Below are 72089 nucleotides of genomic sequence, written 5' to 3'. Positions count from 1 at the left end.
CAAGTTATTTTAAGTGAGTCGCTAGTTGGAAACATATAAATAGCTCTCACCAGGTTCAATGTAATCAACCAAGTTTTGTGTGATCAATAGAAGAGCCACAACTCATGTATTTTATGTGTGAAATTTATGTTTTGCCTCCTCTGCCTTTCCAACAAATTGGTATCAGAGCTGAGAAAGAATCACAAGATCCGTGGTGCCTGCAGAGCCAATGAGAAGATAGGGTGAAGAGAAAAAGGCCCCCGAATTTTTTTAAGGAAAATTTGTGTTGAAAAATTGGCGAACTTTTGGTTTTATTTCAAAATTTTGGAAGTCCCGAAAATGAAAGGCGTTCCAAAGTTTGAACAAAGTCACGTAGACTATATTAACGAGCTTCCTTTTTATTAGTTTTAAATTTTATTTAAAAATGTTTTTAAAAGTGACGTGGGTCTTTCCGGTGGGTAATTTTTAAAAGTCTTTTTATAATAATAATAAAAAAGGTTTTTTAATATTAAATTCTTTTAAAAGGGGAGGTATTATTAAAGTCTTGATATAAAGATTAACATAAATATTTTCACAAGGGTTCAAAGGAGTTTCGTTATATTCTTAGTTGGAGTAATTTATAAAGGTTATAAAAGGCTTTTAAGAAGTTTTTTTGAAAAGAAAATTGTAAAGCTTATAAAAAAAGGAGAAATTTAGGGTTTTTGAAGAGAAGTATTAAATAAAGATGGCTTTCTCAAATTTCTAGCCTCAATTTTCACCGTTTACAAGTAAAGATTATGATGCGTGGGCCATTAAGATGGTGACCACATTGTAGGCTTATGATGTTTGGGATTATGTTGAGTTTGGGTTCTCAACCTAAGGATGAAGCAGAAGAACGAGCTCTCATTAATGCAAAGAGGGATCTATGGAAGAAAGACAAAAAGAAGAAGAATGCACAAGCGTTGCAGCTTATCCAGCAAGGAGTGGACTGAGTAGTGTTCCAGAAAATTATGATCACGTCTTCAGAAAATGAAGCATGGGATACCTTGGCGACAAGCTATAAAGGTGTGGCCAAAATCAATATTGTTAAGTTACAGAATACTAGGAGAGATTTTGAAAGTATGCATATGAAGGACATAGAGGACATTGATTCTTTCATGAATCAGGTTAACTCTATCATAAATCATTTAAAAATTTATGGTGAGGACATTAAAGCTCAAACTGTGGTTGAAAAGGTCCTCAAATCTTTGTCTACCAAATTTGATGTTGTTGTAGTAGCCATAGAAGAAGCCAAGGATTTGGCATGATTAACAATTAATGAGCTGATGGGATCACTTCTATCATGAGGCAAGGATAAACAGAAATAAGGATTCCACTTTAGAAATCGTTTTCAAAAGTCAGGTTTCTATTTCAAGAGACAAAGGTCGAGGTAGAAATATATTGAGAGGAAAAGGGCGAGGCAGAAGACATGGTGGTAAGAGAGATGGCTGAGAAAAGCATGAACATGAAAGTGGAAGTAACTGCACAAACTTTAGCAATAAAAAAAGAGTTGTCAAATCAAAGGTTAGATGTTATTATTGCAATAAATTTGGTCACTATATCCATTATTGTGGGAAGAGGTTAGTTGATCAAGGGAACCAAAGAGCTAATGTCACTACAGAGAGTACTAACTCCATGTTCCTAACTTTCAATACCATGCATGAACCTTCTGATAATGTGTGGCTATTAGATAGTGGTTACAGTAACCACATGATAGGAAAAAAGAATTTGGTTGCAAATTTGGATCAATCTATGAAGACAAAGATAAAGTTGGGGGCTGACAATATTGTGGAGTCAACATTCTGACCAAGTAGGGGGAGTCGAAGACAATATTAGAGGTATATTATGTCCTTGGTCTCAAACATAATTTGATAAGTGTTGGTCAATTGACACAGAAGGGATACAAAGTTATCTTTCAAGGACAAGAGTGTGTTATATATGACACACCCCCAAGCAAATAGTTGATAGAAAAGGTGAAGATGAAAAGGAACAAACTCTTTCCTCTAGTTATGAATTACAGTGATCAGGTCAGTTCTTTTACAGTTGCATGTTCTAATGATTATTGGTTATGACACTTTCGATTTGGACACTTGCACTTTTTTGGCTTAAGATTGTTGCAGCAGAAATAGATGGTCAGAGGATTAACTCCCATCAAATAACCTGCTAGTACTTGTGAGTGTTGCATCTTGGGAAGGAAACACCGTGAAATTTTTCTAAAGGGGGTTGCAAATAGAGAAAAGAAACCTCTTGAGCTAGTGCATACAGACTTGTGTCGACCTATGAGGACATAGTCGATTGGTGGAAGTCGTGACTTCCTCACTTTCATTGATGAATATAACAGAAAGACTTGGGTTTACTTCTTGAAGCATAAGTCTGAAACTTTTGCAAAGTTCAAAGAATTCAAAGCCTTAGAAGAGAACCAAAGTGATCGACAGATCAAGGTATTGAGGTCAGGTCGCAGTGGAGAATATGATTCAAAGGCATTCCATGATTACTGCAAACAACATGGAATCATAAGACAATTTACAACCAGGTACACACTGCAGCATAATGGTGTAGTAGAGAGAAATAACAAAGCCATTATGAGCATGGAAAAGAGCACGTTGAAAGGAAGACACTTGTCTAATGAGTATTGGGCAGAAGCAGTTATATGTGTTGTTTATGTGATAAACGGATCTCCTACAAATAGTGTGATGAACAGAGTACCAAAAGAAGCATGGTCAGGTATGTATTGCAGTGTATATCATCTTAGAGTATTTGGATGTGTAGCTTATTCACATGTTCCTAAGGAGCGAAGAGGAAAATTGGATGATAAAAGTTAAAAATGCATATTTACTAGGTATAGTGAGAAGTCAAAATCTTACAAATTATATAACCCTGTCACGAAGAAGACCATAATTAATAGATATGTTGTGTTTAAAGAACAAGAGTCATGGAATGGTAGTATAGACAAAAAATATGATGCACAAGTGCCACTAATGGAAGAAGATGATGTAGCAAAAAAGGACCAACAAGAATGACAGGTGAAGACACCAAACAGAGACACACCAACAAGGACTCCAAGATTTTCTGAGCAACATGGATCTTTAAGTAGATCAATAGATTGAGATTCTCCCAAAAATCAATGAGGTGATGAATCAAGAAATGGTAAGAGAAAGATGAGAAGTCTGAAATATATTTATGATGATTTGGATGTTAGTTCAAATTTTGCATTGTTGTCATTTCCAACCTTCTTCATTTGAAGAAGTAATCAGAGATGAAAATTGGGTGCAAACCATGGATGAAGAAATTGAAGCTATTGAAAAGAATAATACATGGGATTTGGTTGATTTTCCAAAGGAAAAAAATCTCATTGGTGTGAAATGGGTGCACAAGACAAAGTTAAATGAGAAAGGTGAAATTGACATATTTAAAGCAAGACTTGTAGAAAAATCATTCTCGCAGCAACTAGGAATAGACTTTGGAGAAACATATGCTCCGATAGCCAGGTTGGATATTATAAGAGAATTTCTAGCCATAACAACTTAGAACAAGTGAAAAGTATATCAGATGGATGTGAAATTAGACTTCTTAAAAGGAATTCTAGAAGAAGAAATTTATGTGCAGTAGCCTCCATGATATGAAGTTGAAGGTAAAGAAGATAAAATTTACAGGTTGAAAAAAGTGCTCTATGGACTCAAGCAAGTGCCTAGAGCTTGGTATAGTAGAATCGACAACTACATGATCAAGAATGGCTTTTGCAGAAGCAACATTGAACCTACCTTGTACACAAAGGTAAAATTTGAGCATGGACATATTTTGATTGTTTGCTTATATGTTGATGACATGATTTATACAAGGGATTTCCAGTTAGATGAATTTAAAGTAGCCATGCTGAAATAATTTGAGATGACATAACTCGGTCTCATGAAATATTTTCTTGGCATAGAAGTTGAACAATCTGAACAAGAATTACCAACCTATCCCTACACCAATTGCAACAGGTACAAAGTTAAGCAAGGATGATGAAGAACCATATGTCAATCTAACTCTATTCAAAATATTGGTTGACAACCTCATGTATCTCACAACTACAAGACCAAATATTATGCAAGGAGTGAGTTTGATTTCCAAATTTATGGAGACTCCAAAAGACACACATTGGAGTGCAGGAAAAAGAATTATGAGATATATAGGAACTAGAGATTTTGGCATAATGTATTGAAGCAAAGAGAAGAAGGATTTGATTGGGTACACAAAAATGATTTTGTAGGCATTTTGGATGATAGGAAGAGCACTTTTGGTTATGTGTTCCATCTTGGTTAAGGTGTGATTTGATGGGCATCTAAGAAGCAACCTAGTGTAATACTATCATCAGCAAAAGCAAAATATGTAGCAACAACATCAGCAACATGTCAAGCAATATGGTTAAGAAGAGTATTTGACGGACTCAAGCGGAAACAACAAGGATCAACAACAATATATTGTGACAACACCTTAGCTATTGCACTATCCAAGAATAGTTTGTTTCATCAAAAGAGCAAGCATATTGATACCAGATATCACTTTATTTGAGAACTTGTGAGTAATGGAGAAGTTCACTTGAAGCCTTGTAAATCTAGTGATCAATTGGCTAATATATTTACTAAGTCATTAGCAAAAAATGTGTTTGAGTTTCATAGAAGAAACTTGGGTGTTGTAAGCCTAGCTGAGACATAGACCAGTAGGCATGTTTGGGTTGTCATGAGTCATGTCTTAGTTTAACAGTCATAATTAAGGGTGAGTATTAAAATAGCTAATTGACTCCCGTATGGAGATTTGTCTCAAATTAGAGAGTCAATTAACTGAGTGTTGAGTCAAGATGAGTTAAGTGATAGACGAATTTAGTGTGGGGTTGCATGTCAAGTTATTTTAGGCGAGTCGCTAGTTGGAAACATATAAATATCCCTCACCGAGTTCATTGTAATCAATCAAGTTTTGTGTGATCAATAGAAGAGCCGCAACTCATGTGTTTTGTGTGTGAAATTTGTTTTTTGCCTCCTCTTCCTTTCCAACATTTATGCTCCTCCAAGGATTTCATTTGATATTTGTTCTGTGGATTTCATAACGATCATTAACTTCAACATAATTCAATTTCCAATTCAAAATTGTCTTCGACCCACCAATCTCTGCGAGCAATATGAAGAGGTTGGCCATAAATTTCATACAATGTATGGTTCAATATGCTTTTGAATGTGTTTTTGTCTTGCATTATGCAAATAAGTAAATGGCCAATTTACATTTGTTGGATCTGTAAATGCTTTCTAAGTTAATGCATCAATCTACTGAATAATGTTAGATAATCTAGTCTAGTTAACTAGGTTATATAGTCTAGTTAACTATTAGTTCAAGTTATTTTTAGAAAGTTAAATTTAATGACTATAAGTCATGGATGTGTGAGCTAAGATCAAGTTTATCTATTTTTAACGATTTTGAGCCTTTATAATCATATAAGCTTTAAGCAATTGAATCCACGAGGGCTTCATTCAATGAACTTCTCACATATCACATGTATTTGTGGCACACCAAACAATACTCTTATTTTGACTACATATTGGAAAATACCTTTAAAAATCACATTATTTAACCCCCTACCAATACAAACCCAATACACCTTACCAATTTAAAAAAGCTCTACTTTCACTAGATATTGTAGATATCCATTTTTTCGTTAACATTTTTTATACCTTTTTATATTTTTCATTAACTTTGAGCTCCATTTTTTATACCTGTCAATATCAAAACCCATTACCCCCTATTATATGCTCAATATATTATGTCATTTTTCCTGAATATATATCCTCCAATATGAATTCACGTGCTATGGTATTGCTTCCCCAGTGAAGCCCTCATGATTGAATCAAGCAATCATCGGGGGGATTTTGAGGTCTAAAATGGGTCTCCTATGGAAAATAATAAAATAAGACTTATGATAAAAATAAATAAGTAAAAATTAATCGTATTTTCAAATTATGTCATTGTAGGTTCACAACGTTTTTTTTAGGTATTACCATTTTTTTTTTATGTGGATCTAATCAGAAGTATGTAGAGCGGATACTTGTTGGATGTGGAATTTAATTCCACACTTAACAACTATCTACTCTTGACATTTGAGTAAACCTACGAGGAGATAAGCTGAAAATACAATTAAAAAAGTAGTTTTTTTATTTTTCCTTCTAAAATATATTCTCATAGGGATGATATCATCATCTTAAATCCTATTTTTTTAAAGTTAATTTTATAGTATATTTTTTGTTTTTAGGCTCATCTTTTACCTAAAAATTCCAATAATGCAAGGGACAACTCATATTTGAATGTGTTATGTTGTGGTTTCCTTCTTTGTCCATCTATCAGATTGGTATCAGAACCAAAAGAGATAAGAAGGTCATGACAAATCTCCACTGAGAGCCACCACAACCTTTGCTATTAGAAACAGAGGACTCAAGGACCCCGAGGGGTCAGTCTGTAGAACTGATAATTGGAAGGAAAGTCTCATGGCTAAGAGATTTGAACAACCGTTATTCTCATTGTTGTCAACTCTAGAGCCACTGGTGTTGTGCCGTATAAATCACCATTGCATTACATTGTTATCCACCCCCACATGCCAAGCCAATGGTTTAACTCGTTACCATAGCTAGAGAAAGAGGGTTGCAACCCTAGTAGCCAATTGTTTGGAGTGACGTCAAAATAATGGAACATTAGCAACAATACAATATTTGCACGGAATGACCATTGTAGGATGAGAAAGTTGTGAGCCTATAGAGCTACGATGATATCTTGAAGGATCATTGAGGCATAGTCATCGTTGCCATGAGGCATAGCCATTATTCTTGTGATTTTCTTTTCCATCCGAGTAGTCTTAGGTAAGCTTGTTTTTGCACACACAATATATATAGAAGTATAGATGCAAACGACATACAAATTTAATAAAGGAAGATTTTGTAGACCTGGATCCATTGTTGAGTGATCAAGCACCACTATAACTACTAGACTCACAACCTTTTCCTTGCCAAACACAAGGTTTTAAATAAATGATTAGGATAAGGTTTGACGTAAAGTTTAAAAGCTTTTAAGTTTTTGACTTAAAAGTCATGTCCATTAAATATTTGAATATTTAAAGAAGTGTTAGGAATTTTTGTGGGGTAAGAGAATATGTGAAGAAAAAATAATATGAAAAAGTGGAATTAAGAGAAATTAGTTTTTCGATATTACTTAGAGTTAATTTTTTTTTAAAGTGGAATCAAGAGAAATTAGTTTTTCGATATTACTTAGAGTTAATATTTATTTATTTTTTAATTTAAGAAATTTGTAATTTTAACTCGATTGTTTTTTAAGAGAATTATTTAGGTGATTAAGAAAAATAATTAAAAAGTAAGATAATAGAGATATAAGAAAAGAAAAAAAAAGAGATAAAATTATTTTTTAAAGGTGTTCTTTTTATTGTTATTTTTGGAAGCTGATTGAGTTTTTTTTAAGATTTGATTGGTATGCATTTCCTTATTTCTTGTCTTGTGTGACTTCTTGATTTATCCAGTAAAAATGATGATTTTTGGGTCATTGAGATGACAATCATATTATGAATGGATAAGTTATGGGATATTGTATTGCATGGGTTTGAAGAACCCCCAAGTCAAGTAGCCTATGAGGCCATGACACAAGATCAAAGGGATCAACTTATAACTAATAGGAAGGATGATGCAACAACATTGTCTCTCATTCAATAGGGTTTGGATGACAACATTCTTCTCAAGATTGCAACAACAACCACATCTAGAGAAGTTTGGAAAATTCTAGAGACAATATATTGTGAAAGGGGGAACAACATTTATCAACATTGAAATGAGTCACAAAGCATTGCAAGTGTTAATGAAGTTCTTGTTGTAATAGAAGTAATAGGAGAAGTTGTAGAAAAGCTAGTGGAAGAAGAGGAAGATATACAAGACAAGTCTACAATTATTACAGAGAAATTTGTTGAAGAAATTGTAGAAGATTTTGATATTGCAGAAATAATTAGAGACATTGTGGGAGAACCTGCTGGAGCATAAGAACATAAACAAGACATGGATGCTACAATTGTCTCAGGTAATACTATAAAGCAAGTTGAATAAATTGTAGAAGAAAACAACGATTTTGTACAAGATATGATGTATGAAGATGGTAAAAGGAGTGAAGTTGAGTATACAAATACATGTCTCAAGGATAAAATTGAAACCACCTTTGCAACAACAACAACATGTGAGAATAACCTATTAGTGAATGTTGAAATTGATTATGAAGTTGAGTTATCTTTTCTTGAAAAGTGGCTTGCAATGCATAAGTATAATAAATATGAAAGTAGTTATGAAAAAACTATTGTAACTACATAAGAGGATGAAACATGAAAGATAAAGGAAACAACAAAGTCATTGAATCAGTAGCAGTAGTGGAAGAGATGAAAGAAAATAAAGTTGTTTTTCATCTTATAAGGATTGAAGGAAAAGTTGAATCAACAACAATTGAGGTACAAACAAATTCAAAAGAAGAACCATGTGAAGATGACAGTGAATACAAGGACATATTGAAGAAGAAGAATAAAGTAAAGGTGAAGCTGCACAACAAGAAAAAATATGTAGAGCATAGACTTTGGAGCACAAGGAACAAAAAACTTATACAACATCAAGAAGAGAACAACCTACACCAACAAGCAGAAGTAAAATAATATTTTGACTTGATCTCAAGCATTTTAAGCCTAGTTGAGACTTAGACCAACAAGCATTAGTGGTCGAGATTAAGGGAGAGTTTTAGATAATAATTTGTCATATTAACTGAAGTCATCGAGTCTGGTTAGCTATTAGTTCAAGTCGTTTTTAGAAAGTTAAATTTAGAAACTGTAATTCATGTATGTGTGAGCTAAGATTAGCACATCTGTTCTTAGTGATTTTGAGTCTTTATAATCATGTCAGCTTTAAAGAATTGAATCAAGCAATTAATTGAATAACAACCCATATTTGAGTGTGTTATTTTGTGGTTTTCTTCTTTGCCCATCTATCAAATAATAATATTCATATTTTAAGCCAAGACAAGAATGACTTTGTAGTATGCAATGTAATTATAGAATCTTTCCAACCATTTAGCATGCTTGAATTGGGAAAGACATCCAATTTCAATGAGAGATTACCTTCTTCTATTCAACTTCAAGGCAGAGATGTGCAATCAATAGATATGTCTTTTTATCATATAAATTATTTTTCATCACTTACCTTGACAATTTGTCTTAATTGGGCACTAGAAATTTACGCCCCATAAATGTTTCTTATATCATTCGTATTAATATTATAGTTCCAAGAGGTTCCTGATTAAATGGACTCTACATGATTATATGTATATATAGAGAGAAAGAGAGAAGATATGGCTACCATATTAGAAAGAACAATGAGAATAACACCCACAAACCCATGCATGTTTGATACAAGTAGCTACAAGTCTTGAAATGTAACGAAATGATTCATTTGATGAAAAATAGCTTGCAATATTTCAAATTTTGACTCGGAGTTGGAAAATCAATTTAAAATGCATAATCCCATCCTCCAAGTCATCTTAATGGAGAGTCAATGGATTTTAGACAATTAGTTGTTGTAATCACTAGAATTTGTTGTTTTTTATTTACTCCATCTATTAATTCCAATAATGTAGTCCCCATCCATTGTGAGATATTTTCACCTCCATCCTCACACTTTCAGGAAATTCCATCCTATTCATCATGAAAGGAACGTAAAGTTTAGCTGATTGAAAATTGTACCAAGACCTTTCTCACTTTCTCCATAATACTCACTAATAATCTCAAAAGCATTAATAAAAACCATATCGACCCCCAAAGGGTTTTCCCTAATATGCCAAGTGGGCCATACAAAAATATGTACCTAACCGGCCATGAGTCGAGTTTATGGCTCCAGTCAGCAAGTTTAGGTGTTTGACCATCCAGTTTGGTTGATTTTCGATTCAACTTGACTGGTTTTTAAGACTATGAACACATCTCATAGTTCACTAAAATTGGCAGTTTTTCAATTTTCGTTGCAAGTTGTGAGGTTCAAGGAAATACCTAAGCAGTTCTACTAAGAGAAGGATTACCTACGGTACATGGTTCCATAAAAAAACCTTACTATCTTTGAGCTGATATAGCCCTAACACTATAATCAATTCGTATTGTACCTTCAACTCTAACATCAAGAGTAGGAATTGCTAGTTTAATAGAGTCATTATTAGCAGTGGTCTATGAAAATAAATTTTTTATTCTATATGATTCACTTGGGCATCACAATAGAAGCACAAACAAGTATTTAATATGTAATTTCTTATCATTGAGCCCCATTCATTTTTCTGCCTACATATATCCAATGACAGGGATCATTCAAGAATTAGCTATTAGTGGATTAAATATTGAATTTACAACAATCCTTCAAGTTCTATGTGGTGATACATAATTAAGACACACAAAAAATTATAGAGGAATATATCAGCGTCATCATCAAAAAAATATGCAGTCGCTAAAGAGTCCTAATCAAATTCATTAGTTGAAGTTAGTTTATAAGAATCCTATTGCCTCCATAGTGCAACATTCCATAATTTGCACACTTAGAGTTTTCTTATCTCAAGATGAGCAGTAGATGTCTTGAAGGGATAAAGCCAAGTATATTTGTAAATGGATCTTATGAGACTTAGTTTATAAGAATCATATCCCCTCCATAGTGCAACATTCCATAATTTCCACACTCAAAGTTTTCTTATCTCAAGCTGGGGAGTAGATGCCTTGTAGGGATAAGGCCAAATAGACTTGTAAATGGATCTTATGAGCCTTCAAAGACTATGTTGAAGGATAATAATCCAGAACTTTAAATAAAGTGCCCTTACTATAAATTGAACCCTGGTATCAAATCAAAGTTGGAATTGTAGAAAGATGATCTTACCAGATAACCAACCACATGTTGAGGCAATTCATTTCCCACAAGTTCGAATGCGATGATGCCATTATAGGCTAAACGATGGAAGAAGCCTTTATATTTTGACAAAATTGATAAGATGTGCCACTACATGACATTTGTACGTTGAAGAGATTATGCATCCTTAATATGCTCAAAACCCATGAAATTCTATGTTATTTTTGCAAGGATTTATTCCAAATGTCACCAAAATATCAATATTATTGTTTAGTTACAAGTTTAAATAAGAAATCTTCTATAGGGATTCCCACCTATTGGTGGTTATGCTACTATTAATATTCTCACTGGAAAGCATATACTAGAATTAACAAGACAACCATGGGATTTCCATATAATCTCTCAAACAAAGTACAATAAGAAATCCCAGGATTCAACAAAATTATTTTGTGAGAAAGTTAATTCATATGAGTTTTATGTGCTTCAAATACATATTGGATTCTGATTTATTACAAACACTAGCCCATCTAAGCCATCGAATTTGTCCCTTTCCCCCGTGTTGTGAATCCAGTGTGTCGGACACGATTCTCTACTGACACATGTCCGATTCACTGCTGGTGAGTGTCCAAATTTTTGGGTTCGGAAGGTGTTCAATTTGAGCCCAGATAGAATCACAATTTTGGGACACGTGTCCATGGAAATTGGGCTGCATTTGTCCATTTTCATTCATTTTTTGGGTGTTGTGGGACTGTGGAAGTGTCTGACAAAGGAGATAGGAGTGTTTTGGATGATGGTGATACTCTTAAGGGGTCATCCTCCACAGAAACAAATGCATAGATTACATTGGATACAAAGGAGGAAGACGCAGAAGACAACAATTGTGGTACTAATGCTAAGTTTGATATTGATGAGCTATAGGCATAACTTATAGCCTACTAGAAGCAGCCTAGGAGATTCTTCCTTCCTATTCTACGATTCTGAGTTCTAGTGTCGACCTTGTTTTGTATTTGTTATTTTCCATTGACATTCCTAATGAGGAATCCTCAAGAGTCAATACCTATGCAATACATTTTGATTTTGATGACTTAATGAAAAAGTTATAGTTTATGGTTAATTTCTTGTGTTTGTCCAATGCCAACTTATCGTATTTGTCATTGATGTAGTAGTAAGTGCTAGTTGTAAACTTGTATCATTGATGAATCATGATTGTATACATAATGTTACAATGTACATGTATGATTGAATTTGTGTAATATATATATATATATATATATATATATATATATATATATATATATATATATATATAGATATATATATATATATATATTATATAATTTGTCCTACTTGTCATGTTCTGGAGGTCTCTGTGTCTCTTGTTGGACTCCCATATTTGCGTGTCTTTTGTCCCCGTATTAGGTGACTTAGTAGCCCATTTAGTCTTCAATCCCATAGGATTTCCATGGCAATTTAATAATTCAATAATAGAGTTTCATTCATCATCAAAAACGAATGTGAAGGATGAGAAGCAAAGAAGCTTGTATTTTTCATATAATGAACTCCAAGGCAACTCTCTATGGGTGAAGCATTTTCCTTCTAACCATAGGCCATTCCATACCTACATATGGACTAGGAAGAAAAATAGTATTCAAGGATTTCAAATCATTTCCCTTTTCCCCAAAATCTTCTAAGACAAATAGACACAAACAAATACTAGTTTCTTTATTCATTCTTCTAATTTGACCAACTCTTGGCTCTTACTCTTCTACCCCATAAAAGGTGAGAAACCAAGCCCTTCTCTACTCTTCCAATTCCCTAGGAATGTCTCCCTCTCAGTGCTCTTTAGTATGTATAGGATGAGCCCAAGTAATTTTCCATTTTCATATTTCATATCTAGCCGTTTGTAGCTTCTTGGACAATAGATTGTGGGATCTTGGGTTACACTAACAAGCCAACAAAAGTGTAGACATTGAAAAAAGTACTTCCATACTCAACCTCTCTATGTAATTCCACATGACAATATCTCTTTCATCTCTTCAAGGATCCTACTATAGTTGGGTTGCTCTTTATCATCAAGAATTCTCTTCTCTACTCGTGAATATTTTTTTGTCCCAGCCTCACTCCCTCATCCAAATTCCCATTTCTTTTTTCATGAACGAATGAGAGGAAAAGGAAGAGTCCAAATCCAACTCTTCCATTTCCTTATGGATAAGAATCAAAAGTCCTAATTGAAGTATCCTTATTTGCAAGAATATAAAAATGGTTTATTTGAAGCTAGGAAATAATTATTTTGCGTAATAATTTCACTAAGTTCTTAATTGTAATATCATAAACATTAGGATGAAGTGATAATAAGATAATGAAATGAAAGAGGTTATAGATGGGTTATAGTAAGATCAAGAGATATAGGTTAGTTCCTGTCTTAGGCCCCCTTACCTTTCCCATGGTGGACTTAAGCCCCATCAGTGCTATCCCCACAGTTACCCATGGTGGACTTAAGCCCCATCGTTGCTATCCCTACAGTTATCCTTTGGAATTTTATTTTTTTTTTCAAAACGATCATGTCGTAAGTCTTCAAAATCAACATATCAACTATCTCATAATGCGGAGAAAAACATATTAATGAAAAACATAATCACAATATAGACAAGATCAAGCTCAAAATGTCAAGACCAGGATACTGCAGATTTTACGCCTGGAACCGTTTAAGAGAAACAATATATAAAGCAAACGTACAATTTCAATCAGCGAAACAGTGGGTGGAACTCTGGTCCCTTACTACGCTTAAAAATTAGGTTGGTGCTTGGGAGTGGATCTGATGCATATATTGGCGATGAAGGAATAGTAACAAGCTTTTAGTTTCATTCTGTAATACACAAACTACTTACATCAACGAATTGCATGAGACAGCTAAAACAATACCCACGTGTCTGTAAAAGCATTGTCAATTCCTGGAAATTTCACATCCCACAACAATGGCAAACCAAGCTTTCAACTCACATAAAGAAAAAATAAAACAATACCCACGTGTCTGTAAAAACATTGTCAATTCCTGGAAATTTCACATCCCACAACAATGGCAAACCAAGCTTTCAACTCACATAAAGAAAAACTAAAACAGACATTATCAAGAGGTTGGATACGAAACAGTGAACCTTAGAAATGGGTGCAAATGCCTACAATTTTAAGTCCAGAATATTTATAAATATATAACAATGCTTTCTTCACTAAATATGTCCAGCAACGTCTGCTATTGACTCACTTTACATCATATAGACTATGAAAATACTAAATAAAATAGATAAAATCTCAAGCATACAATGCATTGAAAGTTCCTGTGGACAACGGCTGACATAGAAATTCCAGTAATGAAAAAATATTCCTGGCCGTAATGACTTGTAGACAATTGCAGGGAACCAGAAAGAAAATAGCAACGTCCATTAAAACTAGTTGTTACATCCTGCAGGAAACAAACAAACGTTCTACTAATTATAAATTTGTTTAGTAATAAAATACTGCTATTCATGATGTTATAGATCCAGGACTAGTTTTGGTTGCTGAAAATAATCATAAAATATAAAAAGAAAGGCTGTGAACTAACCTGTAATCCTACTCTGAGGTATCTTCTCTGGTTGATTCTGCTTTATCCTCAGAATATGGACTTCGAGTAGCACTGGATTGACCCCTATAAGGATACCAAAATTCATTATCCCTTTGAAGCACGGCTGAAACATTCCTGGCCTTAGTTGAAATCACAAGTATGTAATCAAACACCAATAAAAGTAAATGCGCAAACTCCCTGATTACATATCAGATGCTTCAAAAGTGGGGTCAAACAGATTTCTTTTGGGCATTGGGAGATGAGGTCGTAATATCAAGTGAGCGTCGGAATGGCTTCCGTTAAAGGAAAAGAAGGAATAAACTAGGTGAGAACCAAAATAGATATATGTGAAGGTTTATGTATATATAATTCAACTTTGGAAGTATAAGTGTAGTTACTCCAATAACTTATAAAACCAAACACTGAAATCCAAAAGACCAAACACAATTTAAAGAAGTTGAGACAATGTTATTTTGTTGGTATTTTGAGGCTCAAAAACTAAATAAGAAGAGAAATGCACACAAGAAAAAAAAAAAATTAAATTCACACCAATAGACACAAGTTGAGACAATGTTATTTTGTTGGTATTTTGAACCTGTCAAAAATTAAATAAGAAGAGAAATGAACACAAGAACAAGAAATTAAACTCACACAAATAGACATAGATTTTATGTGGTGAAATCTTGACAGTGTGTCAAGGAATTCTCTATGGGGCAAGGGATTAGAATGCTTTATTATTCAAGGTCAACAATGTCTCTCAAATAACACAATAAGCCTCTTGGGCAACAACATTTTAATATAAAGACATCATTACAAAAACAACCTATTGATACACAAGTGCCTAAATGGTAAATAAGACTTACATAATTAAATTACATTTACAAAATCTTTTAATTGTTGTCATTATTAACAATCTCCACCTTGACAACATTTTTTTCTAATCCCTTTCCCATGCCCATTCATCATTTCTGCAAGTGAAGAGAAACCAAACACCATTGTAGCTTCTCTACCAAAATTGGTTTCCTAAACATGTCTACACAATTCTCCTATGTGTGGACCTTTTTGAGAGCTACTTCATGGCCATCAATTACCTATCTAACAGAATGGTATTTTACATCAATATCTTTAGTTTCGTTGTGATAAGCCAAATTATTAGCAAAATGGATAGCACTCTAACTGTCTTAAAGTGCATTCACTTTCTCCTACAACCTTCCAAGCTCACCTAGTAGACCTTTCAACCAGATTGCCTCTTTATAGGCATGTGAAATGCTATATATTCTACCTCAGTAGTGGACAAAGAAATTGTTTCCTGAAGCTTAGACATCCAACTAATCACTCCACCTGCAAGAGTAAAGACATATCCTATAGTAGATATCCTCTTGTCCAAGTCACTAACATAATCTGAATTGATATATCCATAGACTGAATCACCACAACCATTAAAGATGATACAATGGTCATGTCTTCCTCTCAAATACTGAAGCAACCATTTCACTACACGTCAATGTTCTTTTCTTGGATTTGCCATGAACCTGCTGACAACTCCAACTGCATGTGAAATGCTAGCTGTTGTAGACGCCATCATATGCATTAAGTTTCCTACTACGTTTTCATATGGTACAAGAGACATATACTTGTTTTCTTCATCAATTCTAGGACTTAAACCTGAAGAAAGCTTAAAATGGGAAGCTAAAGGAACATTAATAAGTTTCACATTGTTCATACTGAACTTTGCAAGTATTTTATCCACATACTTTTTTCTGAGATAATTAGAGCTTTCCATTTGTCCTATATTTGTGTATCTTCATGCCCAAGATCTATTTTGTAGCTCCAAGATCCTTCATATTGAACGTCCTAATGAGTTGAGCCTTCAACCTGTTAATTTTTGCGGCTACAGTAATTTTCCACCTTGGATAACTCAAATGACCAAGATAATGATTGTATTAGATTCCTCTTTTCGAGAGGACCAAAATCGACCTAAAGATCACCTATTTTGGTTAAGCAGAAGCTAAGTTTTGAATTATTTTATTCATACATGTATTATGGAATGGGTTGACCCTAACCACATCAGTAACTGCTTGGGTCAGTCTTAACCCCAAGTGAACCCTCAAGAGTGCCTATAAAAGGAAGTGACCTCAAGTTCATTTTAAACACTTGATCAAGACATGTTTACTATTCTTCTATTTTGTTTTGGCTCACATAGGTTCGTTAGAATGAGTTCGCACAGGGTCTGAAATTACAAGGGAAAAGTTCGCTCTGGGTTAGGGTTTTCTGGATCTCAGTTGTTGGCATAGAACAAAAATTTTTTGTCCCCATTTGCAGGGATGGAGTAGGAAAGAGAGCGACTCTATCTCTCTGATCACTAAGAGACAGTTCAGTGAGAGCGACTCTAGGTTCAGAGGCAGATCGGAAGGTTCCAGTCCCTGGTCACTCGCACAAGGTAGCTCTAAGAGCAACCCTGCCATCTCAGTCGCTCACACAACATTAGTAAGGGAGAGACCTTGCCATCTCGGTCGCTCGCACAGTAATGGTAAGGGAGCGACTTTGGGTTTTAGCTGTTCAGTACCACAGTCGTTCGTATCAAGACCTCTTGAGAGTGACCCTATAGTCACAGTCACTCACATATAGTGACAGAGAGAGTGACCAAGGAGTTTCAGTCGCACATGGTCAGTCATGATGAGGGCGACCAGAGTTCAGATCTAAGATTTGACATCTTGGATTCAGTTGACTTCAGTAATCTGGTAGATCTGGGTTTCTCTCTACTATTATACAGATCCGCGGATCTAATTTCTTAGTTTCCGCTACAAACATATGTATTGGTCTCATTGGTAGTAACAACAGTGCTCAACAGTGTTGGGCATAGTGACAGTAATATACAACAGTTGACATCAGTTTATGACAACAAATTACAACCATCAGTATGAGGGTTATGATTCCTAGCATGATTAGATCTGTTTCATGGATATCATTATTATTTTGTTGCATAGATAAAGTTCTAGATCATTATACTCTCTTTTGTTGCATCATTTGATGACGATCTAAGAAGAAGAAGGTTTGCAAGGGTTTTCCCCATAGTGGGTTTTTCCTTGGTCTTGGACCAATCCTAGTGTCTCTATGTGTGTGCATGTTTTCTTCTACTATTCCTTTTATGTTTCGTTGCATCGATGATGATGGTGATGTTGTTTCTTTCTATGTAATTGTATACGCTGATGTATAATGGTGTAGATCTGAATAATGTAATGATGATATGGGTTGAACTTAAAGTATTAATGGTGAAATGCAATTATTGAAGTAAAGAACAATGTCACACTAAGAAAATTTAACATGGTATCAAAGGTGGGCTGGAGAAAAGCCATGGAGATCACCTCGATGATGACACCATTGATGGAAGAAAAAAGAGGATGGTGGAGACCTAAAAGAATTACAGGGCTTGAAGAAAACCCTACGTAACTTGGTTATTAGGGTTTGATGGATTATATGAGGTTAGAGTTGGAGAGAAAACCTTCGTTTATGGCAAAGATTTGAGATTTGATGTATGAAACTCTAGCATGGTCTATGTGAAGCACTTGAAAAAGATTTGATGAAGCCCTAAATGGGATAATCCCTAGCATAACTGTTTGGATACTTTAAGATAACATTGGTATATGGACCACAAACATTGATGGCTCTTGAAAATTGGTTCAAAAGGGAGAGGATCACCTCTCATTGAAGATACATATTTCTTGACTTATGATGCTTCTTACTTGTTAGACTTATAGATTTGATGATTATGTTTATTGCTTGTACTTCATGCATATGTTTTTGAGTATATGGATGTTTCTAACCTCCTTGATGAGATGTGATGAGTAGGTCCTGCTTGAGGATCATATTGAGATGCAGATCTGGAAAGAGATAAAAAGGTACTTGATGAAAAGATGACAAAGTGTTTCAAGCGACCTATGTCTAATGAGTAGGTGCTCAGGTATTTGAATACCACAAGGTATGCATGGTATGTTGTGTGTTAGCTATTGGCTCGATAAACCCTAAGGTATGATGAGAATGTCTCTTTATTTCTTATGATGAAAACCCTAAGGTATGATGAGAATGTCTCTTTCTTTCTTAGGATGAAAACCCTAAGGTATGATGAGAATGTTTTAGCTATTGGCTCGGTAAACCCTAAGGTATGATGAGAATGTCTCTTTCTTTCTTATGATGAAAATATGCACTTAGTGTTGAAATTTTGACCTTCTTGAATTATATGAGGCTATCTAATGTTGATGCATTGATACACTTGATGTTTGGCTAACATATATGATCTATCTGTTGGATATCTTGATCCTATAAAGAAGGCTAGCATCTTGGCTCTAGAAAATGAAACTCTTGATACTTGTCATGATTGATTTCATATAGACGAATAATTCATTAACTCCTATACATGAGTCTACTGGTAATGTTTGCGATAAGCATGATGAAATCATATGGTATGAGTGATTGACACTCTTGTTGTTTTGATAAAGCTTTATTGAATGACCTAATTTGATCTCATTGGTCATGAAGAGGATGATAACCTTTATGTTAGAGGTATAAGTGTAAGATTGATATTCTAGACCTTTTACTGCCTATGGTCTTGTCTTGATGGCATATGGTTAAACTGGATACAATAACTTGAATGAAGATGAATGATGCAGATCCCCGGTCAGAGGAAGAATCTCTTCGCAAGATTCTTACTCTTATTACTATTTGTATTCTATGTTGCTGAAGTATGATTTATGTGCATCTGACAACATTGATCTGCAATATTCTTAGATCTAAAGCCCTTACAGAAATTAGGGTTTTTTCTCCAGACACAGTCACAGATCCAGGAGATTTTGTCCCTGGACGCACGCATGCTAAGGCCTAGACAACATCCAAGAAGCTAAAGTCGCTCCCATGCTAACCTGAAGGGAGCGACCAGAGGTTTAACTGTTGTTGACCATCATCTGAAGCTTTCTAAAGCTGTCTGAACTTTGAATCATGATGTCCCTGACATATTCTACCACTGTTAACTAATTTATGAAGTTGTTGAGTTAAATTTTTTATCATATAATGAAGTATTGTGCATGAAATCAGATGGTCACCTGGAAGATGTCAGTACCACATATGTATTGCAAATAATAGCAAGATCTGTTAGTAGGAAAAGATTGAATGTTTGTTGTAACATGAACATGCAGTCTGAACTTATGTTTGCAGGTGACCGGGACATACATATAGATATGTCACTATGTTTGTGCTACATGAGGTTGACATGATTTTGCTTACTGATATATATATATGAATAATGTTTTGTCACGATGCTTGACAAATAACTTTGAATTGATGACTGAGAGATGCTTTGACTATAGGTCTCTCTGTGATAGTGAATTTGGACTTGACCTAATGACTAATAATATGATCTGAAGATTGTTGATTTTCCATGATATCGATGTTATGATGATGTATGTGGGTATTCGGAGATTAGCCTCCTTATTTCTAGCACAATGGCTGAAATAATGATAGTTGTGATTTAGCATGAAAATGGAACCTGCATGACTCATCCTTGGTGTATGCATTTGCAGCTAGTGACATAAATGACTTGTGTTATGATTATGAGAACGACTTGATAAAGTTCAGATTGATAATACATGGTTGATGACAACGTGTTGGCATAATTGAATTCAGAATTGATATGAGCCCTACCTGTCTCTTGGTTGAAATAATTAATACAATGATAATGATGACTTTGATAATGGTCATGTTCTTGCTTCTAAACTCTTATGAGTTGACTTTGTTGTTGATGGTACAACATTGAGTTATGTAAGGATGATTGTATTGGCTTAGCAAGGCATTATGCTTAGAGCATTGCAATCTAGATATGTCTAGATTTGACAATTATTTGATGAAGTCAGGATGATGAGTTCCAAGATATGGCTTTGATATTGATTATGGTTTTGGTTTTATATCTTGACGATCTACTTGTGACAGGTGATGAGGCTCTGATGATCTAAATCAAAGGGAGATGGCTTATGAAGCCAAAAATGATGTGTCATGGCATAATGAATCGAGTTCTGGAATTTGGGAAAGGAATTCCGTATTGCAAAGCTATTGGAAAATGTTTTTGGATAATGAAAATGAAAATCCTTGAATACTCTGATTTGAAGTTCAAGATGTTGTTGAACTTGACATGGCATCCAACAGTTGAATCATTAATGTTCCGTTTTTAACATCCATCTGTATATGTATGATGTGCATAGAAATTTAATGAACTCATGAGTGTGTTTCTTCACTCACATAGAATTTCCACCAAGCATTCTTTGAAACATCTGCATGAGGTGTTCTATTTTGAGAATGAGATATTTCTCCTATGGTATGTGCCTGCATAGATGTATTGCTAATATTTGAGATTATTGTTGATAAGCACATTTGGATGTTGCTTTAGTATGTGATCTGCCATGATATCTTGGATGAGAGGTCCATAGCATGACCGAAGTTGATCATGATGTTGTTAGCATGGCTACCTGTGAGGCAAGATATAGAAGCTCCTTAGAGAGTTTTTTGAGCATGATCTAGATATGACATGGTTACATCATGATGATTGCGAATTCCATATATATATTTTGGACCGAGATACTCTCATATATTGAGATAATGCAGCAATTCCAAACAAGATTAGGCTTGTGGTTGGCACCTCCTTAAGAGGGAGGATGATTATGGTATCATTTTGTGATTTATATGATTTTATATGATCTGACATGATATTTGATTTGACGTTCTGTATGAACAGGAAACAATTGCAATTGTGAGAAGATGATACCAAATTCGAGTATGATGAGAGCAGAGCTGATCAAGGACACTGAGCCAACTCTCCCCCCCTGTTTGAGCTCCTAGGGTGAGGAAGTAGGGGATAAGGGCTCCTAGGGTTGAGGGAACTCTGGAAAATAGGGCACTCCCCTATTTGTTACCCATAGGTTTGAGGGTTTTACTCCCCTGTCTGGTCTTTGCAAAGTATACCCGAGTTGGCATCATGCCCAGAAGCAGGGCTTGTTGGGAATATTACTCCTCATTTGGCCAACGAGTTGAGGGTGTAGTTGGGGGTGTACAACCCAAGGTGATTATGATGCAGGTGTTCTACCATATGACTACTGAGAGTCATTGTTGGGAAGATCGGTATGCAATAATATTTTGGGTTGAGGGTAATGCTCCTCAATGAAATTTTGGGTTGAGGGTAAAGCTCCCTGTTGAAATTCTAGGGTCGAGGTTATACTCCCCTGTGTGATCCAGGGTCAAGGGTTTAGTCCCCTATGTGATGAGTTATCTTATTGCTCAGTATGGGTGGAAGCTATTGCTCCCTATTGTGATTCCAGTTTGAGATGCGCTCCCTGATGATATGCTCTCCGATGATGATTGATGATCATCCAGGTAGTAGCCCACTGGTAGAGATTCCAAATAGTAGCCTGATGGATAGAGGGTGGTAGCTTGAGCTCCACTCCAGTATCCAATTCTTCTTCTTCTAGATCTGAGAATGTTCATCATACGAGCAAGAACAACCAAGAGGTGAACAGGAATAAGCAAAGGATAGATCGAGATGTACAATGATGATTTGTAATGATGACACATTTGTGATGGACATGGCACGATAAATACATGAGATAAATGATACGTGATGACACTTAAAGATTCCAGAATGGCATATTATTCCATGGACAAATATTGGCAGGTGGAATTCTCCCTAGTTGAGATGGAGTGTTAATGTTTTCAACTGTAGTAAAATTCCACCTTAGATAGCTCAAATTACTGAGATAATGATTTCATTAGATTTTTATTTTCGAGAGGACCAAAATCGATCCAAATATCACCTAATTTGGTTAAGCAGAAGTTAAGTTTTGAATTATTTTATTCATACATGTATTATGGAATGGGTCGGCCCTAACCACATGAGTAACTAATTGGGTCAGTCTTAACCCCAAATGAACCATAAAGAAAGCCTATAAAAGTAAGCGACCTTAAGTTCATTTGAACACACTTGATAAAGACATGTTTTCTATTCTTCTATTTTGTTTTGGCTCGCATAGGTTCATCAGAAGGAGTTCGCACAAGGTCTGAAATTACAGGCGAAAGGTTCGCTCTAGGTTAGGGTTTTTTGGATCTCGGTCACTAGCACATAATTTTTTTTTTCATCTCCAGTTACAGGCACAAAGTAGGTAAAAGAGAGACTCTGACTCTCTGGTTGCTCAGAGACAATTTAGTGAGAGTGACTATGGGTTCAAAGGCAAATCAGAAGGTTCTAGTCCCCAGTCACTCGTACAGGGTAGCTCTGGGAACAACCCTGCCATCTTAGTCACTCACACAACATCAGTAAGGGATCCACCCTACCATCTTGGTCGCTTGCATAACAATGATAAGGGAGTGACTTTAAGTTTTAGATGTTCAGTGCCACAGTCGCTCGCATCAAGGCCTCCTGGGAACGACCCTGCAGTCACAGTCTCTTGCATACAGTGACAGAGAGAGCGACCAAGGAGTTCCGATCACAGACAGTCACTTGTGATGAGGGAAACTAGAGTTCAGATCTAAGATTTGATATCTTAGATTCAGTTGACTTCAGTAATCTAGTAGATCTGGGTTTCTCTCTACTTTAAACAGATCTATAGATCTGATTTGTTAGTTTCCAATGAAAACTTATGTATTGAGCTTATTGATAGTAACATAAGTGCTCAACAGTTTTCGACACAATGATAGCAGTATACAACAATTGACATTAGTTTGTGATAGCACATTACAATAATCAGTATGAGGGTTCTGATTCCTAGCATGATTAGATCTGTTTCATAGATATAAATATTGTTTTTCTTCATAGATAAGGTTATGGATCATTGTACTCCCTTTCGCTACATCATTTGATGATGATCTAAGTAGAAGAATATTTGTAAGGGTTTTCCCCATAATGGTTTTTTCCCTAGTCTTGCACCAATCCTAGTGTCTCTATGTGTGTCCATGCTTTCTTCTACTGTTCCATTTCTGTTCCGCTACATTGATGATGATGGTGATGTTGTTTCTTTCTATGTAATTGTATATGTTGATGTATAATGGTGTAGATATGAATAATGTAATGATGATATGGGGTGAACTTAAAGTATTACTGGTGAAATGCAATTATCAAAGTAAAGAATAATGTTGCCTTAATAAAATTTAACATGTTGCTCTTCCATGCTGTTATTTGCAATAAGCATATCGTCAACATACAAAACCAAGATAATGAATATACCATTGAAATTTTAAAATACACACAATGATCATATTCACTTCTAGTGAAGTTCTCACTCACCATGAAGGAGTCTAACTTCATGTACCATTTCCTGGGTCACTGGCTTAGGCCATACAATGATTTCCTGAGCTTGCAAACTAATCTCCTATTGTGAGCTTGTACAAAAACTTCTCTCTATTACATATAGATCTCCTTATCCAAATATCTATGGAGAAAATTTGTTTTAACATCTAACTATTCTAACTCAAGGTCAAGGAATGCAGTTAGTGCTAACCCTATACAAATAGAAATGAGTTTTACAATTGGCAAAAAAAATATCATGAAAGTCAATGCCTTCTTTTAGAGAGTACTCTTTTGCTACTAGTCTCGCCTTATATCTTTCAATATTTCTATCAACATTTCTCTTCAATTTGAAAATCCATTTACATCCAACAACACTTCTCCCTTTAGGAAGTTCTACAAGATCCCAAATTTTGTTCTTGGCCAAGGAGTCATTTCCTCGCCCATAATTTTCTTCAATTTTTCACTAGTTGCATCATTCATTTATTATCCTTAGTAATCATAGCAACTTATGAAGAAAAATATCCATACCTCTTGGGTGCTCTTCTTTCCCTCGTAGACCTCTTAAGAGTGGCTATTTTTTGAATTTCTACACTTTGCTTTATATCTTCTTCTCTTTTTTCATCAGAAGTTTCTTCTTCCTTCCAACTTTTTGAAAATGGTCAAGTCTCCAACTGAATTTGTTGTTTCCATGATACATGTTCCTATTCAAACTTTTCAACATCTTATTTTAGAAGAGAAGATTCATCAAAAGTTACATCTCTACTAATGATGGTCCTATGTGTAGAAGGATCCAACAACCTGTATCCTTTCACAACATTTTCATACCCAACAAGGACATAACATTTTTCTTTTGGGTATAATTAGGCAGTTCCACACAAGGTCTATGGTTTATTTGTTATATCCTCCCTCTTGAAAAGAGCTAGGAATCTTTGGTCTAGATAGTGAAAGAACATAGAGAGATAGACTCTCAAGTCCTAACAAAGATAGTAAAGCTACCCCTTAATCTCATAATAGATGGGGCATCTAAAGATGAGGTGTTCCTTTGAATGAATTTCATGTAAGTGATATAACTAGCAAGTCCTTTGGGGGTATGAGAGGTGGTGATTCGTCTTAACATGGAGCTGATAAGAGCCAACTTTGAATTGAACAAAGGTGATGAGGTGAAGTCAATTTATTCTCTTAGATCTATTTCTAGTACAAAATTTCTTAAACAAACCTGTTAAACAATATGATATATTGCTTGTTTATAGAATATTGGGCAAATTTTGCTTTGATTTAGAGCAATTGAGCTAGTAGGGAGCCATGTCATGTACCTATGATAATTATTTATGTTGAGATAAGTTTCGAAATATCCACTGTAGTGATTATGTTTCATTGATATTTCGAATCCCAAAGAGGATACATCATCAGGACTTCATAAAAGAGTGATAGAAGAGATATAACAGAAGGTGAATATATAGTTAAAAGAACAAAGAACAAAAGAATAAATGTTTAAAAGGTTGACTGAAAAAAACTGAAAAAAATAAAATAAATAAATAAAAATAAAAATAAATTAAAAAAAAATAAGAAATAAATAATAATAATAATAAATAAATAAATAAATAAAAATAAAATAATAATAATAATAATAATTAGCATAAACATATAATTAACTGCTTAATTATTATTATAAATAGTAATAAAATAATAATAAAAACCCTAGAATACATAAATTATTATTCTTACAACTCCAAATGCTGCATATGCTACCAAGCATCTACTATATGTAATTTTTCAAAATTAATGAAAGATTACGATTTTTCCTTTGGAAAAAAAAAATAAATAAATAAATAAAATAAAATTCATTAATAGTAATTATTTATTTATAATAATTTAATAATTATTATAAACAAATAATTAAATAATTAGTTATTTTTATAAATAAATAAATAATTTTTAGAAGTGTAAAACTTAATAATTATTAATAAATATGAAATAATAAATAACTTAATAATTAATATAAATGAATAAATAAATAATTATTATTATAAACAATCAATTTATTGATAATAATAATTGTTTATTCATTTATAATAATAGATTAGTAAATCAATATTAATATTGATTTACTAATCTATTATTATAAATGAATACAGTTATTATCATAAATAAATAAATTATTTATAATAATAAATAAATTATTAAATTATTATAAATAAATAATTCCTAATAATGATTATTATACATAAAGTAGGGTTATTTTTTCGTTTAATTAATTATTTTGATCAATTATAAGAATAATAATTTATGCATTCTAGCCCCAAGGGTTAGCTCAGTTGGTCAAAAACCGTGCCTCGCCATCGGGAGGTCACAGGGTCGAATCCACCCGAAGCCCTTGGGGTCAGGTCTTGCAGTAGGCCGAGGGGCGATTTAGCCTAGCTATCGCCCAGATTTTTCCGTGGACATAGCGACCACTCACTGACCAGGGTGCTCGTGAACCACATGCGAAAAAAATAAATAAATAAATAAAAAAATAAAAATAAATAAATAATAATAATATATGCATTCTATGGTTTTTATTATTACTTTATTAATTAATTTATAATAATAAATAATTATTATTTTATTTATAATAATTAAAGAGTTAATTATTTATTTATGATATTTATTTAAATTATTTTAAATAAGTAATCACTATTATTAATTATTATTTATAAATTTAGAAATAATATTAATTATTAATTAGCAATAATATTAATTATTATTATTAATTAATTAATAATAAGTAATTATTAATTTCATTAATTTAGGTTTTTTTTTAAGTTTATTTGTTTATTTGTTAATCGACTTTTTAAACATTTCTTCTTTGTTCTTTTAACTATTCATTCCCCTTCCGCTATAGCTCTTCTATCATTCTTTTATGAAGTCTTGATGATGGATCCCCTTTGGGATTCGAAACGTTGACGAAACATGATCACTATTGTGGATATTCCGAAATTTAGCTCAATAGAAACTAACCACAGAAATTTGAAATCCAAAATTATTCGTGTACTATATTATAAGTCATATAATTAGTTGTCATCAATACAAAGAGGCATTGTGTATCTTGTCATCACCTTTTGTCTTAAGTTCAGTATAAATTTATATTTTTTTTCACTTGTGAATAAGGTTGTAGTGATCCTTTGGTCTACTACACACTCCATGAGGTGTATGCAGAATCTATACAAAATCCTAACATATGTTAATGCCCAAGATGATTTGGCATGGGAGAACCATGAACATATGGAGAAAATTCAAGGTGACAAAGATGAAATGTGAGTATGGTGAAAAAACAATGGCGAATAATCACCATATATTATCAATACCTAGAGTATTTTGTCTTACCATACCTTGTACACTTTCATTAAATAAATTGGGTACAATTGCAATTATAGTAAACAAAGACAATGCTAGAGTAGAGATACTTTGTTGAGAAAAGTCTAATACTAATATAGGGGTATATAACACAATGTTTTGACTTTTTCCATTGGTTAACTAACAAATTATACAAAAATCAACAAACTTATTGATATTTTGTTGATGTTGGGCCAAAAATACCTTTTAACCACTAATGATTTGGTTTTACTCACCCCAAAATATCCACTTAAACCTCCATTATGTAACTCTCAAATGAGGTTAAGTTTCAATGGACTTTGTGGATTGAAAAACCTTTGATTTCCAAATTAAGAATCCCACTTTGATGAGGAAATCTAGATATGGTGTCCTATTTGTACCCCATGGTTCCTTGAAAGTTCTCCATGGATTTGAAAAATATGTATCTTTTGCATTCAAATCTTTCATGTTGTCTAAACTAACAACGTTAACTAACATGAATTTAACAAAATTAGTCTTTGGATTTGTACCTCTACAACCTTACTCAAATTTCCATACCTATGTTTCAAAAAAACGAGCAACTCTATGAAAACTCCACTTATTACAAAAGAGTTTGATTTAGCTTACCTTAATTTGTTATGTACTACATTGCCTTATGACCATTAAACAACATAATTTTTTTTGATAGAAAATAATGTATCCATTTCATTAAGGCCTGAGCAATGACATACAATTTCTAATCATAATTTTTTTTTTTCTTGGCATCATTCAACTTCTCGCTAAAGAGTTCTATCAACTTACCTTCTTGACCCAAGATTGTTCTAGTGGTTGAACCATTTCCACATTATAATTGAAACACCTTGCTAAGATATTGAAGTGCCAACACTAGTTACTTGGTTACTTTGTGAGGTCTAAATGGTCTCTTAATGTTGGCATTATGGTGTGCACGGATCCATCTAGCTAATGTTGGAATTGGTTCATGATGGCAACTAGCTCATGCTCGCATTGATGTCAACCTCTTGTCAACTAACTGATGTTTGGATGCCATTCATTGTAGCATGGTTGTGTTGGCATTAAGATGATTGTGTTGACATTGATGTAAAATATATGATGTCACTCATGATGGTTAGATGATGGAATTGGGTTGGTTGATGATGTTTCTACAAGTGGATGATGCAAATCTACATGTGATGGTTTGTTGGCACACTAGTTGAATTGCCAACTAGGTCTTCATGCTTATGCTCATAGAGATTCCTTGTTGCAGTAGTGTGTTGGCCTCATGATGATGGTGCAGAGGTGTTCCAAGTCAATTCAAAGGTGTTGCAACTTGTGGACATGTTTGTTGGAGAGTGGAGGACTTGTTGGTACTCTTTCTAACCTTGTTTGTTGACCTTCTCGGTCAATTTGGCAGTGACACTTGGGAGACATGTTTGATTCACTTTTAGATGTGTTAGAGGCTTGTAAAAATGTTAGAGAAGGTTATCTAACAAGTGGCAGAGGTTTTGAGTTGAAGGCTTGATATTTTTCTTCATCCTTTTCCCCATATCCATGGAGTCAAGCCCGTGGAAGCGACTAAAAGGCTCTAGTCATTAGTAGAAATGCCTATGGGAGTGACTGAAGGTTATAGTCAAGTTCATTTGGGGGTATGCATGCGATTGAGGATTTTCACGAGATTTTCTCTGCATTCTTGGTGCAAATCGGAAGAAAATTAGTAGGGAAATTCCCAGAGGCTTCCAGAAACAGTTGTAAAGGTTCGAAATGGTTTGAAAATGTCCCCCAATGATGTGAACTCGTTTAGTGAACAAGTAGTGATGTTAGTGGATTGATTTGGTCCAATTTGTACATCCTTGGTCCTAGCCCCAAGCTCATTTTCGCCCTACAAATTTTATATTCTTAACTTTGGAGCTTAGAGGTGGTAGATGTTGAGTGTAAGATAAGGCTGGAAAGAGTGATTATTCTTCAAACCTATTGGAGAGCATATATGCTTCCATGTATAAGTGTTAATAAATGCATAATGAGCATATCTAAAGCATGTCATAGAATAGATCAGATACGATGCTATTGGAGAAGAGATTATTTGAGAGCATTGTTGATGGCTGAGAATTTTGCTACTAGTGATTTGGTATTCAAATTTGATGCATAGATTTGAGCCACTATTTTGCTAGTGTTGAGAGCATGTTGTTAGTGGTGTTTTTTATTATGATTTAGAGTCTTCTTGCTGAGAGCATGTTTGCAAAGTTGAATTCTTGTTGAGAAGAGCATCTTAGATCCAGTTTGAAAATTGATGAAAGGAGGTCTGCATAGTGTAGAGGAGTAGTGACTTCATGAGAGAGGAGAAGTGATATCAAACCTTTAGTGAAAGGAAGAGTTTCTCAATCCAATGGTAGTTGGATAGTCCAATTGGAGTTGGTCGAGGATCGATTAATGGTGGTGGCTTTCAGTGTATGGTATTTTGTAGATCTGTAGAGAACATAGTCTTCCGAGCTGATCAGTAGAATCGAGTCTCCTGGCTTATCAGTGTTGGCCTATTGTATATGAGGTCGAGTCTCTAGGCTGATTAGAGTCGGCTAGCTATGTAAAAGACAAATTGCTTGACTAATAGAAATTTAGAGCAAAGCATAACAACAAAGGTGGTTTTCTTCCCGTTGAAGGGTTTTCGACCAAATATCTTGTGTCTCTTGTGTGATGGTTTTTATGGTTTTGTTTGATTGTTTTGTTTCTCTCATGGTTGTTTGATTTAGCTTCACACATTGTTATATTCATGTGATGATATAATATGTTGCTAGTTATAAGCATTATTTAGCAAGTGAAGTTTTAATTGGTAAAAATTGTATACAAGTCACACTATTGATTCACTCCCCCCCTTAGTAGTACTCAAAGGTTTCCAACAATTGGTATCAGAGTGGGGCTCTTGGTTGCATCCTGATTGCTCGAGAGTAATATGGGGTTTGTTGGTAGAAAATTTGTTTTTTTTTTTTCATAATGGTTGTCCTCACTACTGCAAATTACAAGGTATGGAGTAAAAATGTTAAATCTCAATTTTTTTTCTTGGGGATCTAACATTTTGAAAGTGGTTTGTGAAGGTTTGGGTAAGGATCCAATTGCAACTGAAGTTTTCCAGCAGGATGCACAAGCTAGATGCATAATCCACATGAATCTTCATGATGATGATTTGAAGAGGCTAGTAGGTTTGAAATATGCCAAAGATGTGTGGGAGAAGCTAAAGTCGGTATTTGGATATGCTACCAAAAACAATAAAGAAATTGAGAAGAAGAGAAATAAGAAGAAGAACAAGAAGAAGAATAAGAAGAAGGGTCTTCAAGATCAAGAAGCTCAGCCATAAGAGTCTCATTCTTCTAGTGCACATGATTTAGCAGATGATGAGAAGAAATAAAAAAATCTTGAACCCAAAGGTATAAATATTAATGATTTTCTGTTAAGTTATAATTTTGATGATTCGAATTTTGATCATGCTGAAGTGCCTAGTGAAGGTGACAATGATATTAAGGTTCTTAGAGGTGAGATTTCTAGATTAACAGCTACATGCAAAGATTAAGAAAAATTATTGCAGATTTGTGATGATAAGGAGGCCAAGTTCAAGGAAGCGATTGTGAGCTTAAAATTTAAATTTGCAGAAGAAGAAAAAGTTGAGGAAGGTATGAGGAAATAGTACCAAGATAAGGAAGAAAAGGTTGAGAGAATACAAGTTGAAGTGATTTCCTTAAGAAAGCAACAAAATATGGATAAGAGTACTGTGGCCTTGGATAGTTTGCTTGAGATCCAAACATCACCATTGGATAAATCTGGTCTTGGATTTCAAAAAGGTGAGTCTAGTTTGTATGTAGGAAAAAACAAGAAAGAAGAACCCAAGAAACTTATAGCAAACAATACCAGCAACAAGAATGAGAACAAAGGAAATTAGAAGCAGAACTAGCAGCAAGTCAAGCAACAAAACCAATAGCAGCAAAGAAGAAGATCTCAAGGAGCTCCTACATTCAGAAAACCTTTTGCTCCTAGAGATGATCATGGCAGATTTGTAAGGTTTCAAAAGAATCAAAGTCCTTTTGTTCCTTTTATGCATAATATATAATGTTATAGCTGTCACAAATTTAGGCATGTTGTTGCTAACTGTAGGAGAAGAGTGTAGAAATCAAATCAGTGGAGCTTGCAACAATTTCAGCATCCAAGGAGATTGACCAACAAGAAAAATTGTGGTTTTATGGTTATTTCTATTCATGTAACTTGTTTGGCCATAAGGCATGCGATTGTAGATCTAACTAATGGAGGAGAAGAACATTTCATGCAAGGTTTATATCTAGCATGAGAAGAAGGAGATATAATCCTCTTGCTACATATATTGGCCATGTGGAGTGCTACACATGTCATAACTCTGGCCATATGGCAAGAGATTATTTGCTACCCCGTTACACAAGCCAAAATCAACAAAAGTATCAAAAGCAAAGAGGACATAGCACAAAACTAGTGAAAGAAGAAAAGAAGCAAGTGAAGGAAGAAAATAAGCAGCCAAAGACCATGTGGAAGGAGAAGGAGAAACAACTCTTCAAGTAGTGAAGAACATTCCCTCCTAGAGTCCATGATTATTTTTTTCATACTTATAGAGGACTGCAGAATTCATGAGAGTTGCGCAACCTCAGGGGGAGCATTTGATCACTTGATGAATATGAGATTATTGTAGCAACACTTGATGAGTTCTTTTGAGCCTCATGCACATTCAAGTTCAGAGGATCTACCTATCTCTTGGAGGTATATTGAGCTAAGGGGGAACTATGCATGGTATGATGTTTTCCTAGAGTATTTGACATATTCTTCATTGTTTTTATTCAGTTATTTGCAGCAGATTTATGTGTGTTTTCATGAGTGAAAAAGAGTACATTTTTCAGCCACATGTATGCTTTTGGTTTCCACTAATATTTGGTTGAAAATATGTACAACTATGCATAGAATGTATGCATTCCTCTAGCCATGTATAGATATGACATGTGTCCTACACCAGCCATGGATGAGTTGTTTTATGATGATTATTACAACCATGTGTTTGTTATTGTATCATCATTATGTATTGGTTAAGAGTCTAGTCTTTAGTATGATGAGTCATCATGGTGATAGGCTTGTTATGAAGGAGTATAATGAGTCTATTTTGCAGCCACATGTATGGGCTAATGATGATGTAATAGTCCTGATGTATCATGTATTTGAATAATTGGTCCATAAGAGATGATCATAGCAACAATGTAATTCGTTGAAAATCTATGTAATATGTTCATGAAGCCATGTACTTGTATTTTACTATCTTTTGGGTTTCAAAGTCATGAGTCATGAGGTCATGTTATGGTCATATGAGAGAATGTATGAGGCCTTATGTCATTTCTATAGCCATGTATTGATCATGTACATGTCATTTGAGTCATGGTCCATATGATGCTTCTATTTGTCAAAGGAAGCATTATTTGCAGCAGAAGCGATCACTACAACTTGGAGATGGCATATGTTCAGGGGGAGCATTATTTTTTCTTATTCACTTCAGCAATACATTGTAGGAATTATGATCCGCTTGGAGGTGTTATGATGTGCCTCATGCTATGATTATGACTGTTGGGTTTTGGCCTCATGTTTTGAGCAGAGATGTTTGGTGGTTGTTATTATGTGGTTTTTATGGAGAGTGTTGGTTGGTGCCTCATGTGAATATTGATGCATATACTTGATACTTCTCATAGTTGCTATTATGATGATGTTTCTTATGTTGATTGTATGGTTTCCTTATGTTGGCATATTGTTGCCATTACTATAAGTTATTGGTTGGTATGATGCTCTAGACGATGATTGGTTATATATGCTTGTTGCTATTGTTGTGGAGATTATTGTTATTGGTAATATACATTACTTTTCAGCCACAATAGTTGCTCCATTATTTGTGCTTCAGTTCTTGGTGCCTTATCATATGGAGTTGACCCTTTTCCATTGATGTCGAAGGGGGAGTGATAGTGGATGATGGTTTGGAGTTTGTGTATGGTTTCCATCAATTCCAAAGGGGAAGATTGTTGACATTATGGTGTGCATTGATAAAACTAGCTGATGTTGGGATTGGTTCATGGTGGTAGATAGCTCATGTTGGCATTGATATCAACCCCTTATAGACTAGTTGATGTTTGGATGCCATTCATTGTAGCATGGTCGCAACTAGTTGTGTTGGAATTAAGATGATTGTGTTGGCATTGATGTCAATTCTATGATGACTCATGATGGTCAAATGATGGAATTGGTTTTGTTGATGATGCTGCTACAGGTTGATGATGCAGATCTACATGTGATGGCTACTTGGCACACTAGTTGAATTGCCAACTAGGTCATCATCTAGGTATTCATGCTTTTGCTCATCGAGATGACTTGTTGCAGTAATGTGTTGGCCTAATGATGATGATGCAAAGGTGTTCCAGGTCAATTCAGAGGTGTTTCATCTTGTGGAGATGTTTGTTGCAGAGTGGAAGATTGTTGCACTCTTGCCAACCTTGTCTGTTGGCCTTCTAGGTCAATTTGGCAGTGACATTTGGGAGACATGTTTTATCCACTTGCAAATGTGTCAAAGGCTATGTCAAAGGTTTGGAGGCTTGTACAGATGCTGGAGAAGGTGATCTAATAGGTGGCAGAAGTTCTAAGTTGAAGGCTTCATATTTGTCTTCATCCTTTGCCCCAGTCGCATGGAGCCAAGCCTGTGGGAGTGACTAAAAGGATTTAGTTGCTAACAGAGAGGCCTATGGGAGGGACTAAAGGTTCAAGTCGAGCTTAGCCAGTGGTATGCATGCGATTGAGGATTTTCACAAGATATTCTCTGCATTCCTCGCGTAAATCGGAAGAAAATTAGCAAGGAAATTCCTAGAGGCTTCCAAAAAAAGTTGTAAAAGTTGGAAATGGTTTGAAAATGTCCCCCAATTATGTGAACTCATTTAGTGCACAAGTAGTGATGTTAGTGAATTGACTTGGTCCAATCTGTGCACCCTTTTTCCCTACAATTTTTATATTGTTCACTTTGGAGCTTAGAGGTTGTAGATCTTTAGTGTATGAGTGCTGCAAAGAGTGAGTATGCTTCAGAACTATTGGAGAGCATATATGCTTCAGTGTATAAGTGTTATTGAATGCATAATGAGTAGATCTAAAGCATGTTGCGGAATATATCAGATTTGACGCGACTGGAGCAGAGATTGTTTGAGAGCATTGTTGATGGTTGAGAGTTTTGCTACTAGTGATTTGATATTCAGATTTGAGCCACTATTTTGCTAGTGTTGAGAGAACATTGTTACTGGTGTTTTTTTATTATGATTTAGAGTCTTGCTGCTGAGAGCATGTTTGCAGAGTTGAATTCTTGTTGAGCAAAGCATCTTAGATCCAGTTTGAAAATTGATGAAAGGAGGTCAGAGTAATATAGAGGAGCAATGACTTCATGAGAGAGGAGTAGTGGTATTGAAGCTTTAGTGAAATGAAGGTTTCAGACCCATTTTTGTGAAACTGGGTGTTGTTGGTAAAAACGGTCCCGCGAGCTAATTCCTCCATTTTTTTTCCACTCCAAATGCATCGAGATAGATGGAAAAAAATATAATGATACAATCTGGAACACAATATAGAAAATTTTGGGTTTTCATCACAAGATTCCCCTATCAAAAAGTTCATCGACCCCTCTTTAAAAATAACCATGCATGAGAAGTCCAAAGTCCACCAAAAGGCACTCAAGAAATCAAAAGTCGTGTGAGAAATTTTAAAGGTTTAAAGGCGTGTGAGAAAATTTTAAAGGTGTTGAAGTTTTTTTCGAAAAAGGTCTTTCAAGGCAAAACTAAAGACCATTCAAGTGGGAAAGTTTTGTAAAATAAATTTTTACGAAGATTTTTAAAGGTTGTTTTAAGGTGAAAGGTGAAGACCATAGGTTCTCTTTTAAGGTTAAATCTTTGAAAAACAAATTTATTTGAAAAAGTTTTTTAGTAGAGAGAGAGAGATATTATAAAGGTTTATAAAATCTTTTTGTTAAAGGTTTGGAGAATTATTTGAAATGTGGAAATGATTTTTTTTTTTCTTTATTAAAAAAAGTTGCATGATATGAAAAGGTGCATGAAGGGTTTTATTGGAAAGAGAGTTTAGGGCCTTGAAAAGGAGTATAGGTCCGCAATTTATTTTTTCTGTTTTGTCAAGCATGACAGTATTTTGGGTTCAAAAAATTCCCTCTGTATGATAAGGATACTTGAATGCAGTGAAAATTGTGCCTTACGAGGATGCATATTGAAAATCATAGTTTTTTTTCAAGGGCGATATCAAGAGAAGCCTCATGCAAGAAGGAAAGAAGCCAGAAAGGAGAAGGTGAATGATAAGTGAGAGATGACATTCATAAGTCGGAAAGGATGACTCAAGCAGATTAAAAGAAGAAATTGAAAATAAGAGGCAAAGATCATTGCCATGTTTAGAGGGGTTCACGCCACAAACAAGGAACTGAGATGTCTAGCAGAAGATGAAGAAGAGATCGAGGGTGATTGGTGTAGCATGGATTTGCTACAACCTCCTATGTTTATTGGTAAAAGAAAATAATTTTTGGTTTGTCAAAATGAAATCTTTTCTTCGATGTAAAGAGTTAATTGAGTATTGGTGTAGTAACCCATATGATGAGGTATGCAATGCTTTAGTATTATATTTTATAAAACAAGAATTGGATGATTTTTTTTTTGCAATGTAGCAAAAGCTACATCTTTCAAGGAAGCATGGAAGATCCTGGAAGAATAATCTGGACTTAAACAGGAATGCAATAAAGTACAGAAATAAACACAAATATAGAGATATAGCAGAAATAATACTTCATTTCATTAATGGAGAATACTGAAATATGCTTACAAACAGAAATGGAAATAAACTAGCTCGGGCGATGGTAGCTTATCTCTGAGAAGAGATGTGGTGGATACATGCCTCTGAACTCCTTACAATGAGGCTCAAAGGCCTTTTTATTATTGAACAATAAGAGAAAACCCTAACCCGAGGAGATGTAACACCAAGAGTTTATGGGCCCCGTTTGAGTGAGTTGGACAACCAACTTCTCAGGGTCATGATTTGGTCATATTATCTCTGTTTGACACACATGATAAGCCATTGGAAAGATCTCTCTGAGGACTACGAAAAAAAGATGATTTTAGACACAAAATCGTTGGTGGTAGATTTAAAAAAAAACGTCGTTTAGGGCCTCAAAACAGCTTCAAAAGTTTAGGACCCGAAAAACTACTAAAAATAGTAAAATGTGCTACAATTAAGGAAACTGAAAAACTGAAAGAAGCAATGGTGGGGGTCCAAGTGGAATTGGCGGGTGGCCACCAATATCCACCTGGATCATTCCTCCCCCCTTAGGGAGAAATGGTCCCCATTGCGTTGAGTTCCTCCATGAGATGAGGAAACTTCTATTGAAATTGGTCCTTGGTGAGCCACTTTCCCTGGTGAAGGAGTTGGCCTGCTTTGACAACTTGATACAGTTGGATATTCTGCTAGCGAGTGTGCTTGCCCTACGTGTCCATGATCTGATCAGTTGCAGCTTGTTCCAAGCAATCTCGATTTAACTCTATTGGTGTGAGTTGTTCTGCAATGTCAAATGTGTTTAGTAATGGTGGAAAGTGTGGCCGAAGGCGGTCCACATTGAACACTGGGTGCAGTCCAAGGAATGGGGGAATTCTGAGCTCAAACACATTGTCCCCCACAGCCTTCGTAATGGTGTAAGGACCTATTGATGCCTCTAAAATCGTAGCACCAACATTGGGGGATAACCACCCGGTCCGAACCTTAGTACAACTCCTTTTCCGTTTGGGATGGTGGCTCTAACTGGATATTATGGGACCAGTTTCCCAATAATGTGTGGTTTAATGAATGAATGTTTTAAAATGTATATCGGAGATGGTAGATGGTTTAATCTATGACTTTAAAATATACAAATATACCTATATAACCCAGGTAATCTTATAACAATGTGATTCTTGATAATTCCTATCAGACAAACAATCATATAGATGATTTACTTATCCATAGAAAGATGCATTTAAATAATGATTACTTTGTTTAAGAAATTAAACAAAGTAATTATGAAAACATATCGCATGACATCGTAATATTTATCATATATATATATATATATATATATATATATATATATATATATATATATATATATATATATATCTATATCTATATCTATATCTATATATATATATATATATATATATATATATATATATATATATATATATATATATATATATACATACATACATACATACATATATAATGTAACAATTCTAAATCGTTCAGAAGTGAGTAAATATAGAATTGCTTGAAGTGTGTGAATACATCAACAATAGCAAATTAAATGAAATGCTAATTAAATCAAGACAAAAAGAACAGTGATAGAAATACCACATGCATTTGATTCTTGATATGTAAATAACATTCCGGTTCCACCTCTTTATTCCAGAAACTTCCAAGAGATACAAAAATGCAGGGCTTGAAAATTTTCTTTCACAAAAATCTGACACCTTGATCCACTGCTCATAAAAAATAAATTTAGAAGTGAAAAAGTGCAACTTCTTTAGTCTAGTTTTTGTACAAATTGAGGACCTTTTCTTCAATAACATGAAACGGTTTATATAATAGAACTAAAACAAACTATCAACAAAAATCGCTTAGAGTTGTTGGAACTATAAACATTAAAATCTAGGATTTGCATTGCAAAAATAGTAGTGCGATTGCCTTTGAAAAGATTCATTGAATCTATTTCTTCTCCTATATCCACAACTGACAAATTGAGAGCATGTTTTGAATTTCCGAAGGATGACTCATCCTTGAGTGTAGTTGTCTCGTGTACATGGCATCTGAAAGCTCGGGCACCATGCGATCAACAACGTCGGCAAGGTATTTGATGGTCATCTGTTGACTGTGCGGTTTGATAAAAAAGGACCAATATGCATCCCAATTAAGGCTTTGTACTCTGCTGAGTTGTTCATCTTTGGTGGCCAAATCCTGCTTCCATTGATTTTCTAACACTTTTGCTTTTGGAAGCTTTCTTGGGGTACAATAAAAAATCAAATTGGCTCCATATAAATTATTATTTACCAGCTCAATCACATTGTTCATTATAGCTCTAGCCCTCAAAGTAACCCTTTCCGCCTTTATTAACTGTGTTTCCCATTCCGAAAACAATATTTCTTTATGCGACTCTTGAATTTTCAGTAGGTTAGCAGCTCTGCCTTCCACTATTTGATAGGGTCTGACTCTAGGTTATTCTCCTTAGCAAATGCTTCCAGAAATGCCTTGTTGTAGTGCCACTTGGGATCAACAAATGATACATCTTCTTAACATCTTCAGGCTTGAATGTCCTGAACATCTTCCCATCGGCTGTGAAGAAATCTCTATCTGTTATATTAATACTTTCGATTACCCATCTCACTAGATCATTATATGGTAAAACTTTGGCTCGGGCTGCTATTTTATGAAGGAAGGAGCTGGCCAAGTCATTGAGCATGCTTTCTGTTCGATCAATTCCATCCGTTGTTGCTTCTTCTTCTATCTCCATTGGATTTTCTGCTTCGAGTAAAGCATATATGCCTTCCCACGAGATTTTACCAAGGCCTAGACAAGTAGTATCTGCAATTACCACCAATTTTGCTGGTGCTTCTTCCACTACGACGGGGGCCTTTGCCTTCCGAGATTTCTTAGACATCTTGCCTGATTGTGTGATTCTCAGTCAGCTCTACAAAATGAGAAAGAGGAGCGTAACAGTCGAAAAAATTGAGAAGAGATAATACAAATTACAGACCAAACGTAGTTAAGCGCATTAGATGCATGAGATGTTATATTGTACTTAGCTATCACGGATGAAATCTTTAAAGGACTTACTCATAACTGCTCCTTAATGTTTCACCGTAGCTTCCAACATGAAACTTTAATGCTGAAACCATATGTCATGTTGCAAGTTTGGTAATGGTCCTTTTTAGAATAGGTGTCGTGACTTTGCGATTTGCGATTTCATTATTTTAATATTTGTGTGATAATCGCGTATCACAAATCGGGAGTTACAAGCGCCACACTCAAAAGGTTTGTTTGCATAGTTGTGATTGCGAAGAGTGCTGAGCTGGCATGGGGAGACAACGGGTTTCAATCTTGGAAAATCATGTTATTTCTTTATAATTGATTTATCCCTTTACCACATGTATTCATAGTATTTATCACTTTGATTTTATCGAGAGCACGACATGCAATAATAAAATTGCATCGCGATTCTTCAATGCAGTGTATTGGATGATTCCTTATGAATCAACGATATGCGATTGCGATAAGCCTCATGGCATTGTAAACTTTCAATGGAGTGTTTGAATGTTTTCCTATGAATTAACGATATGCGATTGCGATAGCTTTATCGCATCGCAAAGTTTCGATGTCGCTTTAAGTCATTTTGTGAGATTAATGATGTGTGAGGCACGATAGTCACATCATATCGTGTTTTTGGCTTATTTTGATTAAAATTTTTCCATGCGGGCTTTAATATGACTTTGATCGGATCACAAGCTCTCCAAATGGATGTTCTTGAATTGTAAAGAAATCCAATTTGCGATGGGCGGTCCTAAATACTCTAAAAGAAATTTTCGTATGGCTTTTATAGAAAATTTATTTTATTTAAAAGTTTATTGCTTTTATTTATATTCAGAAGGGGACACATTTCTTATTTAGCATTTTAAGACTAAGAGTTTAAAAATTGAAATGGGGGAGGGTGGGGGGCTGTTGTATAGCACAACAATTGGCAATTCACTGGGAGAACCAGTTATCTCTGAAAAATAATGAAATTTCTAAAACTTTCTTAAGTAGAATCAATTGAGGAAAAAGATAACTATCTAAGAATTGGTTAGATAAAAATTAACTCTGAATAAAAATATATGAATTTTGCAATTTCTTGTACAAACCCTTATGATAAAATAAAAACATTTTTTGGTTTCTTCAAGCTTTGATTGGTTGTTAAAGATAAAGTAGGGGGCTCTTCCAACTTAGCTTTTTATATTTACTCTTTTGTCACAGGTAGTGCCTCTGTTGCCAACAAACATCTATAGTCTCGACAGGGTTACCTTTTAACCATCAGTCATTCATTGTCCCTTCTATCTAAGAGTATAACTTTTTGAAAGATAAATCCAAAAGATATATCTACATTTATTTTTTATTTTTTACATTTTCATTGATAAAAGCCATTGTCCTGGTTTGGAAGCCAGATGATGACAATTCCATTCACTGGTTGTAATTGAACTGCATAAGCTGGCTCGTAATGAGACCCCTTGTCTTATGATTGTAAGCCATTACCATGTTTTGATATGCAGTTTTGGTAATGTCAGTTTAATTAGTTCCCTATGATCATGGTAAGCAGGCTCATCATGAGACCTCTTATCTTTTAAATCAAATATATTTTATAATTACACTCTGAAAAATCATAAACCTAGTGGATGGGGTGAATGACTTACTCCTTAAGAGTTTATGGATGACAATTTTAGAGTTGTGGATGCTTAGCTGGAGAAAGTCTTTACCTTTTTGTAAATAACCTTTTTTAACTTTATAAAACTTCAAAATGATTTACTATATTTCTAGGTTTGGAAGATTTCACAAAATTAAAGAGGTCCTTAGAGTTTAATGTTTTATCTAATTTCCAAAACTGTAATAATTTCCTTGAAAGGTTCTATCTTTTGAAGGCCAATATTCACAATATTTTTTCAAAGAACTTCGTCAATGGGAGACTATTTACAACATTTTTTCCTAAAAGGAACTAGCTTGCATAAAAAATATGTACAGGTAAGAAGGGGTTACCTCCTTAGGAAAATAATTTATGTAAGATAAGCCCATTCACAGGAAGAGAATCTCTCTTTCCTGATAAACCTTGTAGTAGAAACATTGATGAGCCTATCTTTTCAACGATCATAAATGAACCAAGCCACATCTTCTAAAATTTGGTATGCTTACCTTTCTCTTCATGTGCTTTGTCCCATTTCAAAACGAGATCACTGATCTGTAATGTTTTTGAGCCGACAGATCTTGCATCAAAAGAAGATTTAATGACCTGCTGATGTTTAGCATGAGTAATTTTTGCATTTTCTCTTTCTTCATCCAATTTAAGGATTTGATCAAACCTCAACTGAATAGAGGAAGAAGGAATTTCTTCAATGAATTGTATTAGGGTTGGAGACGGGAATGCTAAATTTGGTGGTATTATAGCTTCTTTCCCATACACCAAGTTAAAAGGTGAAGTACCTATTGAGGCCTTCTGGGTTATGCGATCTACCCATAATTCAAATATCAAAGATTTATGCCAATTCTTTTGGTTTTGATCAATAGTTTTTTTAATAATCATGATGAGATTCTTGTTAGTTGACTCTGCTAAGCCCTTTCATTGAGGATAGTAATTTGCAGAGTATTTTAACTTAAAACCTCTCTTAAGAGAAATTCAACTATACTAGATACATTATCAAAAATAAGTGCGTTAGGTAAACCAAACCTTGTAATGATGAACTGATCAATAAATTCAATAATTGCATCAAAATTAGCTACCTTTAGAGGAATTGTTTCTACCCACTTTGTGAAATAGTCTCTGGTCGTGAGGATGTATCTGTGTTGCTTGGAAGAATGTGGAACCTATAATATCAAGTCCCCATTGTTCAAATGGTTGCTCAATGTTTACTGGTTGTAAAGGAAAGGCTGGTCTCCTTTATCTTCCACTAGTAGTTTGGCATACCTTGCATTTCATTACGTAGTCATGGGCATCTTTAAACAAAGTTGGCCAATAATATCCATCATGTAGTATTTTGTGAGTTGTAGTGTCTCCTCCAAAATGTCCACCTACTGGGCCATCATGTAATTCCTGCAAAACCATTTGCGCTTCAGCTTTTTCAAGGCATCTTAATAAAATTGAATCATAATTTCTTTTGAATAACACATTATCAATGATTTCGAAGTGTTTGGCTTTTAATCTTAAGGCACGTTTGTTTTTGTAACTGAATTCAGGGGAGCATATCCATTTTTCAACTAAAAGATAAGATCAACATATTGAGATTCAAAATTAATGATACTTATCTCATTTACTTGTGCAGTATTATTTGAATCTTCATGGTCTGGAATATTCGATGCTGTTGCCAATATCCTGCAAAAACCATGTCCTATAACAATTTTCGTTGGTTTAATATCAATATCATATTCTTGTAACGTTGTTACCCAGTTAGCTCTCTTCTCTCTTACTTCCCTTTGAACTAGCAATTGTCTCATTGCAGAGAATGGGACTATTACTTTAGTGTGTGTTTTTAAGAGAAATAGTCTAAAGTGTTTGATAGATTTAAACACAATGAAAGCTTTTTCTCAACTTTGGAATAGTTGAGTTCAGCACCTTGCAAACTAGAGCTAAAGAAAGATATGGGTGCTTCTACTTGTTGGTCATTGATCTGTGTTAAAACAACATCATAAGATGTTTCAGTGGCCAAAGTATACAAAATAAAATAACTAGAAAAATTCAGAGTATTTAATGTAGGAGCATTAATGATTGCTTGTTTGATCGAGTCAAAAGCCTCTTTTTCGTTATGTCCCCATTTGAAAACTGATTTTTTCTTAATCATAGACTGCAAGGGTAAAACTATCTGAGAAAAAACAAGAACAAATCTTTTCACAAAATTTATCTATCCCAAAAATGATTGCATAGATTTCTTGTTATGTGGCAAAGGAGTATCAGAAATCTCATTTACCCTGTCCAGATCAATGTATATGCCATCTTTGGATACAATAAACCCTAATAGCTTACCTTTATTAAGAGCAAAGAATTATTTCTTGGGATTTAAAGAAATCCCATATTTTTTACAACGTTCAAAGATCTGTTTTAAATCATACAGATGATTGCTTCTTTTCTTAGAATAGACAGTAATGTCATCCAAGTAAACAATGAATTTCCTATTGATCAAACCTTTGAAGGCTATATCCATGGCTCGTTGGAAAGTAGCTCCAGTATTTATCAAACCAAAAGGCATTTTCTGATAAGCATATATTCCCCATTTAGTTCTGAATGTAGTCTTTAATATATCATATGCATGTACCAGTATCTAATTGTATCCTGAAAAGCCATCAAGAAAAGACGTTAACTCTGACCCAGCTACTGATTGAAGTATATGTCCATTGTTGGTAATGGGACGTTATCTTTCTGACATGCTTTGTTGAGATTTCTAAAATATATGCAAATTCTAATATCACCGTTCTGTTTCCTCACAAGTACCAAGTTTGAAACCCATTTAGAATGTCTAACAGGAAAGACTATTTTAGCTTTAAGGAGTTTATTGAACTCTACTTTGATTTGACTTTCAAGATTTGGGTGAATTTTCCTTAGCTTTTGTTGTACAGGTTTCTCATAAGAAATAATTAGAATTATGTGTTGGATAATAGAGGTATCATAAGTTTTCAGATCTTCGTAATTCCAATCGAAAACATTTTTGTATTTCTTTAATAATATGAGGAAAGCAAACCTTTCATCTGATGAAAGTCCAAGTCCTAGATTGACATTCTGGGGTTTGGCCTCAGTGCCAAGATTTATTAATTCAAACCTTAAAGTGAAACTTTGAAGTTTTGCATTAGTGACCTTTTTGAATCTATCCTTAATATCATAAAGTTCTAGCTTGAACACAAATTTAGGAATAGGATTTTCATTGAGTCTTTCTTTTAAATGAAGATCATGATTGCTTTCATCGATAATTTTCTCATCATAAGATCCTTCAGAAGTCAGGAAATTTAGGATATTCTCGTCGTGCTTAAATACACGCCAATTGGTGACATTATCTAAGACAGATGGTCGAAAAATTAATTCAATTGAAAATCTATCTGGACTATAATCCTTAGATGGAAGGAACTTAGAAGCAACATTAGCCAAAAGGTCGGCTGCCGCATTCTGTGATCTACGAATAGGAGAAATGTCAAATGCTAGAAAATGAGTTATGAGATCTTGAACAAGTGACTGATAATGTTTGAGATGACCCGAGAGACAATGGATAGTATTTCTTACTTATTTAATAACAATCTCAGAATCACCAAATACTTTCAGATATTGGATATTCAGGCCTATTGCTTTATAGAGCCCTTGAATCAATGCCTCATATTCCGCGGTGTTATTAATACACTCAAATTCTTGCCTACATGATAACATCTTTTTTTCTCCTTCTGGACAAAATACATCCTACTCCTGCACTGTCATTAGATTTCGATCCATCAAAATACAAAGACCAAAACAAAGGCTTATTTACAGGCTTATTTACAAGTTCATCAGCAACACTAACACACTTTGAGGTATCAGTATGGGAAAAATTTTCAATTTGCGATATGACACTATTAACAGGAAAAGGAGATTGTTGAGCATTAAAATTTCCAAAAAATGACTCAGCCGAATAGTTTCCGAGAATGTTATTATTGAAGGCCACAGGTTGATTTTCTTGTTCAAACTCAGTTACTGTATGAGTCAAATGTTTTTCGCGATCTATTCTGATTTGATTTGGTTTCCCATTATAGGGAAGCCACATGTGAGACCAATCAGTCGAAATATAACCGTGAAGTTTTTCTAACCAATCTTTGCTCAGGATCAAACCATAAAACTCAGGGATGTTAGCAATTAATATATCAATTCTTTGGACAACCCTGGGATCAACTGCTAGTCTAATAGTAACTGAATTTATCTCTCCTAAAACTTGTACCTTAGTTCGATCTAATTGAACAATATGGACTGCAAACTTCTGGGGTTCAATATTTAATTTGGAGCAAACTGAGGCTGGCATTATATTTGATGAAGCCCCTGAATCTATCAGGCAGTTATGCAAATTTCTATTGTAGATCTCATAAGTCAAGAGAAAAGGAGGAGTATGAGAATTCAACCTATCCCCAATTAAAACAACATCAGTAGCATCTATCTTATCAGATGGTGGCTTACCTGATCCTTTAGCAGCCTTGGATAATACACTAGTTGGAAGAGGAGAAGAAGATACGGCATTTAATTCTTTAAGCAACAACTTTTGTTGATGCTTGAGCTTGCTAAGTTCATGCAAAGAAATATTTGCTCAAGTTTTCTTCATGTCTTCTACAATGTCATAATCCATGGAGTCTAAAACTACTAGTGTTTTAGATGATGAGGGAGGATTGGAGGTTGATGGTTGATTGTGGGGGGGTGCAATTGGAGTTTTCTTTATGGGAGCTTTGTCTTTAGTAATAGGACTTGAGTTTTTCTTCTTAGAATTCACCTGATTAGGCTCAGCCATACTTTTTCTTTTGGTATTTACTGGGAGAGCTTCCTGTTCACTTTCATTATCAGAATTGGGTAAGATAAAGTCCCACATTCCATGACATTCAACCGTTTCATCTTCTTACGTTTCTTCAGCTGATAAAACTGTGTCTTCATCTTTACCATCATCCAGATCATATTTGGCATTAGATATAGCATTAGGCGGTTCAGGATCAGCTAACTGATTCCTTTTAAAGTTCCTAAATGGTTTTTTCATAGAAGTCTCAGCGACCTGCTTTTTAATTTCTACCATTTTAGTAGACATAGTTTTAAGAACTTTTTGTAAACCTTCCATGTCATATGGATCCTTGACTGCTTTCTTCTTTGAATCATCTCTAAAGGTAACTTTTTGGATTTTCTTTCTTCTATAGCATTTTTATTTTCCAAAGCAAGGATACGTTTTTCAACAGCGATTGCTTCCTTCATATTTTCTACTAATATTGGTTTAGCAGCCCTATCAACGGAGATGGCTATTTTTGAAGGCAAGGCAGAGATATACCATTCATTTTGGACTTCCTCACTAGGCTTGGATGTCGCAGGAATTTTATTCAACAAATTATTAAAGCGTGAGTTGAAGTCTTTGATGGGTTCCTTTGATTCGGATTTCAGATTGAAGAGATAATTAATCAAAGTGGCAGTAGACCTATCATCTCCGAACTTAGTTAGAAATTGCTCTTGAAAAGCATCCCAACTATTGATAGACCCTGGAAGTAATGAAAAGTACCATGATCCTGCTGCTCCTTGTAGAGTGTATGGAAATAGTCTAACAACAACATCTTCTTCCGTTACTCCATTTAAGTTAATTGATAACATGAAATTATTTATATGTTCTTCTGCTAACAGGCCAATGTCAGGATTAAATTTTGGTAACCATTTCTGAGGATGTGCTGGTAATTGGCTCAAAGTTGCAGGCATTGTGACAGCTCCTGGGTTGGTCCATGGCCTCAGTTGAGGCTGATTATGTGCCATCATTGAGCTAACAGTAGAAAAGGGTGAAGAAGCACTTGAAAGTGACTGGGTAGAGGATGTTGAAGTTCCTGTACCTTTTTGGACTATGATCTAAAGTTGGGAAACAGATGGATGACCTTGCAATGGTATGGATGGAATGGATGATGATGAGGAGAGAGTTTCACTGTTAGTTTCAGATGGTGTCTTCCTAGCCCTTTTTCGATTTGGCAGAGGAAATTCAACTGGTGGAATACCAAGTTTTTCACTCTGTGATCTAGTAAGTGGCTGCGATGGGATATATTGCGAAGTCACACTGCCTTGGGATAACTCAGACTATTCCTAGGATATTGAAAACCCTTGGAGTTTATGAATCAAAGACTGTACTTCAGGGGGTTTAGGAGAAGAATTATCTGGTGTGTTTAAGATTTTAGTAGGGGGTGTTGTATTATTCTTTTCAACTTCTCGCTTAGGAATAGGAGATTTAGAATGTGAAGGAGAAGTTCGAGGAGATGGTGAGGGAGTTTTACTCTTAGAACGACCTATGGATTTAGATTTACTCTCCATTCACAGTTAGGCCCTCCCTCTAGCACCAAAAATGTTGATGCCTCTAAAATCGTAGCACCAACATTGGGGGATAACCACCCGGTTTGGACCTTAGTACAACTCCTTTTCCATTTGGGATGGTGGCTCTGATTGGATGTTATGGGACTAGTTTCCCAATAATGTGTGGTTTATTGAATGAATGTTTTAAAATGTATATCGGAGATGGTAGATGGTTTAATCTATTACTCTAAAATATACAAATATACCTATATAACCTGGGTAATCTTATAACAATGCGATCCTTGATAATTCCTATTAGACAAATAATCATATAGATGATTTACTTATCCATAGAAAGATGCATTTAAATAATGATTACTTTGTTTCAAAAAATTAAACAATGTAATTATGAAAACATATTGCATGACATCGTAATATTTATCGTTGATATATATATATATATATATATATATATATATATATAATGTAACAATTCTAAATTGTTTTGAAGTGAGTAAATATAGAACTGCTTGAAGTGTGTGAATACATCAACAAATATCAAATTAAATGAAATGCTAATTAAATCAAGACAAAAAGAACAGTGATAGAAATATCACATGCATTTGAGTCTTGATATGTAAATAACATTCCGGTTCCACCTCTTTATTCCAGAAACTTCTAGGAGATGCAAAAATGTAGGTCTTGAAAAAGTTCTTTCACAAAAATCTGAAACGTTGATCCACTACTCGTAAAAAATAAATTTAGAAGTGCAAAAGTGCAACTTATTAAGTCTAGTTTTTGTACAAATTGAGGACCTTTTCTTCAATAACATGAAAGGGATTATATAATAGAATTAAAACAAACAGTCAACAAAAATTGCTTAGAGTTGTTGGAACTGTAAACATTAAAATCTGGGATTTTTATTGCAAAAATAGTAGTGTGATTGCCTTTGAAAAGATTCATTGTATCTATTTCTTCTCCTGTAAACGCAACTGACAAATTGAGAGAATGTTTTGAATTTTCAGAGGATGACTCATCCTTGAGTGTAGTTGTCCCGTGTACGTGGCATATGAAAGCTTGGGCACCATGCGATCAACAACGTCGGCAAGGCATTTGATGGTCATATGTTGACTGTGAGGTTTGATAAAAAAGGACCAATATGCATCACAAGTAAGGCTTTGTACTCTGCTGATTTGTTCATCTTTGGTGGCCAAATCTTTCTTCCATTGTTTTTCTAACACTTTCACCTTTGGAAGCTTTCCTGGGGTACAATCAAAAATCAAATTGGCTCCATATAAATTATTATTTACCAGCTCAATCACATTGTTCATTATAGCTCTAGCCCTGGAAGTAGCCCTTTCTGCCTTTATTAACTGTGTTGCCCATTCCAAAAACAATATTTCTTTATGCGACTCTTGAATTTTCGGTAGGTTAGCAACTCTACTTTCCACTGTTTGATAGGGTCTAACTCTAGGTCATTCTCCTTATCGAAAGCTTCCAGAAATGCCTTGTTGTAGTGCCGCTGGGGATTTGGCAAATGATACATATTCTTAACATCTTCAGGCTTGAATGTCCTGAACATCTTCCCATCAGCTGTGAAGAAAGCTCTATCTGTTATATTAATACTTTCGATTACCCATCTCACTAGATCATTATATGGTAAAGCTTTGGCTTGAGCTGCTATTTTATGAAGGAAGGAGCTGGCCAAATCGTTGAGCGTGCTATCTATTCGATCAATTCCATCCGTTGTTGCTTCTTCTTCTATCTCCATTGGATTTTTTGCTTCAAGTAAAGCATATATGCCTTCCCACGAGATTTTACCAAGGCCTAGACAGGTAGTATCTGCAATTACCACCAATTTTGCTGGTGCTCCTTCCGAGATTTCTTAGACATCTTTCCTGATAGTGTGATTCTCAGTCAGCTCTACAAAATGAGAAAGAGGAGCGTAACAGTCGAAAAACTTGAGAAGAGATAATACAAATTATAGACCAAACATAGTTAAGCGCATTAGATGCATGAGATGTTATATTGTACTTAGCTATCATGGATGAAATCTTTAAAGGACTTACTCATAACTGCTCCTTAATGTTTTACCGTAGCTTCCAACGTGAAACTTTAATGCTAAAACCATATGTCGCGTCGCAAGTTTGGTAATGGTCCTTTTTAGAATAGGTGTCGTGACTCTGCAATTTGCGATCAGCGATTGCATTATTTTAATATTTGTGTAATAATCACGTATCGCAAATCGGGAGTTACAAGCGCCACACTCAAAAGGTTTGTTTGCATAGTTGCGATTGTGATGAGTGCTGAGCTGGCATGGGGAGACAACGGGTTTCAATCTTGGCAAATCACGTTATTTCTTTATAATCAATTTATCCCTTTACTGCATGTATTCATAGTATTTATCACTTTTCTTTTATCGAGAGCACCACATGCGATAATTAAATCGCATCACAATTCTTCAATGCAGTGTATTGGATGCTTCTTTATGAATCAACGATATGCGATTGCGATAAGCCTCATCGCATTACAAGCTTTCAATGGAGTGTTTGAATGTTTTCCTATGAATTAGTGATATGCGATTGCGATAGCTTTATCGCATCGCAAAGTTTCAATGCTACTTTAAGTCATTCAGTGGGATTAATGATGCATGAGGCGTGATAGTCACATCATATCGTGTTTTTTATAAATGGCTTATTTTGATTAAAACTTTGCAATGTGGGCTTTGATATAACTTTGATCGGATCGCAAGCTCTCCTAATGGATGTTCTCGATTTGTAAAGAAATGTGATTTGCGATGAGCAGTCCTAAATACTCTAAAAGCAATTTTCATATGGCTTTTATAGAAAATTTATTTTATTTAAAAGTTTATTGCTTTTATTTATATTCAAAAGGGGACCCATTTCTTATTTAGCATTTTAAGACTAAGATTTTAAAAATTGAAATGGGGGGGGGGGGGGTTATTGTATAGCACAACATGACCATATCGAAGTGGTCTGATTTTCCAATAGGCTCCTGTAAGGCGTTCCTTTTGCAAATGCGACCAGACTTTTTCGCCCACCTGAAACTTGTGTGGCACCCGATGTTGATCAGGTCGCTGCTTGTACTTGGCATTTGATTTCTCCATAATGTCATGGACCTAATGGTGGATATGTTGGATGTGCTCAATGAATTTGTTTGCCTTATTTGTTTCGGACTGGACATGAGTCGAATCTACCTGAGTGGTTGCAAATGGCATGGCCACATCAATGGGACTTAGTGGCTGAAATCCCAAGCCCACCTAAAAAGGGTTGTGGCCAGTCGAGTTGTGGAGAGCCTAGTTATAGCTGCGTTGAATATAGGGGAGGCTCTCATCCCATGTGTGTGGATGCTTCGAGTTGTACATGCGCGGAATACGTACGATCATCCTATTGACAATCTCTGTCTGGCCATCAGTTTGGGGATGGAAAGTTGTGGACTTAGTGAGTTTAGTGCCCAACATCGACTAGAGACTAGACCAAAATGTACTGAGGAACTTGCTGTCCCGATCTGAGATGATAGACTGTGGGATCCCAAAGTGTACCCACACTCGCTCAAAGAAGAGTTTAGCAGTGACTTCTGCTGTGATATTCTTCTTGCAGGTCGCCACAATGGCCATCTTCGAGAACCTATCGACGACCACAAAAACACAGTCGTTTCCATGCTTAGTAGAAGGAAGGCCCGACATGTAATCCATGGAGATGGTGACCTCTTGGGAAGTCCTGGTTACCGGGTGCAAGCCCCGGAAGTGATGATTGATGCTATGTGATTCGTTCTCCACATTTCACTAGTTTCAATCCCACTTCTTCACCCCTGTGAGCATCACCCGATGCAATGAGTGCTAAGTGAACTATTCAAAAATCATGAGAAATTAGTCAGTTACGACTACCTCTCATGGAAATGGTCATACGTTTGAATGACTTACTTAACGCAGTTGAATCCCAAAAATGATATCTAATATAATGCACTGTGTAAATCCCCCATACTTAAATTCAAAAAGAGTCAAGGGATCTCTACTTGAATGGTTCATGAGGCACAATACTTGCTAAGGTTTTGCAAATGGGGTAGCAAGCTAAGTGGGCTTGATTGTGGGGAAAACTCCACAGTTAAGCGCGCTTGAGCCAGAGGAGTTCTGGGATGGGTGACCTCCTGGGAAGTCCTGGTTACCGGGTGCAAGCCCCGGAAGTGATGATTGATGCTATGTGATTCGTTCTCCACATTTCACTAGTTTCAATCCCACTTCTTCACCCCTGTGAGCATCACCCGATGCAATGAGTGCTAAGTGAACTATTCAAAAATCATGAGAAATTAGTCAGTTACGACTACCTCTCATGGAAATGGTCATACGTTTGAATGACTTACTTAACGCAGTTGAATCCCAAAAATGATATCTAATATCCTGTTGAAGATTCGTCCAGTAGAAATACTTCTGCAATACTACCACCGTTTTCTCGACCCCTAAATGTCCAGTAGCCCGACTGTAGTGTGCTTCCGAAATCATCTTGTCATGCTCGCTTGAAGGAACACAAAGGTGACCCATGTGGCATAACAAGGCATCCTAGAGGTGAAAATTTGGAACATGTTGACCCCCCAAGAGTTTTTGGTATGTGTGGCCAAATTCTAGGTCACTTCCATAGAGAAGTGGCCAACCAGAAGTCTCGTGCCCATAAGAGTTGAGCACAGTGGTTAACGCCATGATTGATGGTCAACTGAGGTAATCTGCAACATTATTATTGCTGCCCTTCTTATACTTGATATTCAAATGGAACTGTTACAGGTATGTTTACCACTTCTGATGGCGATCATTCTGCAACTTCCCTTGGGTTTGCATGAACTGCAGGGGCCAGTGGTCTATGTGGATGACCGTTTCCTTCCCCAAAATGTAATGCTTCCATTGTCGGCAGGCATGCACAATGGAATACATCTCTTTGTCATAAGTGGCATACTTCTGGACTGTTTCTGAAAGTGTCTCACTGTGATATGCCACTGGATGCCCATGTTGAGTAAGGACTGCCCCAATAGCATAGTCAGAGGCATCTGTCTCGATCTCAAATGGTTGTTGCAAGTCTGGTAATGTGAGAACTGGTCTCGAGCAGAGGCAATGTTTCAACTCTGTTAATACCTTTTTTTGAGGTTTAGACCAAAAGAATTTTGCTATTGCTCCTCCCTTGGTGACTTGACTCAAGGGCCAAGTGATATGAGAAAGTCCCAACACAAACTTGCCGTAGAAGTTGGCAAGACCCAAAAAGCTACAGAGCTCTGTTAGAGTGGTTAGAGATGGCTAATCCTGAATGACTTGGATCTTGGCTGGATCCACATGCACCCCCCATTCACCAATAATGTATCCCAAATACTGAACCTGGCTCATGCCAAAACTGCATTTCTCCAAATTGGCAGATAACTTGTGTTGCCACAATGTTTGGAGAACCTGTTGGATGTGGTGGAGGTGCTCTTCCCAACTCTGGCTGAAGACTAGGATGTCATCCAAGTATACCACTACAAATAAGTTGGTGAATGGCTGCAAGATGTCATCCATTAGCCTCATGAAGGTTGCAGGAGCATTTTTCAACCCGAAAGGCATAACCAACCATTTGAAAAGACCCTCCTCGGCTTTGAAGGCAGTCTTCCACACATCGGAGGTTTGATTGGTACTTGGTGATATCTTGACTTCAAATCGATCTTGCTAAAATATTTTGCCCCCTTCAGTTGGTCCAGAAGGTCATCAATCCGTGGGATCGGGTACCTATTCCGGATAGTGATCTTGTTCAGCGCCCGATAGTCAATATAGAGTCTCCAAGTCCCATCCTTCTTCTGTACCAACACGATCAGGCTCCCACAGGGTGATGAACTCGGTCGAATGTGACCTTTCTGCAGCAACTCCTAAATCTACCTCTTGATTTCATCGTTCTCCAGAACAAAGCACTGATAGATTGGTCCATTGGGTAGCGATGCACCTAGGGTTAGATCAATGGAGTGCTTGACTTGACAGTGTAGAGGAACCCCTGCGGGGGAGGTGAAGATGTCCTTGTACTCCTCCACGACCTTGTCCATCTATAGTTGTCATGTGGAGGGGCCCTGTCTGGAGGTCGTGGCCACTGTCTTCTTCTTTCCTTGAGGGCGTATCATCAGGAAAACAAATTTCCCTATTTTGGAAATGAGCTTACTACATTGTTATGCATTAAGCAAAGAGATGGCGGTAGGTGGTGCTACCTCTAGTATCCTGTACAACATATTTCCCAAAGTAACAATAACAACACGAGGCCTTGATTCATACACAACATGTCGCTTCCACAAGTATGGTTGGCCTAATAATACATCACAAACATCATGGGGATCAATGTCACACAATACCCCATCTATGAAGGGCTTGATGTTGTATGGAAGGCGACACTGTTGGCTCACACAGAGATCCCGTCCTTGGTGAAGCTACCAGATGGTGTACGGTTATGGATGTGTTGTGGTCGGTAAGCCTAGTTGCTTCATGACCTCTACCATAATGAGGTTCTTTTGGCTTCCCCTATCAACAATGAACTGTAGCGGGGAGCCCTTTACCCACATCTAGGAGTGGAAGAGGCGCTTCTCCTCCTCTGGATCTTCAGGTTCCTCCTTCTAGATCTTTGTGGTGGCAACGGTGGTGTTGGGCTCCACATCGATAATATGCTTCCCTTTGTCATTCCCCTTGTTGGGTTCTGGTTCAGAGTCGGAACATGCATCTGATTCTGAAGCCTTTAGCTCCGCCACCAATGACTGCTTGGCCCGACACTCACTTGTATTGTGATTCGAGCTCTTATGGAACTCACACCACTTTCCCGTGTCCTTTTCTAGCTTCGCGGCGCTGCTCTTTTCTTGCGGCTTTAACGGGTTGTCCTGGGCTGCCCCGCGTTGGCTTTGTCCTTTGTTCTACGGTTTTGGGGGCACCTTTCCCCTGCTTCAGATTCGCAGATCGAAAGTCTCGCTTCTTCTGTTGAAACTTTTGCTCGATCTTAATAGCATATCGGTATGATGTGCCGAGTGAGGAAATGTTCAAGAATTCTATTTTATCCTGGATGTACCTGTGCAGGCAGTCGCGGTATTTGAGTACCAAATGCTTCTCCGAATCCTTGATACCCAACTTTGTGTGAAGGGTATGAAAAATATTGGTAAACTCCGGAATGTCTTGGTCTCTTCCCTCCCACAGCGTGGTCCACTTTATGTATTGATCCTCATAGCTTTCGATAGGGTAGTACTACTTCTTGATGGCAACTTGGAATGAATTCCATGTGGGTGTGGCTGAAAACAATGAGGTCGTACTTTCATCCTTCTGCTCGCAGTAGGTTTCCCACAAGTCCTTGACGTGGGGGGCAGCTTTGAGAAGAGCAAAACTAATATTTTCCCGGTCGGAAAAATCATGAACAAAAAAAATACCCTTCTAGCAGATTTAACCATTTATCTACAACGTCTGCATCTATTTGACCCTCAAATATGGGAATGTCAAAGTTAACTTTTACCTTAAAGGGTGTGGCGCTTCCAAAGTAGCTGCTAGAAGTAGATGTGTCGCCCCTGGGTAGCTGCTGAAGGATCTAGGAAAAGTTGTCCATCATTGCATTCCTTTGTCGCTTGAGGGCCTCTTCGAGCAAGATTGTGATAGGATCTCCTGCCCCCTCGTCTTTCTTTTCATCCGCCATGGGAGGCCGTCAAGATTTGTGAGGCTAGTCTTGCAAAGGTTCGCCTAGTTCAAGCCCTAACTCCTTATATCCCAACCTCATTGGGGACATGCAAGGAAAAACAAATAAAGAGCAAACTGCTTTGATACCACTTATCCAGATTTAAACAAGGACGCAATAAAGTACAAAAATAAACACAAATACAGAGATACAACAGAAATAATACTTCATTTCATTAATGGAGAATACTGAAATATGCTTACAAACAAAAATGAAAATAAACTAGCTCGGGCGATGGTAGCTTATCTCTGAGAAGAGATGTGGCGCTTACATGCCTCTGAACTCCTTACAATGAGGCTCAAGGGCCTTTTTATTATTGAACAATAAGAGAAAACCATAACCCGAGGAGATGTAACACCAAGAGTTTATGGGCCCCGTTGGGGTGAGTTGGACAACAAACTTCCCAGGGTCGCGACTTGGTCATATTATCTCCGTTTGACGTGCATGATAACCTGTTGGAAATATCTCTCTGAGGACTATGATGAGAAAGACAATTTCGAACAGTATAGTTACTGGCAGTAGATTTCCAAAAAAACGTCGTTTCCTCAAAACGGCTTTGGAAGTTTAGGACCTGAAAAACTGCTAAAAATAGTAAACTGTGCTACAATTAAGGAAACTGAAAAATTGAAAGAAGCAATGGTGGGGGTCCAAGTGGAATTGGCGGGGTGGCCACCAATATCCACCTAGATCAGTGGCATGTAGTAGCAAGTTGTGTCACAGTCTATAGAAGAATCAATAGAGAAGTCAACTGCAAATCTAAGAGTAAATAAGCAAGACTCTGGAAGGACAAGAGAAATTGGAGAATCCCACTCGAATGTGGATGATTATTGTGAATATTATAAAAGTGAAATCCATTATGCAGACATGCATGTGGATGAAGAAGATGTAGAAAAGATTGTAGAGAAAGAAGTTGAAGTCTCTATGTGTGAAACAAAATAAGAACATATAGATGCTTGAGAACTCCACTGTAACATGGATGATGAAGATGATAGTGAATTGCATTGTGACGAGACACATGTGGATGATAACTACAAAGTGAGATGTGAATTGGTGAATTCAGCAGCAACATATGAATTTTGTGAAGTTAAAATAGTTAATGAGCACATGTATGGTAAGATATCACACCATAGAGTGAATGAAAATTATGCTGATGACATTTGTGGTATCTTTTTTAAAACAAGGACTAATTGTGGTGATATGGAAAGTGTTGTGTTTGATGAAGAAATGAAGGTTGAAATTACCACTATAGAATCAAGTTATGAAGCAAAAGTTGGAACTGCTGATGAAGCAGTGCGTGAACTAGCAACAACTGAGTATGGCATAGATAGAGCTACCAATGGAGAAGCAAGTGGTTTGGTAGATCTAACAATTGAAATAGTTGATGTTAACATTGATGAAGAACAATTAACTTAGGATATATGGTTTCACATGATGCAATAGGAAAAATGCATCGATATGTTGTTATTTGGTGAGAGAAATCCACTTGTCCCTGACAGGCAAGTGGAAGACAACCTGTTTGCAACAACGAAGGTTTGTAAAGAAGTGGAAGAGAAGGGAGAGAAGGCATAGAAGTAAAAGGAAAAGAAGAAATCTCTCATTGTAGAGCATAATGAATATGTATTTAACATTGATTTTGAGTGTATTTAAACAAGGAAGAAGGCCAATTACGGTTACAATTGAAAGAGAAGATGAAGAAAAAGACGTACGAAAGGACATAGAAGTTTCTAAAGATGAAGAAGAAAGCAGTGAAATAATCCTTTGGCAATGGAGTCAAGAAGAGATTAAATTATTTTATCAAGAAATATGGTAGAAAGAAGATCATGAATATGAAGCATAAGATGCGGAGCAAAGTTCACAGTTTGAAGATAAAGAGTTGTGGCAGTAGTCCATGAGTGAAAAAATCTTTGAAGAGGAAGTTGTAGAAGGCAGGATCAAAACAAATACAAGAGAAGTCAAAGGATAATTGCAACAACAACAAGTGAAAAAATATGGAGCCTAGAACAAGAAAGCACAATTGAGAATGAGGTAACTTCAAGGGTATATAATTTGAAAAAAATGAATTGAAAATCCAAGATTGTAAAAGTTTTGAGTCATTGTAAGTCAAGTTATGATTAAGTCAATAATTATTGTAGGCCTAACATGCATATTTGAGTCATGATTAAGTTATAGTTGATTCATATGGTCGTAATTAAGGGGGGGCATTAGAAATAGTAATTAGTCTCGTGTATGCAATGCATGAAGAGTTGAGTTAAGTTAAGGAAAGCAACTTAAGTCTAATATTAGAAGTTGAGTCGACTCTGAGTTTGCATGAAGTAGTTAGCCATAAAAAAAGTTAGAGTTTGCATGATTCCATATTGAGTAGTTTGGTGTTTATATAGTCATGGTTGGCTCATTATAATGTGAAAAAACCAAGCGTCACAACTCTCTCGATGGTTGTATGTCAAAAAAATTTTATGAATAAAAATTTACTTTCTGTCATCTACCTTTCTATCATCTAAATAGAAATGATAAATAAAAAGATGTATTGATCCTAATTTGTACTATGGTTAACAATAATAATAAATAATTAAAAAAAAATCAAATGCGTGCTCAAAATATTTTTTAGTCTGAATCATGAAAATCAATCAACGCTATAAGGAGAGAAACATGAAACATCACAAAACATAAGATGATCATACGAATGGAATTGATATGAGAAGTTCCCGCTGTGAAGAAAGACATTTTGTCAAAAAGATATTGCATGGCAATATTGAAAACTATAGAAGAATGTTGAACAATTGGCAAGGATACTGTACTATGAGGTCAAAAGAGTGAATCTGTTGGAAAGGCGAAGGAGACAAAGCATAAATAATTCACACATAAAACACGAGCTGTTGCTCTTCTATTGATCACACAAAACATGATTCTTACAATGAACCCGATGAAGGGTATTTATCATTTTCCAACTAGCGACTCCCCTAAAATATCTTCACATGCAATCACATGCAACCACACACTAAAAGTCGTCTATCACTTAACTCGACTTAACTCAACACTCAAACACCCAATCACTCAGTTAACTGACTCTCTATGTTTAGCCAACTCCACATGCGGGAGTAATTACAATTTCAACATTCACCCTTAATTATGACCGTATGACTCAACATAAATTAACTTGACTCGATTATCACTTAAACATGCTTGTTGGTCTATGTCTCAGCAAGGCTTACAATGACTCAAGACTTTCACAATTTTTCATTTTATTTTTCTCTTCTTCCAAATTTTATATCCTCAAAATTGCTTCATTCTTTGTTGAAATTTCTTGTTGTAGGCTTTATTTACTTGTTGTTGCTGCAATTTTTCTTTGACTTTTCTTGAATTTGTGCTAAAACACAATTTGATCTTGTCTACTACGTCTTCTTCTTCAAACATTCGTTCAACCATGGACTATTGCCATAACATTGTATCTTCAAAAATGGTTTCAATGCATTCATCTTTGTCTTTCATATCATTCTTTTCACTTTCATCATCAGCTACTGTCCTATAATCTGCACACTCAAGATCAATATTCACCATTTCATTCAATTCTTTTATTCCAGTTGCTTCTTTAAGACTCGCATCAATTTGTTCTATTGGTTTCCGAATCCATTTTTCAATGAGCTTCAAAATTGCATCAAATTTATTAACAACCTTGCTTTCAACTTCTGCTCGCTTGCTATTTTTAACACCTACATATTCAAAAACAATGTTAAAAACATCTTTCATATGACTCTCTTCAATGAGATCCTCCTACTCTACATTTGCCTTCTTTTCAACTGCATGGAGGTTGTCTTCCACTATTATGCTGTTAGTGGATATTTTCATCAAAAACTCTTTAATCACTTTATACTGTTCTTGGTCATCAACTGTTGCTAGATGACATACTTCTTCATGAGCAGTTCCAACTGCTTCATATCTTGTTGCTACAGTGGCAGCTTCAACCTTCAATGTTTCATCAAACATTATGCTTACCATATTGCCACAATCAATCTCTCTTTCAAAAAATAAACCACACATGTCATCAACATAATGTTCATCTACACTATGGTGGGATATCTGAGCATGCAAGTGCTCATTGTCAATTTCACTGACAATTTCAATTTCACCAAATCCATCAGCTTCGGCTAGATTCACCAATTCACATATAACTTTACAATCATCATCCACATGTGTCTCATCACAGTGGGATTCACCATCATTTGTATCATCCACATTACAGTGGAGTCGTTGAGAATTTATTTGCTCTTTCTCTATTTCACACACAGAGGCTTCAACTTCTCTCTCTGCAATCTTTGCTGCATCTTCTTCATCCATATGCATGCTTGCATAATGAGTTTCAATTTTATGGTCTTGACAACCATCATCCACTTTTGAGTGGGGTTCTCCAAGCTCTGTTTTCCTCTCAGAGTCTTGCTCATATACTCTCAGATCTGCGGTTGACTTCTTTGCTTGTGACATAACCTAATGTTGCATGTCACTCCCCCTTGCACCAAACTCTGCTTCCAGGAACTTCCATGCTTCCTTGGAAGTTGTAGCTTTTGCTACCTTGCACAAACACTTCTCATCCAATGCTTGTTTTATAAAATTCAATGCTAAAACATCACATACTGCATCATATGGGTTATTAGATTCGTACTCAATTAACTCTCTAGCTCGAAGAAAAGTTAACATCTTGATAACCCAATGATCAAAATATTCACCTGTAAACATAGGAGGTGGTAGCAAATCAAAGCTACACCAATCACCCTCGATTTCTTCTTTGTCTTCTGCTAGACTTCTCAGTTCCTCGGCTATGGCCTAAACCTCTCTAACCATGGCAATGATCTTTACCTCTTCTTTTCGATTTATTTTCCTCATATGCTTCAGTCGTGCTTTGCAACCCATGACTGTGGTATTTCCTCTATTTTATAGATTCTTCCCTGATTGCATGAGACTATCTTCCATATCACCCCCGAAAGAAAATATGATTTTCAATATGTGCCCCGTAACGCACAATCTTCACCCAAAACATTGTCATACTCAACAAAACACCAAAAAAACACAGGGAAACAAACTTTTACAGAGCCCAAAACTCACTTTTCTAAAAAATAAATACCCAAAAACAAACCCAAACCCAAGAAAAGAAAAAAAAAAAAAAAAAAAAAAACTATCACTCAATTCTTGGGTAATAAACCCTTTTATTACCCTAAACCTTTGTTTTTTTTTAATTAAAAAACTTATCTGCATCGCAGTCAAATAATCCCGTCATAAACCTCCATAATCATTTTTCCTTTTAAAAATAATTTACCTTTGATTTTAAAAAAACATTTTATATACCATGCCAGGTCAAACTCCACGTGACTTTAGAAACAGCTACGGCTTATGGCGACTCTCCCTTCGCACGCGGTTTTGACTTAGGCTACGGCTAATACGTGGTTTTGACTTCAGCTACAGCTTATGGCGGGTCTCCCTTCGCACGCTCTCTTCGGCGGTGAAAACAATTTGTAGACCGTGATCCAACCGTGGCTCACGACGGTGGCTACAACACCTTGTCAGTTCACGAGCGATTCTGCATAGTGATCATTCACGTACGCAACACAGAAAATAAAAACCCTGATTATCTGTGTTATTTATCGCTCACCCGATATGACTCTGCACGCTGCGGCTACAGGTTTTCTATCTTCGACTCTTCGATTTTTTAGCTCAGCGTTGTGAGCTTACCTTTGATATCAATGTGTTTGAATTCACACATAAAATATGGATTGTTGTTTTTTATTGATCACACAAGACATGATTCTTACAATGAAGTGGTGAAGGGTATTTATCCTTTTCCAACTAATAGCTCGTCTAAAATATCTTGACATGCAATCACACACTAAAAGTGTGTGACTCAACACTTAATCACTCAATTAACTGGCTCTCTATGTCTAACCAACTCCATATGCAAAAATAATTACAATTTCTAACAAAATCAATATAACATAGATCATATACGTGTTACACAAATTCAAAAATATACTTGCAGTACCGAAAGATAAATGGGATAAAAAAATTAACTACAAGTCTATTTATGTGGTTCTAAGAAATAGCAAGTTATTACTATATACTTTATCATGATGGATAGCAAAAGTTATGCAATTTTTTTTATTAATATTTTGGTAAATATTAAGTATCAAGTTAATTATTAATGTATTGTTTTTCTTTCTTATGTATTGATGTATTGTTTTTCTTTCTTATGTATTGAATAATTACTTTTTATTTAATTAACAAAATGTAAAGACTAGCAATTGCTCCAAAAAGTGCAAAGAGAGGCCTATAGAAATGTTAAATTGAAAGAATTGTATTTTGGTTCAAAATAATAAATATTATAATAATTCAATTATTCAAACTAAACCTAGTCAATCAATTGCCCAAAATAAAATAAATCTTTAATCAAAATTACACAAATTATTATTCTTCGTTTCTCTCAATTATTTATATAATAAAATCCAATCAATCATTCAAAAGTGCGCACATCAGGGCAGGCTAGTTCACTTTGCCGCCAGAAATAGCAAATGATATTTTTTTACACCGAAGGTGTACCTTTTGAATGAGTTAAGCCACCACCCATCGTCTACCTTTTCATTTTCGACCGTTGGATCTGTCAAAGTTTTCCACTGTTGGATTTGTCTCACAAGTCTTCCAGAGATGTGTCTATGTTAAGCAAATGGACAAAATGTGCCCTTCTTTCTCGCAAATGCTCCACATTAAAGGGGGAATTACAACAAAAGGGCTTTTAGCGGTGGGGAAATTAGTAAATCCACTGGAAACACTGGTAAAAATCTGATGATGGGAAATATTATAATCTATACGATTCAAATATTTTGGAAATTTTCAAATACTAAATCCATTTATACATTCAAAAAAACATACTTAAAAAAATATATTTTAACAAAAAAAATCAAAATATAAAACAATTAAAATACACCCACACTACACATCTAAATTTTACAAAACTCTACATCTATTATATGTTTAAAACTACCATTTAAAAAAAACGAAGGATTCCTTGAGAGTATTAAAGTCAACCTGCCATTTCTGAGGGATTAAAAACCTAGGGTGACGCTAAGATCAACTCTGCATCCTCTTGACTAAGGAAATGAAAACAAATCAATTCATTGTGCATCAGGCTTATTCTCGGTCGATATCTTAAGATAGGGGTCCAACACTTCACAATCCACTGCTTAATATGCTTCCCTCTCATGGTTATAAATTTTCAACGACCGAACAACGCGTTCATCGTCAGCCTCACAATATTGTCCCAAAAAGAATGTCTCCAGTGACAAAGGTTTGGGAGAAAATTGTAGCGACAGTCAGACTAGTACAAAATGAATTTCCATAGAGTTTGCCACGGCCCCATCCTCGAAAGGTCGTCCTCTATGCAGAGTTGCTGTAGCCCGACCCTCGGCTTCCACAAATTTCGATGAGTCTCGGGATCCGAAGAGGAGGGAAATTGCATGTCATACTGTGTCGTTATCCAGTATAATGTTTTCAAGAAGCCCACCAATCTCCACAGTGTCAAGCAGCCCAACAGGCATAAGCTAATGAGAAGGCATCAAGAACCACGCCTGTGGTTGGCGAAGTCTCAGCAAATGACGTGTCATCCACGAAAGCCAAAACAACCCGAAAGGTGGAGGAATAGATGTGTACAAACGTCCAAAAAATACAAATCACCCAATCCAATGCCGCTATCCACCACAAGCATAAGTTTTAGGAGGGCTAGAGATAAAACCTAATGTACCACAAAAAGGACCAACCCCAAATTGACCTGCTCAAATGCAGCTAAAGTAGCTATGAAGAGCAATGACGAATCTGAAAAAATATAAATAACCAAATCATCGTAAACATAGTGCTCCATAAATTAATTAAGTGGCCGATAAAGTGAGAACGCATTCAATCGATCTCAATTAGATCGTGTCTTGAATGTAGATCGGCCCACGTACACACCAATCCCATCCTCCATATACCCTGTCGATGCAACTTAAATTGACTACCAACCACAATCCGAGAACAATCATAATTCAAAAAAATAGCGTCACCCGAGTTAAAAGATGGGGAAATTAAACAATTTATTTTCTTAAATATAAAAATAACAATTTCCCTTAACGGTGCAAATATACACCGAAGAAAATTTACCTGTAATACCAGATCTGCCAAAATTAACAGACAATTTCGGATAAATAATACACAGATATACCATGGAGTTTATGGGAATAGTGCCAGTGGATCTGCGGGTTTGATTTTGCTTCTTGGCTACCTTCCCACTGTTCGTTCTCCGATTTTCATTTTTATAGTTCGTCCTACAAAGGAGACCACAGAAAAAAAAAAAGAGTTGAAGCGATTCTACCATATTCTCTACGTATCTCTAGGATTAGTGGGGTTCCTTATGGTTCTAATCGTGGTTGAAAATGTGTCAATTAATTTCCCTATTGGAGGCTACATAATCGTAGTTTCAGTGATCATTCTTTTTCTTTCACTTCCTCTCGTGGTGACTGCTCAAGCAGAGATGGAAAAAAGGAAGTAGCAGGAGATTTCCACCGAAAGTTCAATGGTAGAAATTTAAGCTGTAGATCGTGTTGTGGTGATTTCTAAGGCGAAGATGCAAAAATGAAGCATCAAGAGATTTCCATCGAGAACTCAACCGCAGAAATCGAAGCTGTAGATCATGCCAAAATAACTGTGCTTACAAAAGAAAATAAAGAGAAGAAGAATCCCCAACATTGCGTAGAAATCGATTAAGGAAAATTGATTAGAAGCACAAACTTACTAGGGATAACAATGAAGTGAGATTCAGAGGTTCTGTTCAATCCCATATTGTGATTATTTTTTTAGCCTGTACTTGCGGGATTGGATCAAATATGACTACCATTGATAACACGGAACAGATTGGGAAAGCTCATGGATACAATCAAACAACCGTAAGCACCTTTGTTGCGCTTATTAGCATTTGGACTTTCCTAGGCAATGTTGCTGTTGGTTTTTTAAATCAGAAATCGTTCTCTAGAAGTATGAATTTCCTAGGCCCTTTATTTTGACCATAGTTATGCTTATTTCTTCCATTGGGCATATTTTCATATCCTTCGCTCTTCCGGTTCACTGTACATAGCATCCATTTTAATCATATCATGTTTTGGAGCTCAATTTCCTGTAGTGTATGTTATTTTTCCGAAATTTTAGAAAATTTAAAGGAGGTAGAGATTCTCGATCAAGATGGAAGCATAGAAGTCGATTGGATGGTGGTAATTAGAAGCTTGTGGAGATTAGTATCACAGGCAGAGTTATCCACAACATCTTCTAATCTGTAATTAAAAATTCCATTCAAACCCAACGGCCACATTATCTCAGGCCACTATGACGCTCTCTCTAGTGCAGAAATGAGAAAACGCGGTGCGCTTCCTGGCTTTGAGAAATGGAACTAAGGCACTTAATCCATCAGAGTTGATTTCCCCGTCTTCATGCACAAATCCTTGACCCGCTCGCATGAAACAAGGAGGAGTTTTAAGAATGAAGTGATAAGCTCCATCGTTGTTAAGTCAACATGTTCGAAATCGTAAAATCATGAACTGCAGCAGCAGGAGCATTAATGGCTCCATTAACCAAGGGCGACAAAATCGTGAATGACAACAAGTTGACGTGAAATTGTACGCAAAACTATTTCCATGTGTGAGTTTTTTTTCACGAGAGAGAATGACAAAAATGGTGGTTCAGGATTAGATGCGTTGAACAGTGTTTGCCCAGACAATCCGAGAAAACACTGACAGATGTCGAGCAGAAAACCATGTCAGACTGACAGATGTCGAGTAGAAAACCATGTCAGATGTTAATAAGAAAATGAAAGTGTTGAAGACTGTGTTGATGAATAGGAAGGCCTATCGGCTTAATTAATAAGTCAACCATTAACTTACTTACTACCTGATGCTTAATATCTACCTCAATAACTAAGAAATAAGACATTATTAATATTCACTTAAAAAGTTATAAAATAGTCTATTTGTGAGTTTTAACACAATTTACAACAAAAACTAATATAGGAATATTGTCCAAATTAGCACACAGCTCATAATATGGAAGTTAATCTGTGGATGGTGCATGTGTCTTGAAACCCTGAATGATGAGAAACTTAACTTGCATCTGAACATGACTTTGCAGATTAGATTTATAACTGGATATCTCTTAGTATGCATTTTATCAAGAAGCAGTTACCTTGAAGTAGATCCCTCCGCAGGTGATATTGAGTGCCTGTGGGCTATAAGCGTGAGAAGCAAATTAGTAAATTTCCAATTAAATGTACAAGTTAGCATACAATTTTCAGTTAACATAATTCACTGGGCAAATGAATGCAGTGAGAAGACACTTTTTTTGAAAATTTGACTCAAAGATAAGATAACTTCATGGCTATTTACGTTTAGAATTTAGCCACAATGGCACAAACACACACATAGACGAGACTAAAAGTTTATTGCGCGCACACACATAGTGCTTACAATGATGGAGATGCCTTGCGGAACGTGGTGAGCGCCCTTCGAACCTGCATTTGTCAAACAGATCAATAATACCACCACTGACGAAAATCTAAAACTTCACATAGTAACCACCAAATAAGCAGGAAAACATATGTGTTTTGATTAGAAACAAAAAATCCCTGGACACTATAATTCTCATAACAATATAAGAAAAAACTCCCTACGCCATCCGTGCTTTTGCATTCATCTCTTCTGGACTTTTACTATCCTCCTTAGCAAATACAATACTAATCTGACGCCCACAAATTATCTGATTATTCATAGGGTATTTAGCTTCTGCAGCATCATCAGTGTTCCTGTGCTTCACGAATCCAAAGCTTCTTCGCTTCCTGAAAAATCGACAGATAAATTCTGAGTTCATAATTATAAATGTTCATATGCCAATCTCTTTGTAGATTTTATTTTGCAATGCAAAACATTTAATGCTACTCTTGAAATTGGGAAATAAAAACCTTTGCATTCTTTTTAATGGCAGGCCCCAATTACAGCTTGAAATTGGGAAATAAAAACTTCTGCTTTCATTCAAAAATGGCAGACCCCGAATATAAGATACGGATCCCGCTCTCTTCCTCATCCCGAAAGACTGATAACAAAACAAAATGAGGTGGTTTGTGAACACTGATAGCACAACAAATAATGAGTGGCAAGTGTACGGGTATAGAGCACTTTGAAAGAAAGCTAGCTATGCCAGGCTGCAAGTGCTCATCGCTCCAGCATCAGAAAAGGTATGTTATCATATCCCATGATCTCTGCTCTTCATTATTTTTATGAGTTTTGACTTTTGCATCAAGGTTTAACGCATCAAAACTTAATACGAATGGCCGCATTCCATCTTATTTCTTTTGAAGTTTTAGGATCTTATTATATCATTAACAAGCTACATACAATATTGAAAAGTTAAAAACTGTGGTGGCTAAGTGGGGTGGGGTGGGGTTGGAATGGAAAAAGAGGGTTTATAACAGTTTGGAAAGAAAGCTAGCTCCATTGAATGAAAAAGGTCTAAAGTACCCATAAAACGGTTAAAACCTAAGGTGGCAAGTGGGGTCTGGCTGGAACGGGAAAAGAGGATATATAGCAGTTGGAAAGCAAGCTATGCCTTGCCACTCTTCAGTTACCCATCGCTCCTTTGGATGAAAAAGGTGTAAGGTACCATCTCCCATTCTCGCTGCTCTACATAATTTTAATGAAACTCTTGACCATCACATTAGGTTCAATTAAAGATGTCAACCAGCCTCGAAATGGTGGTTCTTTCTTTTTGCCATACCCTCATTTGACATGCATATTATACAAAGCATGGTTAAACTTACTCTATCTATATTAAAGATAAGATATAATGCATCAAGAATTGATCTTTGGGTTCTTTTTTTAAGATTGGGTATAATATAAATCCAAAAGAATGGGTATATTTAATTGGATTTATTGATTACAAATATCTACTTATTATATATATATATATATATATATATATATATATATATATATATATATATATATATTATACAAATTTTAATAGTTGAATTATTGTAGATTTTTGGTTTTATAAATCATCTCATTTAACAATAACTTTAAAACTATTATTATTATAAAAGTAATAAATTTTATATAATATAAAAATAGTATATATATTTTTACATATTATAATAATTTCAATAAATATACAAAATACAAAATAATTAAAATTATTTCTAATTAATCTTAATATAAAATAAAATATTTCCACAAATATATAAATTACAATATTTCATAACTCAACCATATAACATAATAAAACCACTAAAATACAAAACATTAACACCAAAATTATTATATGCAATCTTAGTATAATTATAACCCCTACATTATACTCTAACAACATCCTATTTAAAAGGAAATTAAAAAAGGTGATTAAAACCCCTCCATTATACTCAATGGAATTTTTGAAATCATTAATTGTTTGGAGTATTTGAACATCATTAAATTATTGATTTTGTTTTTTTTTTTTTTTTAACAGTTTTTTATATATTTATTAGTTTTTTTAAATTAATTATTTTCATATATTTGTGAGTTTTTTTTTTAATTATTATTTTTTTCATGAATAACACTAACTTTATCATCTTTTATATATAAATTTAATAATATGTTCTTTATATAAATTTAATAATATGTTTTCCATATACATTTAATAATTTTATTTTTCATTTTATTTAGTTAGCTCTTTGCATCTATTATTTTATTATTATTATTATACTTAATTAGCTCTTTGTATTGATTATTTTTTTTAAATATTTCATATTCCATATATGGAAATTAATAAATTTTTATTTATAAAAAAATTAATTAATAATTAATAATGTAAAAATAAAATATTTAAATTTTAAATTTAATAAATTATTCTAAAATTTAATATTTTTTTATTAAAATTAGTGCAAATTACCATTAAAACACATTGTGTATCACTTTTAAGTTCGATCAAACTTGATATGAGCACATTGATTCGAATAAGTACCTTATTATGACATTTTGTCATTCCATCTTATTATGACAATTTGATCTTTTACTCGTTTTATTCGTTTGGATACATAAAGCATTATAAAAAATTACAATAAAAATTTCTCCTAACTATTCCTCTTACTCTTACTTATATTACAAATTATGCTCATATAAATTTAAATAAAAATTTAACCATTCCTCTAATTTTATTTGAAACCTTCTCGATGTAAAATCCAAAATAAGATAATAGCCTTTCTTAAAGGGCAACCTAGTTTTAAATAAAAAATTAACCATTCCTCTTATTAGTCCCTGCCATCTGGCAATGGCCAGGGACTATAGTAATTCAAACACGTTGCTATAGCATTAGTTTCAAGTGCTATGTTATTAGTTTACGGTGATTGGACCAAAGTTTTCAAATGGGCCGGTGTTTGCTATTGCCTAGATAACCAAAGTCTTCAAAATTAGGCTGGTTTTCCATCTTATTTGGCCTCTTCCCGAGGTGGAAGAGGCTGGGGCATAGGCTATTTTGCTTTACCCTGTTTATTATTGGTGACCATCAACGGTTTCATATTAATGTTAATATTAGTTTGAATTATTAGCACAATGGTTTGCAGGTTGGCTATTTGAGCATATTAGCAGGTCTGAGCATATTGGCAGGTGTTGTGCATGCAGGTGCTGCAGGTGTCCATGCATGGCGGAGGTGTCATGTTTCGCTGGCCTCCCTTTCTTGTTTCCCCTTTTGGGTGGCCTGCCTTAGTTCGGCTCAGTTCCTATTCAGGTTAATTCGGCTCAGTTCCGATTCAGGTCAGGTGCATTGGAACGGATTCATATTTGAGATTTGGATTTGGAATCGGCAAGCAACTTGGTCCATTTTCATTCCTCCTGATTATTAGGTGGGTTGTTTTCTGCGAAAACCAGGATTTCATTTGTTTCCTCTGTCACTGTGTCATGTGGAATGCTAATCTATTTACTCAGATTACAGATTCGATCAACACTGTGAAGAGGTTGAATGGGTATTTTTCAATATCCGTCAATACTACACAGATTGTCCACCACAGCTTCTCCACATTCTTTCCGGGTGATCTGGAAATTTTCCCGCTATTTTATTTACTGATATTTCGATATGGGAATATTTCCTCACTTTTTTCCCCATGGTTCACCGAAACCATTCCCTCTGGTTTTCCAGTCCCTCCCATTGCTTCCCGAGCACGAGAAGAGCCTATCCCCGAGGTCCTCCCAGAGACATCAGTATGAAAAGATACCAGAGAAGAGTCTGAGAAGCAGCAGGGTAAAGACGGAGGGCCAGATACAGAAGGTGAGGAGGTGGTCGAGTTTCATATGAGCAATGTGCAAACATGGATGAGCATAGCCCTCACAGACCAGGAATCCTGCCTCACTGGTTTCCAAGATCTCAACACCAGCGGGAATGTTACGGCCATGGTCACTGGCCACGTGCAAAATGTGCGCAAATTGATAAGTAATTCCCTCGCTTTCATCAACACATTTGCTGCCACCGGAAGAGGAGATGAGCTCCATGTCTGAAGACACTTTTAACCCTCGAGCCAATGGATAGGGGAGGGGCAGAACAGGGAGAGTAGGTCGGGCAACATCTGCAGAGTCTGCTTGCTGCAGAAAGCACTACTGATGCTGCGGGTTTATGGATTTAATCCTACAGGGGATGTAGCTCGGTTTCAACAACCAGCCGTTGTTTCTTCTCCCAGCCAGCAAGTAACGATGCAAGTAACGAACTCAAATCCAGTTAAGCGGGTCTAGCATAAAAGCAAGCAACAGGGGAGGTAGCTTAGCCGGTTAAACAACAGGGCATGGAGCTTAGACAACAGGGCATGGAGCTTAGACTGTTAAACAGCTTAGAGGGTTAAAAAACCAAGAGTTTAAACATTTAAGCCAGCAGCTAAGGTAGCAAAAGTAGAAATGGCCCTGACATCTGTTTGGAGAGCTATGACATCTGTGTTGATTAACGTGCTAGGCTAATTTGATGGAGGTTAACGTAAGTCAGGGCATTTGTACGTGTTGGTTAAACAGCCCAAGAGTTTAAACATTTGGGCCAACACCTAAGGTAGCAAGAAGAGCAATGGTGCTGCCATCTGTTTGGGAAGCTAAGACATTTGTGCTAGTTAACCTGCGACGCTGATTTGGTCGAGGTTAACGTAAGTCAGGTCATTTGTACGTGTTAGCTGCTAATTATTCATTGTGTACACATTTCATTCTATTCAGCATTTTGCATGCAGCGTCCGCTACGTGTAAGTTACTTTTGTTTACTTTTGTTGCTATATAATAAAGTTAGAAATGATTTCGTGGTTACCTCGCATCGACTTTTATTTTTTGCTTCAGCTCCACTACATTGGTCTATATCAGGTACTGTTTATGTTATTACATTGTTTTGATATATTTTAGCCTCTGCAGGGTTTGAGTTTTTTTACGTAGGCTCTATCAAGCACTTGGGACTAATTCTGTGTTATTAGACTACCATCTGTAAATGCATACTTCAACATGTTATTAGACTACCATCTGTAAATGCATACTTCAGCAGATCCAGCTGCTTATAGTTTCTAGGTTGGACACTGCCTAGTGAAAGGACCCTCCATGACCTACAACTGTCCTCGAAACTTTACATCACATCCCTGTTGCAAATTCTCGGTAAGATGCCTGCATCTTCCATGTCATATCTTTTTTCTTTTCTGGCTGGAAAATGTAAATGAATCAGATCTTCACCTGGTGGCAAACGCTGTGATCAGTATCTAGGTTTCTTACGGTTGAATGCATTTACAATGATATTGCCAATTTACATTTATGGGAATTTTCTTATTTACATTTTTTTCCTCCTTAGTTACTAATCTTTTTCACTATGGCCGCAGGAGGATTTTCCTCTACTCACGCAGGTAGCATTCTTGTCGACTCATACTCCAAGAGTTTTCTTCTGCGATGATTCAATTTGCTACTTATAAACCCTAGCGCTCTTAATCTCTAGGTTTTTCCAGTACCGTTTTGTTCACTTTAAATTAGGGCCATTTGGCCTCTCTTTTTCTTTTTTTCACTCAAGTCTCCCATTTAGCTGGTGCCCTATTTTTTTCTTTTTCTTTCAAGTCTCTCATTTAGTTGGTTCTAACATTAATCTATGTTTTCCATAGTCTGCCATTTTACAGGACCTTGGCATATGATTTGGTTCATGGGTCTCTGTATAGTGAAATCAAATTTCGGTTTAAACCCTTAACTTACCATTTGTGTTTTCAGTCTAGTCTACTGTACTCGGTTCTTTACCACAAGGTTGGGGATAGTCAGGTGAACTTTCTATAGGTAATGAGAGTTTCATAAACTTCCCTTTCTATTCATTCATCATTGGTTGTGATCCCTCTTTAGTCGATACTAATTGACTCTATGATGTTTGCCTTTAAAGTATCCCGAGGAAATTAGCAAAGCATTCGTTGAATTACGGTGCTTTAACTTATTGGTTTTCAACACTTTGATCCTTACATTATTTCTATAAGTCAACATTCTTCCTGGTTGCTCCTCTTGTCTTGGATGACGTAGTATGGGCGCATGTTTACAGACTTCAAATATGGATACTCATAGTTCTCTTTCCCTTTTTGGTTGCTTAATTTCAGGAACTCAGTATGTCATATTCAGCTCCTCATTATTATTACAGAGGTCCTTATATGACATTTAGGTCCTTGCAGGAATGAGTGCCCCTTTTTTGACTGTGCAGGAGTTTAGCATGCTCCTTCAAGCTGCCCATGACTGTGGACAGGAATTTAGTGAAAAGACCCTGCTATGTTACTGGAGTTTGTTACTGAATCTTTTGTTTGACTCAATCAAAATTCCTTTGATAAAAATGCAAGCATCATAAATTGAAAATCGCTGAAATTTGTGAATTGTCATGGCCTTCCTGCAATAATTTAGAATAGTGACAAGATATTTGTCCTCCTCTCCTACCTCCTCATCCTTGTCAAAGAGTCTCTCATTTAGTTGGTTCTAACATTAATCTATGTTTTCCATAATCTGCCATTTTACAGGACCTTGGTATATGATTTGGTTCATGGGTCTCTGTATAGTGAAATCAAATTTCGGTTTAAACCCTTAACTTACCATTTGTGTTTTCAGTCTAGTCTACTATACTCGGTTCTTTACCTTTTTCCTATGTCTGCATAATTTTTATTATGTAACATGACTTTTATATGTCTTCACAAGTCACTGTGATATTATTTTCCACAAGGTTGGGGATAGTCAGGTGAACTTTCTATAGGTAATGAGAGTTTCATAAACTTCCCTTTCTATTCATT

Source organism: Pinus tabuliformis, chromosome 4_2, assembly GCF_031772625.1.
Source record: "Pinus tabuliformis cultivar Carrire ecotype Pingquan chromosome 4_2, CPIR1, whole genome shotgun sequence".
Classification (NCBI taxonomy): domain Eukaryota; kingdom Viridiplantae; phylum Streptophyta; class Pinopsida; order Pinales; family Pinaceae; genus Pinus; species Pinus tabuliformis.
This window is presented reverse-complemented; position numbering follows the sequence as displayed.